Below are 72089 nucleotides of genomic sequence, written 5' to 3'. Positions count from 1 at the left end.
TTGGGTGCCTATAATAGGTGGTCAGTTATGATAAGGGCTAGCCAGTTTCCAGCCCCTTATCCTCAGCTGATCTGTATTTAATAATCCTTCAAACAGGGTTTCCCCTTAACCTTGACCAGACTCCCAATAATGACAGCCTATGAAATTTCCTTTTTGCCCTTTCGGCTCAATTTGGGTGATTTCTTCTTCTTTTTCTCCGTGCGACTCCAAAGTACCTAATAACTCAAAAACATGTGTAAAATACATAATTTACAAGAAAAATAGCAGAGAAGGCATAAACAATAGATAATAAATAGGATGTATTCTACACCCTATCAGGCATCCATAGCCACGATTTCTCGTATACGTCCTCGCGAGACACTGCTGGTCGTGATGCCGTGATTCCTAGCGTACATCCTCGACGAGATACTGCTGGTCATGTAGGTTCTGTAGAGCGTAAAAACGTCCCCTAGAGACTTATGAACCAGAACTGCCACAATTCCAGCATGTTTTCGCAAAACGTAGCGGATTGTGATGCCATGATTCCTAGTATACATTCCCGCGAGATACTGCTGATCATGTAGGCTCTATAGATGCGTAAAAACGTCCCCGACGGACTTATCCAAAATTCAGTTTTGTACTGATTCCTAGTACATCATCGCGAGATATACTGGTCATGTCTATTTTATGCTCTGAATCAACTTACTGAGGTTTCCGAATAATTCGTAGGACATCCCTGCGAAATACGCTGGTTATTCTCCCTCTGGACCCTTTCGACAGATTCCTAAAACATCCTTTCGAGATACATTGGTCATGTCGGCCCTATAATAACGGATACAATTGATTCCTAGCACATCTATGCAAGATACACTGGTCAAAGACAAGTGAGCCGAAGTTTCGCATATATTATTAGGCGTGCAAGCCTTCTTTTCTCTCCCAAACATGTCCCAACTGACTTCGGAGAGATTCCATCATGTTGGCCAAATCTTGAACATACTCCATCTTGTTGGCCAAACATCATACGGTCTCACACCCATCCGCTAAATATCAGACGGTCTCAAACCCGTCAGCCAAATATCAAACAGCTCCATACGCGTTAGCCAAATCTCAGAAGCTCCAGACGCGTCAGCCAAATCGCAGACATCCTCAGTTGCGTCGGCTAAATCTCAGGTGGCCACATCGGAGCTGAGCCATCTCGTCTAAAAAGTCTTATGCAAGTACAAGACTTAGGCACAAACCTCATCTAGGAATCGGGCCTCTTTCTCAACGTCTCAAACACACTCACGACTAGTAAATTGGGCCTCAACTGTACACGATTATCCAAAAACGTGGATAACTTCTCTTGAGCTCCACATGCTCAACAAAGGGACCCATAAGCAATGATACGGTCGCCACATGACATATATGACCGGTCATGGAGAGAGGAAGCTCCACGTCAGCTCCTCTGACACTCTACACATGATTTCTGAGGCATTTCATGCCTTTTCACGCGACTCATCCTATTCATTCTCACAAATCAGAGAATATCTCCCTATCTTTGTCAACTCGACTAAAAGAGAATATTTCTTTCTCTCAACACATCACCACAAAGACTGGCTCAGGTTCACACAAATAGGGGGATATCATTTAGGGTTTTGGTTTGGCGCTCTACTGCACGTGTGAGAAACACACGACCTATTTATCACCGCAGAAGAGAGTAAAGGCGGTGGAATAATGAGATAAACTCAACCTAGTTTATCCCTATTTATTCCCGAAGAGACGGGAAAATTGTTGCGTACGACATGACAAGCAATCCTTATCTTCACCGACCTGAGATTAGAGAATTCAACTATAAATAGGTCCTTTATTTCTCCAAGATAACACACAACTTTCTCATCAAACCCTATAATTCTCTGATCTCTCTCTTCATCTGCTTCCCTTCCTAAGACCAGCCTTAACTTCTCATGTGACTGAAGCATCCTTTGAACGACCATTGTGCGTGGTTTAGGCGAAGACTGTTCGTACTCAACCTCCTGTTACTCACTTTCAGAAACCCTAGAATCTTACTTTAGCCTCTCACTGATTTTAAGTAACTACAGAACTAAAAACGGAAACTTAGCTAAGAGGAAAAAATCTAACCCACTCTCAAGCGAAGCGAAATCACCACATTAAAGTCAAACACATCCCGTAGTAGTTGAACTTCGCCATACTTAAGCTATAGTCAATCGAAAGATGCTACCATAATGATAGGCCTAAACCAGTACGTATCTTAGGAGAGTGTTTTGATATAAGAAGTTGAAGTCTTTCGGCTATTCCCGAAGGAGAAATTAGCCTCTGAAGACAAAAATTAAAAAATTGCATCACAAAAGGTTTTTTTTTTCTTTTATGACAAAGGTTAACTTTCTTTTATTTCTAGGAGTTAAAATAATACTTAACTGGTATAAAATCACCCTTATGAAATTCTAGTTAGGTCATCCAAAATCGGCATAATAAGTACCTAATTTTCCCTACAGTGTAAGAGTTATATTTACCCAAAATATGTCCATAACTCGAAATCTACTTTTATAAATCTTGATTTGTGGTTGGAGGCCCTGCATCAGTTGAAATCCTGTATGAAGTTCAGCATGGCATTAGTAGACTGCTTTGTTGATGGCTGATCGATAGACTATTTTTCGAATTTTTATTTATAAAAAGAGATGTTGTCACGTTTTAAAATGACAAAAAAAATAAAAAAAAATTTATCTTTGAAGGTATGATTTATAATACTCTTTCCATCCAAAAGTTAGATACTATCACTTTTTTCTAATTCAAAATTTCACTATATTTCTGATCTGGAACAGGACCTATCACAGATTATGGAGTAACATTCTGGACGAGCTAATTCTGTATTTATATTTATATTTAAGTGGATAGTTAAGGAGTAACATTTGCTGTTAGATCAACAAGTCATGTTGGCCGAGTGGTCTAAGTCTCGATACTCAAGTTCTGGTCCCTCGAGAGAGGGAGTGGGTTCAAATTCAATAAGTCTAGATTCACCACCTTCTTTCTCTTTTGATACTTCGTCACACTTGATATCTAGCATTTTTGCTGCTAACAATAAGTCTAGATTCACCGTGATTTTTTCACGGTGATGTCCCCGCAAGACACACAAAATTGTGGGATCCACTGAAAAACAAAAACCCACCCCTTTTTCTCCTGGTGGGGTCCCGGGGTTGTGAGTGTCGGTGAATTCTAGCATCAGTGTTTTGCTAATTGTTGCGCTTGACAATCAGAAATATTAAGCCGGGGATTTTCAGCAGTGAATGTTACTGTATTTTCATTTTCAGCAGCAAGTGCTTGCCAACTTAGACCATGCTTGCAGAATTTTGCGCACTGCAATTCGGATAGACCATGCTAGCAGAATACAAAAAACCACGGTACTCTGTTTTGTCTGCAACACTGCACTTTATGAGTGCTAGCAAAAAAAACTTGCGCACGACAATTTGGATAGACCATGCTTGCAGAATACATAAATTCATATAAACGATCCAACCTGAATTTCCTAGAATCAGCGGTTGCAGCACAAACAATATAACTAGAAAATCCTGCAAACTAAGCTTTCCAAACAAACATAGCAACAATCGAAAACATATACAAGCCTGGAATGAGAAAAATGGAAAAGCTGATGCTACATAACCGCTGAACAGTGTGAAATTTTTGTTTTCTAATATATCTATTGATCTGATCAAAGTATCCTACAATATAATGTTCAAAAGACAAAAGGGACATCCGTTATGTGAACTACAAAAAGGAAGACGAGGAATGACGAACGAATTTTCATCAAAGTACACACAGTAATGATCCCTCAAAAGACAAAAGTAGGCCAGCCCTAATGACATCCTAAATCAAACAACAGCATTTCTATGAAGAACTAACTATGAGAAACATCACGTTTCTGCATCTTCATCTCCATTCCTATTCCCGTTTCTTTTCTTTTCTTTTTTCCTTTTCTTTTTGTTCAGTCTATACCTTTCACAAAAGGGTTACAGGCCAAGAAAGGCTGTATGTTACATTGGTAGTGTGTATATTACCTTTGAAGTTGCGGAGAAGAAGGTTGATCAGGAGAAGAATGTGCCTTTGAACCTCCTCGAAACCTCTGCTGCTCAATCAAACCTCTCGTGGAACCTACTCCTTCACCACGCTGTGAATCTTCATTGATCACAGAAAAATGTTCTTGCCTAAGGGAGCCAAATTCAAGCTGTTCAGCAGGGGAACCATAATCAACGTTATGGCCACCGTACGGATACACCATGACAACAGAGCCTGTTGGTGAGCCGCCATTCGAGTTAACTGCCGGAAGTGGATACATGCCATACGTTACACTATTAGAGCCATTGTTTAATGAAGGAGAACCAAATGCAACAGCCTGGGACTGGTACGATGTGAAGGACCCATTCATGTACGAATCCCATGGCCTGTTCGATCTGCTGTCACTCGCTCCCAGCCGGTCCGATCTTGAATTTGGTTTCCCAGCTTGGTTTCGTCCGTGACTGCGCCCAGCAGCTCGTGGTCTTGAGTTGATATTCCAGCTACCTTCTCTGTCACCATGGTATTCATTTCGGTCGTAACTGTGATTCACCCTCTGGTTCTTGGGACTTGTATTTTGTTGGTCCCGGAATGATATTTTCTGATACATAAAATCAGTATGAGTTTTCCGTATGTATAACTTTTAACATTTCAAAGATACATCTGAGGAACAACCGAGCAACTCTGGTCAATGCTTGTGAACAAAATAAACCCGACAAAAAAGCTTTTATTGAAAATTCTCTATATGGCAAAGTCCGCTAATCCAGTAAGCATAAACGAGTTGGAATTTGTTTGCACAACTATTGATACACACCAAATAACATGCTCATCTTGGCTCACAAAGAAATTTACTGGAAAGTACGTCCAAATTTTTGGCATCCTAGAGCATAGTATCAGCTAACCTATTTGAAAAACCAAATACATGCGCGAAGTCAAGGGAAGCAGATAACCAGAAGGATGCTCAAAGCACCATGTTTGTATTATCTTACCGGATTCGGGAGATAAGTCCCCGTTCCACCACGATATCTAGGAGCTTCATCACCAAACCGCTGGTAAACACCAGTTGGCCTACTAGAACTAGGCTGTAATGGTGCAACAGGAACCAGTCGAGGGCCATAGCCCGGTAGTTGTGTGACAAGGTTCACATTTCCTGAAACAGGTCTTCCTGGACCATCCCAAGGGAAATTTCCTTGTAAATACACGGGTGGTACTGCAACAGGTGAGGGGTATATCAAGGGCCCACCTTGAGAACGTGGGTATTGACAGAGCCTCCCAAATTGCAGATTTTGCCAATGGCTGGCGAAGTCACTGTGAAGGATGTCAGCAGCCTTGTTCTCCTCTAAAGACTCCAAGGAAGCAGCACCCTTGATTGAATTAGAATTGCTGAAGTTATCAGATTGATCATTGATGTCAGCTGAATCAAAATTTTGATCAGATTGATTTGTATGTTCACTATCCTGACCCTCCAGCCTATCAAAATGGCTTGAGGATCCTTCAGAATTTCCAGCCTCATTTGGGAAGTTGTAAACCGGAAGCATTGTTAAGAAAGGAACTGGAGGACCCGTGGGATAAAAAGCAAAGGGTAATGCACCACCATTATTCATTGCCCTATGATGTGAACCAGGACCCAAGAACATAGGGCCGACAGGTATCATTGAATCTGAACCACTGATTGATAGTTTATGAGATGTGGGCTCCATATTGCTTCTTTCTACCAATTCACTGCCTGCAGTTGATAGTTGAATCCAGTCTCTGCTGTCATCATCCGCCAGTGAAGAACCTTGAGATGCAGATGAACCCTCGTATTGCCTCCCAGGCCTACCCTTACCATAAACAGTAGAAGGAACTACTGAGGGAGATACTTTTCTTCCTCTTTTATCTCTGGTGGACTTATAGCCCGTCATAGATGATTCATCCCATGTACTTTCTACAAAATCTGTGCTTCTCGAAGAACTTGCATGTGAACTTCTCAAATTCTCATTTCTTTCAAAGTAAACCTCATCATGTTCATGAGGAACCATACCCGGAAAATTTCTCTGCGCGTAACCCATTGAAGCTAGGATAGATGGTGACACTGGAAAAGGTAAGTGAGGTGACCCCAGATGCATTGGCATCTGAATTTGTCCAGGAAAACCATGTAGCGCAGAAGAAGCCATCATGTTGACGAGGTCTTGTTCCTCCTGGTGCTTATCTATGGAGTCATCAGCGGAACTAAGCTCTGGACTATAAGAACTTAATCCTACTCCTTCATATAAACTATTTGTAGCAGTATTTGAATCAGCAGAATCGTCGAGGCTATGATGAGATGAGCTGTCCCTTAAAGATGATGGATCTTCAGTAGAAGATCTAATAATATGTCCAACTGAAACATCAGAACCCAAGTTCTTTCTCCGGTAGCTATTTGAATCTGCTTTTGTAGTGACAATCTTACTGTTTCCCGTTTCTGGGGCATCATAACGGCTTCCTCGAGATGAAACCACCCTGGATGTATCTGAAAGCTCGGGGCTTGAACGTGTTCTAGCAAAACGAAACTTTTCTTGCAGTTCACTGGTGATAAAAGGTCTCGGCCTCTGAACCTTCTCGGTACGTATACTCTCTCTGCCACCACTAGATGCATCAGGGCGACGACCGCTGCCATGTCTGTCCCATGTGTTCAGAAAAAACAAATTGACTTCACCAATAAGATCCTCACTTGGACAGTCAAGCAACCTTGCTAGACGTTTAGCCCCAAATGCAAAGGCACTACGTATCCTAAAGAAATTACCTGCAAATATGAAATGATCTATATTAATTAATAAGCTAAAAAAGTCATCTGATTTACACAAGACTTGACAACTATTTAATATCACTTTTAAGAGCTTCAAACAAAAGACTCTAATACTAATCACAACTTCTCAAGTTAATTGCTAGTTGAAAAATATTACTCTGGCGGATTATTTTATTCACCTAACGCTGATATATTCAATAGTTTGTGAAGTAAAAGTCACGAAGACCAAGTGATAAATACATATAGAAAGGACTGGCATCAGAAGAACAAAATAAAGAAGGAAAATACTCGAAGGTGTGCGGAAATATGAAATGAGTTTAGAATGTTGACCTTTACTAACACTGCGTCCAAGGTTGTTGTTGGTACGTAATGGATCAACAACGTTAAAATGCTTGGAAACAAAAGGTTGGCCCAGATTTTCTTGGCCATTTTGAACAACGGCATATACTGAAGTACAAACATTGAGGAATTGTTTCTTGAGTAATAACTCTCCAGCATCCTTTCGAGGAGATTCCGCTGTAAATTATCAAACATAAACAGTTAGGAATGAAAACCCAAGAATGTCTAATCGGTAGAATGGAGCTATTTTCAGTAAATGACGACTCAATAAGGTTTTGATTATACGTCCAGAAGTACCTGTCATATCTGGGAGCGCTGTAATGGGGATAGGACCCCAGAGGCTTAAGCAAAAGTTCTCCCAATCAAAATTACTGAAAAATTCCAGGAAACGATAAAGAACCTGCAAATATACAGTCAAACACCTTTGGAGTATAAAAGTTCAATAAATTTGAAGTCATAAAGAGCACAAAGGAACGAGATCCGGATTTCTAATCACCTCAAGAGGCCCAGCAAAATCATTGTTGAAGACATGAAATATGTATAGCACCAACGTCTCAAGAGCATAGGTTGAAATCAGACCATGATGAGCACCCAAAATACGACTCTCATAATAACACCAAGCTTTAATTAGTATAACGCTGCGCTTGAAAAGATGGTTTTGGTTGATCAAATGGTCAACCTACAGACATACGGATTTGTGTTAGCCAACACGCACAACTCAAAATGGATTTCTTCTTCAAAACAGAGGTTACACATAAAGCCTAAATTGAATGTTTACCTCTTCGAGGAAACAAAGGGTGCACAGCCCACCTAGCTGGTTAAAGGATATATCTACCACTATGTTCTCCACGAGACACTTTATAATCTTCACCTGTAAAAGCCTAAAGGATGAATACAACGATAAACCTAAAGCTTGCAGCAAAAATAACTAATAACTAATGCCCTTCACAAAATCAGCGAAAATCGGTTAATAAATTTAAAGACATACCTCTGCCTGAATGTACTGAACTTCTTTTACACGGAATTCAGCAGTATCACTCTTCTCTTCATTCTCCAACATAATACGAACTTCATTAGCCCATGTATCTTTCGCGTTCGGATTATCACTAAATGCGGTCAAGTCAATGTCACCATCTGGTAAGTAGGTTTTCAGTGGTACCGACCCAAACGTAAACACCTGCAACAACCTAATTTGTTAAACAAATTCACCGCAAGGAAATAAAGGGTTGCTCTGACTATCACATATACACTATACTAACGCATTGAGTTCGGTCGTAATTTGTTAAACGAATTCTATCTACTAAAACATGGGCACTGGGCAATCTTTAAATTACAATATCTTCCACAACTCTACATTTCTATCAACTAAAACATGAATAAAACTAGAAGATGTACCTGACAAGTGAAGCATCTCATAATGAGGCGCTGAACATAATCAGCAACAGCATTTCTAAGCTCTTCGGAAGGTTGATTAGGCTGAATGCAAGCAATTAACTCAGCAGTTCTCTCTTCAGCTTTCATCCATCTTTCGTGTTCTAAAGGACGAGTAACGAATGCCGCTTCATTGGGCAGTAAACCATTTGGCTGTGCCCAGCTCTCATAATCCCCCCCCATAAAAAGACCAAATCCCTAATCTTCTTCTTCTTCTTCAATTACCTCCTCCCCTCTCCTGAGAGAAAGAGAGAATACACACAATACTACCAATCTTCTTCTTCAATCTCTATAAAGGTAAGACCTTTATGAATCAAAAAAAAAACCCAAATCTTCTTCTCATAACAATCTAAAACAAACCCATACAACATTTCCCATTTAGATCACCAACAATTTGATCAAACAACAAATGAAATCATAATCATCAACAATACCCATCCGGGGGATACCCTAAAAAAAAAATCCCAAAAATCTATGTTGCTTCCAATTCTAAAATGATAATAATAACAAAACTTACAGGGATCGAAAGAAAAACAACAGTTTGATTATCAAAAAAGTAAACAATTTTTTTTTTACAGAATCGATGGGGGGAAGACGTGGAAGGAGTCAGGAGATGAAGAAAGATAGAAAATTTATGATGAAAGGATCGATTTTGAGTAATTAGGGTTTCAAATTGAAGAAAGGGGATATTTTTTTTCTTCTTTCTCAGAGATGGGAAATTGTGTTAAAAAAAAAAGAAAAAAAATATGGAAATTCTGTTCGGGTTATTAATGGTTCTCTCTGCTCTCTCTTTTGGTCTTATCATGGTCCGTAATCTGATCTTTTTTTGGTTTTTTTTTTGGTGGTGCGTGGACCCACGTACGGGACCCATAGGGACCCACATCAGAAGAGTAATTAAAAAGATTTTGGAAAGGTAGGGAGATTTTTCGAAAGATAATGTACCGGCAGAGCGGAGTTTCGAGTCTCGGACTTTAAACATGATAGCCTAGCAAAGTATCGAACTCCGGGGTTTTAACATTGTAGCCTACTGGCAGAGCGAAATATGAACCTTCAATTGGAAACATGACAACCAACAAGTATAGTGAAGGTTTGAACTTCGGATCTAAAATGTGAAAATCCAATTTCTTTTGCCTTACGGTGGTGCATAGACCTGTATCACATAAGCTTCAAATACACGGATGAGACCCTCAAAGATTCTGAAAGGTTAATGAAATTTTGGAGAGATGGCACTGAACTTCTGACTTTAAAGATAGTAACATGCTCTGGTAGAGGAAATATTCGAACTTCTGACTTTAGATATGATTTGAATCTCTCGGTTGCATATAAGATTTGAAATACTGAATTTAGATATGATTTTAAATCTCAAACAAAAATATGAAATTGAGATTTCTTTTGGTTTATGGTGGTGCATAGACCTACATCACGAAAGCTTTTCGAAAAGATAATTTATCGATGGAGCGAAGATTCGAGTTTCAGACTTTAAACATAATAACTCGCCGATATATGAGAGATTTTGATTTTGATTTTAAAATTATTCGAACACAAAATTAATTGTTTGTGTGGGAAGTCCATTGGAGTATTCGTGTAACACTCGTTCGACAGAAGAGTATCCTAACTATGTAAAATCTCTTATTTGCCCTTCGTTTAAATATTTATATGGGATCAAATAGCAGTAGTATCATTAGTGGGAAACTAATAATTGTATTGTAGTTTTAGTTCTCGATTAGATTTGATTGACTAACGGTAAAGTTAAACCTTGATAGATCTAGTTTGTTTATTTCGTAATCCCTCTCTTTTGATATAATCAAGGTGACTCAAACTAGTTAAGGGATCAACGGTTTCATATCTTCTTTATTGCATCTATATCTGAAGATAGGACTTTTGAGCATCCATTGTTAACAGACTCCGTCTGTGTGCGAACAATCATTAGTGGAATTGAGTTGTTTGTGAAGGTACTTTGGGGACTGAATATTGGGGACCAGAAGATTTCTTTTCTGTATTCTGATTTTTATGATAACTTCGTGCACACTTGATTGACTGGGATCAGACAAGATATTTACATAAAATACTTTAAAGCTTGTTATGTAGATGGGAAATCTATGTTTGCGTTTCTCTTTCTCTACTTTTATAGTTTGTAAACTAAAATTAGTTATCCGGTAATCGTATATCGATCTTGGTTGATATGACCGAACAAATGAGTTTAAATTGATTATATAGAAGAACCTTTGTACTCAAGTATATCTTTGATTAACTTATTGATCTAGGAGATTGTTAAAGAGCTTACTGAAACAGATTAGCCTTTTACTGTTTCGGATTATGATCCAAAGGAGTTGAGTTGTTGAAGACTTCACAACAGGTAAAGCGACTTGAGATAGTGGACTGTATCTTAGGATTCACGTGCCTAGACCAGATTGGTTGTAGGCGCGGGATATTGAGGGAACTGAGTAACTTGGATTTATTTTACTTGGTATCAACTATACGAAGTTGTAATAATGTTTGTATAACATCTTAATTCTGAGAGTATTTAAAACTGGACTAAGTCCTGGATTTTTCCGTTTTGCAGTTTTCCTCGTTAAAAAAATCTTGTTGTCCTTTACTTTATTTTTCGCGCTATAATTATTGTCATAGTTATACTTAAAGTAATAACATTGTACGCTAATCAACAATTGCTTTGATCCCATAGATTGGTTCTGATTCGAACTTAAGCAATATACCAAGTTTATTTCTTGTTTAAGTAATCTCCTTGACAGTTCATGTATATATTATATTACAAAAGGTGTGTCTTGCATAGGTTGATATAGAAAATATTATGGTGTACTTGGTACCCTCGTTATTTCACTTTCTTCGTGTTTCTATTTGATATTTACTTTGATAGTTTGTGAACTTAGTTTGATTATTTTGGTACTTGTATCTTGGTTGATCTAACCGAAAAAAAGAGTTTGACTAAATGGAAGAACCTTCGTACTCAACTATATATCTGATTAAGTTGTTGATCTAGGATATTTATAGAGAGGTTACCGAAACATGTTAGTCTTTTACAGTTTCGGATTACGATTCAAAGAAGTTGAGTTGTTGAAGTCTTCACAGCAGGTGAAGCGACTTGAGATAGTGGGACCTATCTTAGGATTCACGTGCATAGACCAAATTGATTGCAGGCGCATGGATACTGAAGGAACTTAGTAACTTGGAGTAAGTTTACTTGGTCTCAAATACACGAAGTTTTAATAGTCTTCGTATGACGGCTTAATTATGAGAGTATTCAAAACTGGACTACGTCCTGGGGTTTTCTGCTTTGCATTTTTCCTTGTTAACAAAATCTTGTTGTGAGCCTTTAATTTATTTTCCACATCGTAATTATTGTTATAGTTATAAGTAAAATAATAGCATTGTATGCTAATTAATACTTTATTTGATCCCATAGATTGGTTCGGATTCGAACTTATGTTATATACCAAGTTTACAAGGTGTGTTTTTCATAGGTTGATATCGAAAATATTGTGGTGTACTTGGTACCATCGTTATTTCATAAAATATCCCGATCGGTGTAATACTTCGTTACGCCTCCTAAAGTCAATATGTACTGCAATCGCTAATACATTCCACCATGTAACCTGGTGCTAATTGCTAATAGATTTAAATTGAGTAAAGTATTAAGGTATGTGAGACGAGTTAATCATAGGCAGTACAGACACAGTCATGTCATATTCAACTTAGGCCAAGTTATACTTGTGATGTCCTTCATAATCCACACCGCTAGTAGTCACAAATTACTACTTGTTACTAGGGTTCTTATATCTAAGATTCCTAATTAGCTACAAACAATTTATTAATATGTTTAATCGCGACTTAAATATACGAAACAACTAATCATATTATTCGAACACAATCAAATAAATATTATGTACAGTAAAACTTCAACGATAAACAAAAGAGTGAATAACAATATTAATAGAATAACATGTTCATGACTTTAGTTTATCGTCTACTTATGATAAACTACATTTTCAATTGTTTAAGGATTTCTTGAAACTCATGTAAAAATAATAAGTAGAAAATCCTAGGTTATATAAGAAAAAACTTCAAACTCCATAGCTCATAGTCTTTTCTTCTTCGTCGTAAAAATATGATTCAATCCCCTTTTATAAAAGTTTTGGAAATCCTTTTATATATACCCCACAAAATGTAAACTTGGAATCCTTTTTGGACCGGGTAAAACTCATATTTAGAAGTCCAATTATATAAAATATACCTTATATAAGGCTAGGAATACTTCCACTACTCAAATGTATGTCTAACAATCAACTTGTGTGGAGAAATTTCCAGAAATATGGCTAAGAAAGACCCACTCATATCTAGATATAATTAGGAAAATGAAAGTTTTCGATGATTTTCCAGTGTCACTTACGGCTGGGACGAACATGTAATTTCCTAGCTGTAAGTTTCCTTAGATTTTGATTTTTTCTTCTTCGTCATTTTGGTCGCAACTCCCTCGTAAGATGTCTGATTGACTTCATTCTTTTTGCGCTACCATCGTATCTTCGTACTCTAGAAAATGATGTTGTAAAATTCTTCATATCTCTTCATCTATTTTTTAGGCTAGGTTAGGAGTGAAACTTAGCCTAAAGTTACTCTGGTTTTGGATGTTGAGTCTACAACTTGTCTACGACCAGGTTCTTCAGACATCGCAGCCGTAAGTGACTTTGAACTTTGCCTATAATTTTTTTTTCAATTCTTACTTCTCCTTCTCATGCCGAAATGAACTTTTTTCTTCTTCTTTAGTTGAGACAAGCTCAAAATTCCTATAAAACTCATAAGCAAACGAAATCAAAGCATAATAATGTGAAAACTAGCAAAAAAACAAATCATTTGAGTATCAAACTAGTGCAAATAATGCAAGTATCATTACGGTTATCCACACACTAGTTATTGATATGGAAAAATTGTTTACTAAGACTAGGGTACCACTGATCTAAATTTTTGGACTTCCTTTTGATACATTAATATTTAAGCAGTTGGATTTTTGTTTTGGTGATTTGACCTATTCCAAATGATAATCAACCCAATCGACCAATAAATGGAAATATCACTTTATTTTCGTGTTTCTTGGATTCTAAGCCAATGCTGAATCACCTATCTATTTGTGACTCACTGCTCCTTAGCTTTCTCCTTGCCAAAGATATCATTTGACAATAAAAACTAGCTGTAAGGATATATTAGATGCAATGTTTATTTTTTGGTAAAGCCAAGGCTTATTATTGCGAAAAATAAATAATCAATGTTCATTGTTCATTATTAGGTTTTTAGTTGGTGTACGACAGTTAATGTCATTGAGAAAGATATAACAATGCTGAGAACATGTCATTTGTTAATGTTGAAGATGTACTGCAGTAATTGTACCTATGCTTGTTAATGGAAGCTTTTCCAGGCATACATTTTTTTTTAATATTTTAATTTGGATGCAATATCAAATCTCTTTAAACGATATATCTCGAATAAAAAAAATTCAAGTTAATTAAAGTAAGCATACATGTGTTCCTAGTAATTTATACCATTATTTACTAAAGCAATACACCCATTACATAAGTGATACCACATTATCATAAAACACAATTATATATATGCACATTATACATTTTAACAAATGAACACTATAACAACCGGTAATTTAATGAAAATATCTTTCATGATCATAGTATTACCAGGTATTTAAGAAAGAACTTCGTGTTCTAAGTAATATATGCACATGAATCCTCTCTGAGCCATATAATTCATCTTCCTAGCCTGCTTGAATTTCTATGCGAGAAGTTAAGTAAAGCCAACTGAATCCAACTATACATACAGATTGGAAAAGAAAAATATTATGAAGATTGATAGGAGAAATTACTATCGTCCTTATACACATCATACAACCTCCATACTCTATTTATGCCAAGCCAGTTCTGTAAGAGATCCAATATAAGACCTTGCAAAATTCAACTCGGGCTTGCAAAATTCAACTCCTAGGTCCTCAAACCTCAAAAAGGATCGTTGATCTCCTTGTTTAATGATTAAAATGGCAAATCAGGTCACAACTAGGCATTAAAAGCTATCACCATCAATTGAAGAATTTAAGATAATATCCATTATGAACCGAGACATTAACAATCATTTAGGTATAAATAATCAAACAAATACCTCAGATACAAAATTAGTAGCATGCTTAGAGAATAACCATAAAAGAAGTCCTATAAAAAGTGTAAAAGGCTACTTCAAATAGTTAAGATGAGGTGTGCCAATAGGCACGTAACAGTGTCACCTATGCTATCTTACCTAGTAGCTAACAAGTGTCACAGAACTTCGGAAAGTAATCCGGGAAACATTACAAAAATTGATCATTTATTTATGTTACAAACTATCATAATACTACATAAACAGTGATAACTAGCCTTCCATATAAATATTAATATTAACTAACTCTATTTATTCTTACTATATATATCTACCCTAGTTAATTACAGAAACATAATATTATGAGATTTCGTTCTTACTTTGAAGCTAAATTTGAAAACTAAGGTTAAATTTTAATACCGCTAAGATCTTAATTTGTGTTAATCAGATGAAGGATCTAATACCTTATAGTTATTAGGCGCGAATAACTATCTTACAAAATGGATTCCAAATTTTTTGAATTATGAAACATAGATTAATAAAGGTTCCCACAAAACATACGTGCAATTATCGTTTTAATATCAATGACCGTTAAAATAAAAATATCATTGATTGATAATTTTTGTTTATGATGTCAATTAATTTCAAAATCAGGAAGTGCATACACTTAATTATGATGAATTAAGACGAATCAAAACTTAGTCATCTTACAATTTCGTTATTAGATAATTAGTTTTTGGATCGGTTTTATATGTACAATTGAAATATAAATTTCGTTCGTATTTTGGTGTTCACCAACAGGTAAAACAAAGACTTCTTCCATGGAGAGAGAAAAAAGATTGAGAAAGAAAATTATGTTTTCGTATTTAACTGGGGTGAAATGTAAGAGGCATATAATGAGTTAGTTAGTGTTAATTTGGAAAGACACATATCGCCATTTTATTTGCAGGCACAGAGGGCACACGACTGTTTTGGCACAATGGATATTCTAAGTAATATATGGTATCGCATTAATGAATGAATATAAATATAGTTATGGTAGAGCTAGAAATTAAGTGCTAGCATCCTTTCCTCGGAAAACTAATTTTAAATGTATCGCAAACTTTGAATACGAAATCACTACAAATAAATATGATAAGTGTGATAAATATGGTAATGGCTTATATAATATGGGTTTACTGATCTAAAAGATATTATAAATTATTATGCATACTTTTTTGGTGTTACAAAATTAACTTAATATTTTTTTTTAACTCCTTTTCAAATGCTTATACTAACAATAAAATAATATCGAAAAACGTTAGTTGTTAAATAGTCCCAATCATTTAAGGTATGGTGATGTAATGTATACAATGACAAACAAAATCTTACTTAGGCGTATATTTAAGCAATAATATTATTGTGCAAGATCAAACTAATCATATCTTATTTTTGTAACGTAATTAATACAATATTGATGCACATAGTTAAAAAATCAAAATATGTTCAACAAATTGCATTCATTTTAAAAAAAAATGATAAGTGAGTTTGGGCTTCAGTGTTTTGTATTTTGGGTATTTTGTTATCCTTGCTTGAAGAAGGGTGGATGTTGGGATTTTAGCAAGTTTAATAGTCTTCATAATTATAGTTACCTTTTGTTTTTGATTTTTTTTAAGGAATTAGGACTATATATGGTGTCTTATATAAACCTTCATGTTCATGTATTTAAGGTATTCATTTTTTTGCAATCAATACAATTAAGCTTGCTTATTTTATTTTGAAGTATCCATTAAGACTAGGGATGGCCATTTTCCCCACCCAAACCCATCCCCGTGGGTACCCGCCCCTATTGGGTAGGTTTTACCCGTACAAACGGGGTTGGGATTGGGTATGGATAATACCCGAAATTAGTGAAGCGGGGATGAGATTCTAGGTCCCGCCCCATACCCGCCCCGTACGTTCCCATTTTAGGATTTTACATTTTTATTAATTATTTATATTATATTTAAACTAAGATATTATATTATATTATATTATAAAAAAAAGGTAAAAGTATAAGATATCATTAATTATTTATATTATATTTTAAACTAAGAAATTATATTATATTATAAAAGAAAAGATAAAAGTATAAGATATCATTAATTATTTATATTATATTTAAACTAAGAAGTTATATTATCTTATAAGAAAGATACTTGATAAGAAATAATTAAGAACTAAAATGAGTGATGCTCGTTCATAGACCAATTTGTTTTTCTTTGCTTGTTTTACGATGAATTTATGAGTTTGAAATTTTAAATTATTATTATTATTATTGGTTGAATTTAGGTATTGATTATTAAATTAACTCATCATATTTGAGCTTAATGTTATGGGTAACCCGTAAAAAACCCGTCCCGTACGGGTATTTTTTATACCCGTCCCGTCCCAAATCAAGCGGGTAATGGAGAGGGTGTGGATTTTCTTTTGAACAGGGAAGTGACTGGGATACAAGATCCCCGCCCCACACCCGCCCCATGACCATCCCTAATTAAGACTTCATTCGGATATTTTAGCTTTGAGGTGTTTGTGTTTGGTAACTTTGGTTTTATGAGTGGTGGTTTCTTATTACCTCCTTTTTCCCATATTCCAGAAGAAATTGTCTTCTATATCATTAATGTTACACTTGATTCCTTTCCATATTCAACTATCAATTCTTTGAGGTGTAGAATCCAAGTGCATAACATCCTTTTTGGGGTGGTAAAAATGGTGCTTTTTTCTTATTTTCTGTTACATTATTTTGGTCATTTTGAACTTTATTTATAACGGGGCTTAGTTAACTCTTTAGTGAGCTTTAGTGGTAAATCCGGAGTTAATATGGAGTACTGATAAATTGTAGTGAGCTTTTACTCGGCTATTTATTCTATGAATAAAATGTTTGAAAGACTCTGTGATATTTTGTTTATCTATTTCTTTGTGTATGATTGTATCTTTCATAATCTGAAATTAGTAGACGAATAATATCTAGCTAATTCGGAACACTAATCCATTTTATCTATTTTCAGGTCTCAGGTAGTCACAAACTTGAGGTTTTGGTGGTTGCGGCCTACAACCTCATCCCAGATCAGCCTTCCTTTGTGGAAATTCAGTTTGAAGGGCAGATATTCAGGACGTAAGAAGAATTAGAGAGTAATTCTATGTGGGGAAAACGATTTTCCTTCAATATCAGCTACTATTACAATCTTCCAGAGATCGAGTTGCATACTGCAGTGTACAACGGTGATTCACTGCAAGGGGAGGTCACCCTCGACTGGCTAATTTTCACCAACTCTGACATGATCACTCAACCATTGAAGATGAATGGTTCCTGTATCAATGACAAAGATCTTGTATTACAGTTGCTTGCGGTTGATAACTTAGAATCAAGTGTTCCAAATTTTGATGAACTATACCAAATGTTATCAATTTTCATGTATCTATTTATTTGTATGACTCGTTAAATTTTGATTTGTTATTATCTAGCAACCCTAGTAATAACATATATATACAACCATTAGCAACCCTAGTAATAACATATATATACAACCATTTATAGTTTTCCAAAATGCATATACAACCCTAAACAATGTTAATTGTATAAATCCCTCCAAATCTAAACAACAGGTCCCTCGTTGTAATCCAAAGAAAGAAAAAAAAAAAATTCTTGACGTAAGATTACTGAACATTCATACTTCGTGACAAATCGTATCAAAGTCTTAATTATCCCAAATGATCCAAAGATAAAGAATCTTGTCCCTACATTGATATTAGTTTGACAACAAAAATCTAATCATAAAAAATTTCAAAGAATTTTGATTGATTTAATCCCACACATAAAAAGCCGACGAAAGTTATGAGAAAACGAAAATTTTTAATCTTTGAATTAATTAGATCGATCTAGCTTGAGCGTACATAACCGAAAATGGTCTCCCCGAAAGGACCAACATGTTCTTCGCTAATATTTACATCATTTAAATTTTATGACTAACAAAAAAAAAACTGATAGCGAAATTTGTTCGACTATGCTCTAAATGTCTTATAAGACATATTTTCATAATTTAGAAAATCCATTAATTGGGTGACCTAAAATTCCTTAGTTAAATTTACTTTGGAATTAAATTAAATTCTTTCTCACCGAGAGTCACCATCGAATCTTTTAAAATTAATAAAATAATATCAAATTTATAGAAGAAATCATGATCACTCTTAAGAAATCAAAGAGTATGATTTTATATTAGGATTTATTATCTCAAGAAAGATTATCAAGAACTAGCTAACTAATTACAAAACAATACGGTTGTACTTTCATTTGACTTTTTTGGATTTTATTTAGTCACTTTTAAAACTTAAAAATAAAATTATGAGAAGTGGATATAGGTTGTATCTAACCAAAACAAGGAATGTATTTGGCCATTACATAATTTAAATAGCTTAGCTCTTTTTTGCTTAAGATATATATCGTTTAAAGAGATTTGAGCGTCGATCCAAAATACACTGTGGCGGAGTCAGAATCTAGTTTTTTCAAGAAACACTTACAAAAATTGACAATTCCTTACTTTTAACATTAAATTTTTGAAATTTCTAGGTACTTATTGCGGTCATTGCATAATTTAATTAGCTTCACTCTTTTTTATTTAAGATATATATCGTGTAAAGAGATTTTAGCAATGATCCAAAATAGACAGTGGCGGAGCCATAATCCAAGAAGCACTTACAAAAATTGATTTTTTTTTACTTTTGACATTAAAATTTTGAAATGTCTAGGTACTTATTGTGGTTATTGAATAATTTAATTAGCTTCACTCTTTTTTTTATTTAAGATACATATCGTTTAAAGATATTTGAGCGTTGATCCAAACTACACAGTGACATAGCCAGAATCTAGTTTTTTGAAAAAGCACTTACAAAAATTGACACTTGTTTACTTTTGATATTAAATTTTTGAAATTTCTAGGTACTTAACTTGATGTGGTTATATTTAGTACTACCAAAAAACTAACCGCATATTAGCTTTGTTTTATATACTCGTATTACAATTAATATATACATAATTAGAAATAACCCGAGTCGTAACGACACGGCATGAGACGGAATAATTTTTGGTTACAATAATTTTAATGATTACTACACATTATGATAAGACTTAATTCGACCCATGAGGATTTGTAGCCATGAAAATCTTAGATATTCGTCATCCAAATAATTATATATTCGGTTACGCTTGCAATTGATTAAAATAATAGTTTTTGATAAAAATTCCTTATTGATCTTTTTATTTTGACCTTAAATCATTCAATCCTCCAAGTTTGGTAGTCGGGTCTACCAAATGTTTTTAAAAAAAGGAAAAGAACAAACTACTAATGTGTTATTCAAATTCCATAATGCATTTCTAAATGAGTAACTGCGTATCAATAATCTGTTTCAGAAACCTCATGGACATCATCACCAGAGTATGTAGTACACTTTCACTTGGATTTCTGCTCATCACCAGAATTTGTTCTCTTGGATGGCTGGCATCACCAGAGTCTGGTTCAATCTTGATAGTGGAAGCAAGTGTCTGGCCATGAATTGGAATCCTGGTCACAGCAGGAGTGTTGAGCTTTCTCATGTTGAATTTTTTTTTCAAGGTGATGTGGAATTCCATTGACTTGCCAATAATTTTCTCAAAGACGGTGACAACTACGAGGATTTTCCTCCAACGTTTGTGGGTGTCAGTCTTTTATTTGTTTACTTTATTTCGAAGCATCCAATTTAGCCAAAACATCTAAACCGCATATAACAGAAAAGTGGGAAACATATCACCTCTCCCAGTGGGTACAGATCAGAGCCAGTTACTTGGAGAAAGTTTTGGACTTTGCTATCCAATGCCACAAACATGGACGATCCGGCCAGGTCTTCAACCTCAAATTTTTAAGACATAAAACCTGTATGTTGGATGGATTCAGGTGGTTAGTGTTATTTGTAACAAAAAACTTATGTTAGTGTTCTTACAACACATGTAGGTAAATGACTCATTTGTAAAGAAATATGACACCTTGGTACTGCATATTCAATATGAAAATGCGGAGGGTCTAACAACCACACCCAACAATTCGTTTGGCAATCTGAGAGGACTTACTCCAATATACAATCTAGAGAATAGTATATCAAAGAGTTTAATATCTCTAACTCTTAATTCAATCCGCAATTAGAAAATAGAAATCTGTGAGCCTATTGAATATAAGAGGAGTAACTTGAACGGTACCAAAGACCAATGTTCAAGTGTAAATCAATTTAAATCAACAACCCAAGGTCGGATATTCTAATTGATTTAACTTAACGCACAACCTGTGATATTTCAATTATATAACAAAATATAACGCAAAAAAGAAATAACACAAACACCATAATTTTGTTAACGAGGAACCCGCAAATGCAGAAAAATCCCGGGACCTAGTCTATATTGAACACCACACTGTATTAAGCCGCTACAGACTCTAGCCTACTACCAATTAACTTCGGACTGGACTGTAGTTGAACCCTAATCAATCTCACACTGGTTCAAGGTACAGTTGTGTTCCTTACGTCTCTGATCCCATCAGGATACTATGCACTTGATTCCCTTAGTTGATCTCACCCAACCAACCAAGAGTTTCTACGACCCAAAGTCGAAAACTTGATAAACAAATCTGTTACACACAAAAAAGTCTATACATTGAATAAATCTACCTCTCACAGAAATACCCGAGAGTTTTTGTTCCCTCTTTTGATAAATCAGTGTGAACAGGAACCAATTGATAAACCGGTCTTATATTTCCGAAGAATAGCCTAGTGTTATCAATCACCCACAGTAATCTTAATCGACTAGCGAAACAAGTGATTAATGATTTTTTCGTGGTTGTAGTAATGAGGTTCAAACTCTCGGACTTGTGAAGATTAAATTTAAAGGTTTAATAAAATTATATACAAAATTATTAACAATGGGTGCGAGAGGTAACCAAGACACTAGATTCCACTATTATGCAAAATTGAATGATAAATATTTCAAAACTCTATTCAATTCTTAAGTCCTCTTTTATTTTTAATTCACTATCAATCATATAGATTCTCAAACATTATTTGTAAACCTTAAGCATAGATTATCAAGAGATTAAACCAAGCATAACCTATCAAACTGAATAACAAATAATTAAGACAACCATTCAAATAATTTAAAACTCTGCAAAAGCAGCGATTAGGTGAATTATATAATTAAATGAAATAGTTACCCATTTATGTTGCGTGAATAGCTTCCTCCATTGCATTGGTTACGAGGGAATTAGCTCATCATAGTAAAAATGCTCTCAAAATAATTTATTATGGCTTAAAAATGGTTTACAAATGATGAGAAGAAGAGAAAATGGTGTAAACAGCTAATGTGCTACCCACAGGAAGCGTCACATAAGAACGATACATATGAATTGCTGTAATAAATTACGACCCACACTCCGCTGTTGCTGTCACTGTTGAAGAACGACTGCTCTGGAAGGTCCGTTCTTCGTGTTCTTCATCATCATCAGCAGCAGCAGCAGCAGAGTTTTGTTAAACTCTGATTTCGTCTTCTCTATCTCTCCCTAGCTCCCAAAACTCTCAACACCCTTTTCCAAACTGTTTTGCCTTGTATTTATAGTGAATTGGAGCCAAAAATCCGACCATTGATTGCATATATTCTCCATTTAATCCAAATATTCTCGGCTACCAATAATAACGAAAATTTCCAAAATTAACTCTATCACACGTTAGAATTGGTTCTGCACACTCCAATTCAGCCCTCCCACGCCTAGTAAGTCGTCAAACGTCCCTTAATCACTTCCATGCATAGCCAAAACACACACAACAGCGTGTACAGGGTGTGTTCAGTCCGTGTAGCTCTGTTTTGAGCTCGAGAATCAAATCGATATTTCCAGCCAATTCCGATCAAATTCGACACCCAAACTATCTTCCTTAGGATAAATCATAACTTCCTACCAAGTTTGAGCGATTGAATCGCACTTTAACCCATTCATTTTGACGATCACAATTCTGCCAGTTGAAAACTTCATTTCCCGCCAAAACACAAATTCAAATTGTTGAAGAAGGTGCCCCTTATCCAGAGTGCTGGGGTGAGAATAGTAATTGGGGTGGAAATAATAATTTTTCTGGGTTCCTCCGGGACATTTCTGGGACGCTTACGGTGCATTTCTGGGGTGCCTACGGTACATTTCTTTGGGGTGTAAAACACTGCTTTTTGAGCCCATTTCGCCGCAAGGGATTATTTCTCTAAAATTTCCTACAAGAACACAAAATAACACAATAAGTACTTAATCGAGTCTAACAATACAGAAAATTGAGAAAAAAATAGACACATAAATGCGTCTATCAACAAGATATTGTGGAATCACAAACGATGAGACGAAGATGTTTGTGATTACTTTTATCCTGCCTATCGAAGAAATTAATCTCGAGTCAATTATTTCAATTGAACTCAATACGATAGAATCAGGCAAGATCAGAACACGCAACTACAAAGAAAATAGTTGGGTCTGGCTTCACAATCCCAATGAAGTCTTTGAAGTCGTTAACCTACAGGGTCCCGATAGAAACCTAAGGTTAAAGGAGAATCGACTCTAGTTATGCAACTAGTAACACACAGGAGGTGTAGGGATCAGTTTTCTCAGTTCCTAGAGTTCTCCTTTATATAGTTTACAAATCAGGGTTTGCAATCCAAGTTATCTTGGTAACAAAGAATTCAATATTCACCGTTAGATGAAAAACATGATTCAACTAGCTAATATCTTTCAACCGTTAGATCGAACTTAGCTTGTTACACACAAATGAAATGTATCCTCATTTAGGTTTATGTAACTGTACCCAAGCGTGTACACCATGTTGGTCCATAAATAGTTAACCGAGGTTAGCCATATGATTACTCTCCATAACTAGTTCAAATGAAACTAGTTAAAGAGTTGATCAATTGCTATATTCTCATAGAATTATACAAGAACAGAATTGAAGAAAAATCGGTTTGATTCACTCGAATCAATCATGAACATTATAGCCACGGTTTGCAAAAATGCATTCCTTATTATATAAATGTTTATGTTCATGTTCATAACCGATTTTAGAACTTTAACCTTCAAGTATGCAAATGGGTACGCATACATGAATACCCGGACTAAGATTGGGTTTCGCTAGTACGCAAACGGGTACGCGAAATTTCAATCCCAGCAGAAATTCTCGAACATGAACCTGTACACCAGTACGCAAACGAGTACACATACTTAGGTTCCAGGATTTCTCAAACTAACAGGTACGCGTATGGGTACGCATACTATAGTTCCCGGTCATTGATTACATATGTGCAAGAGTACACAACATGTCATATCCAATAATGGTTAAATGTTCTAAACTCTTATTTCAATCACTGAAACTTTCTTAGAGGATGACAATAGCCGTTTTCACACACTATTAACATCAAAGCAATTTTCAAGTTATTAAAATAATCATAATGAAACATTCCAAGACAATACCAAATGATTGTATCACACAAACCATGTTAGATGTTACTCGGGAATTTTCACATGATATAAGATGAACTTGGTCGAAGCGAAAGCTTTCCAACACATATTTCGAGAAATATATAAGCGAGATAAACTTAGCTCGAAATCTCAAATGTGTATATAGAAAACTATATCGTAATACGACTTATGTCTCAATATAGGAGATAGAGTAGAAATAGACTTTCCAAGTGATAGATGAATTTAAGTCTCCACATACCTTTTGTCGATGAAGTTCCACAATCTCCCCTTAGTAGTTCTTCTTCTTCAAATGATGAATGTCGTGAAGTCTAAGCTCAACTACACAATATATGTCCTAGTCTGAGACATCTATAAATAGGCTAGAAATCAAGACTTATAGTTTTGATCACTAACATTGACAAACATGCTTGAGATAGAAACGCATGCGAGTTCGACCGAGCAGTGCTCTAATACAATCTTCTTTTCACAATGGATGCACCACAGATCGTTGGGTTCACCGACACTTTTCGGCTGCAATCGACGCATGACATGTAGTTCCATCCCTTATCATCTACTATTTTAGTAGACGTGACTCTGCATATAATTGAATTTTTAACCTTCACAGTATGATATTAGCTAGCTTAGAATAAGTTTGTTAAACAATCAAAACAAACTGTAAATTTTAAAAGGTAGTTGAATTTTATTGGGTTTATAGGATCCCATTTTGCACCCAGGAGCTGATAGATTATGAGTCGATTATGTGTACCTAACAGTAAGGCTAGTGATTTCATGCGACTGGCAACCAGAGAAACTTTTTTTGGTGGGTTCAGAACGTTGGTTCTAATTAATATTGTAAATGGGTTATTCAATATTAGTGAGTTCAGCACTTAAATGCATAATGAAATAATTGTGGCTAAGTTGTATTACCCATTCTTAATCTCCACGACCTCTGGGATGTCGACATTGAAGTCCATGCTCCATTTGATTGGTAATTTCACCCCACATCGTTACCTTCAGCTTCATGTTACTGGTGGAAAAAAAAAGGAAAATGGATGAATAAGGAGTGGATACATGGAGAAATAACTGTATCGTACTAATTTTTTCAATAGGGATTGGTGTGTCACCTCACCTTAGGTTTTGGAAAGTCAGTTCACGCATGCGGGATTCTAGACCACTTGGTTTCTTCAAAGTCTGAATGCTAGTCACGCTTGTTAGGAATCCAACGACATCTACGAAAAATAATTAATCAAAATTAGACTATGTTTTGATAAACTACAGAAAGAACAAATACAACAAACCACAATAAGTTTGGTAAGAGTATGGTCGAAAGGATAAAACAGTAAGTACCCGTGAGGTAGATGTTGTTTATTCTAGGCTCCAAGTCATCAAATTCAACAAAGTAAAAGCCGTGCATGGGGATGCCTCTAGTATCCCACAACAAACAGTTTCCATTTGAAGAATAACCGACGATCATTCTTTGAAGGACGGAATCTAGATTTCTCCGTTGTGGTGTTGAACTTAGAGAGTAAATAGAGCCCTTCCTGATGGAGCAATGACCCGAATTTCCGTATCAAATTCTTAGTGGCGATGTCGTGAATGGTATCTCCATGTGTAGGATGTCAAGATTGATTTGAATGCAGTACTAACATTTGTACTCAAGTTTCGTCCCCTATTGAAAACTTAAATTTTTTAGGTTATCACACTGATTATTAATTTATATATTAGTCGGCCCCTATTGGAAACTTAAAATTTTTATTATCTTATATATTTGGCGTGGTTATTAATTTAGCACACTGGACCACGTCGGGACTGACAAAAAATATTATCTTAGCGAAGTTATTAATTTATCGCGAACGAATTTACCGAAGTTCTTATAATTAGTGACCCTTTTAATTTTCTAATCTTTTTTTTTTTTTTTTTTTGGGGGGGGGGGGGGGGATTGGCTATTGTGTGTTAATCATAAAGCGGGCGTTCCTTTTGCATGGATAATTTTTTTGGTAAGTTTCTTCTTCATATTATAGAAGTTTTTTTCTTATGTATGCGTAAGTATTTCTTATATATGTGGGAGGATAATTTGGGGAGTAATTAGAGGAGGAAAATCAAGGGAAGAAAATTAGAGTTAGCCCTAATTTCGGTCTCTAAATAGAAGAGAATATTTTTTTTTGATTTAATTAAAAGAGGAAAAATATGAGTTGTATACCTTATTCACGCAATGCATGTAACGTTTCCTGGTGTAGAAATACACCATTAGAGAACACAAAATCTAAACCAACAGTGAACTTGGTGATCTTGTTAATTGTACCTTAACAGAAAGATACCCGATCAAGATTTTTTATTTTTCGTGCTTACAATCCAGAACGTTACTTTTGGTGCATACATTTCTAAGGATAGACCGCTGATGCAGACATTCATTCACATCTCAGCTTTCAAGGCAAACAGTCTCATTTTACAGAGAAAATAGATTTTGAGTAAACTATTCATGAAATTGATGATGTCACCGTAAAAATTGGTACACATCTCAGTTAAGAAGATTTTGATGTCACCGTAAAATTCAAGCCACCACAATCAGATGAAAACAGGGTTCAAGAATGTTTTCATGGATGATGAAAAGATAGTCATGATCTTGTTCAAGAATGCTCAAATGTTCCCAAGAATGTTAAATCTTTTTTTTGGATGAAAACATGGTTCATTTTTCGATTGGTTAAATGTCCGAATCGAAAATAATTTTTTTTATGGATGCTAGAAAATTATTCTAATGTTCTCTGTTCTTTGGGTTTTACACATTATAACCTCAAATGCTCTTGTTAGCACACTGCTCGGTCGAACTCGCAAGCGTCGCTATCTCAAGCTTGTTTGTCAAGTTTAGTTGTCAAAATTATAAGTCTTGATTTCTAGTCTACTTATAGATATATCTCGGATTAGGATAAAATGTGTAGTTGAGCTTTAGACTTCACGGCGTTCATCGATTAAAGTCGAAAAACTACTAAGGGGAGCCTGTGGAACTTCATCAACAAAAGGTATGTGGAGACTTGAACTCATGTATCACTCAGAAGTCTATTCTATTTTATCTCCTATTGAGACAAAAGTCGTATAGCTGTATAGACTTTACATTATACACATTTGATATTTCGAGATGAGTTTAACTCGCTTATATCTTTCTCGAAATATGTGTTGGAAAGCTTTTTGCTTTAACTACGTTCATCATTATTCTTGACGAAAGTCAAAAGATGATCATGTGAAAATGACCTGGCGACATCTTAAATGATTTGTGTGAGACAATCATTTGATGTAGACTCGGAATGTTTCATATTGATCATTCGATCACTTGAAAATTTCTTATAAGCTAATAGTTTGTGTGAGACAGCTATTGTCGTCTTTTAAGAATGTTTCAATGATTGAAATGGAAGTTAAGAGCTAAACCCATGTATGGATACATTACGGTTTGTGTACTTAGTGTGCGAACTGTTTTATTCGAATTCAGGACTGGAAGTTAAATTTGCATACCCGTTCGCTAACCTATTCAACTGTTAAAGTCAGGGTACTTAAGTTTGCATACCCGTTCGTAAACTAATTTAATTGTTGAAGTCCGGGAACCAAGTTTAAGTACCCGTTCGCAAACGGTATCAACTGAGTTCGGTCCGGAGCTAACGTTTGCGTACCCGTCTGCAAACTGCCGGCTTGTGACCAATGTCCGGAACTTAAGTTTGCGTACCCCTTTGCAAACTTAAGTGGTTCAAGTTCTAAATCGGTTAAGTATGATTTCATACTCATGAAAAAATATATTTATATATTAAGGAATGCAATCTTTGCAAACCGTGGATAAAATGTTCATGAGTTGATTCTTTTGAATAAATCCGATTTTACTTCAATTGTGTTTTGTATACTTCTATGAGAATATAAACAATTGAACAACTCAATGAGTAACACAATTAGATTCATTTGATTATCATTTGATCTATAAGTGTTAAGATGAACATGGTTAATACAAAAGTGTTCATATGGCTAACTTCGGTTAAATGTTAGCAAAAGAACTAAGGTGCTTAGTCAATTTATGATTTGCTAAACTATTAGGGAAAATTGCTTCGGGAAATTGTTTCCGTGGTAACATATCAAAATAAAATTACTTTGTAGTATCGGTTTTGATATTGGTTATCGAAAATGGTGTGTGTGGAACCCTTGTGCTTAACGCTTATAGGTTTTGCAAGTCTTTTAAGATTTGTAAGATACTTTTGGTTTGTCTTTTATTTGCTCGTAGCTTTGTCATTTTGTGACAAAAAAGGGGAGAAATATAAGGAGTAAACAAGTGATTTGGTATCACTAAGGAAAGGACAATGGTGCTTAAACGTTATATCTAACGAAAGAGTAAAGCATAGATTAAGGGGGAGTAGCATATCATATTGATACTTGTGGTTATCTTAACTACAAAGGGAATAACAAAGACATGCGGATTGAAAATCTACTTATCTTACCTTTAGGAGGAGTATTAGCTTTGTTATTATAATGTCAACATCGGCATTTATGGATTGAATGTATACAGGTTATTGTGCTGTTGAAACTTGGAATCAAGCGTATGTGTAATGAATTCTTGTAATTTGTTTATCCATATGATGTAAGAGTTTTGTTACTAAAATTGACAAAGAGGGAGATTGTTAGAGCATAGCTCGGTTGAACCCACCAAGCATTGGTATGTCAAGTTTGGTTGTCATATTTTAGTGAACCAAAAATCATTTAAAGAGTCGCTTGATTATATACTAGAGTCAACTTCGTATAGGTTAGCTAGAAAGTTACTAGGATATGAGACTTACAAGTATTACGTGAAGACTTGAAGAATGTGAAGAAGTAAAGAGCTACAATGACGACATCATCCTTCCAATTGAGGTTATTAACATTTGACTTGAACTGTTTCATTCCTAACGTATCTTTCAAGTCGTGTATATTGAAAACATAACTGCGAAGCTGTGAATGATTATACTCTATTTAGACATAGTATTAAGAAATTACAAGACGAAGTATAACGTCTGTCTTTTGAACTTCGTATATAAGACATCGACATAATCATATGAATGCTATTGTGATTATGTATCGGTATGGGTGAAGATTTCGTCCTAAGAAACAATGTTTTACATTCGTTTAAAGGAAGTACAATTCATAAACTTGTTTTGTGAATCAAAAGGGAAATCACTAGGCTTATTGGTGTTTTGATTCATTGCAAATCTTTGGATTACCAATATGTGTGTTTAGTATAATCGTTCATAACTTTTTTATGTATTTTGGTAAAACTATTCACAATGCCTGACTTTTGTATTTGTATGACTTTTATTAGTGAAACTGATCTTAAGTAATCATCTGAGATGGTAAGATCGATATGATATAATTGGCATGGCCAACTCTAGACATTGGGGAACCGATCCTAGTAAGAGGTGCAACCTATCACAAGCATTCAGAATCGATCCTTGTAAGAGGTACAACAAGTCTTAGTAATTGGTAGCCGATCCTATGACTTGTGCAACTGAATACAAGTTAAATACCATAAATAGGTGGTAACCGATCCTAGAACCTAGTCAACCAACTTTTGGTAACTAGTGTGACTGATCCTAGTACCCACATGGAGGTAGAACCGAAACTTGTTTTAGTAGAACCGTGAAACCCATTAATGGTGATTTGATAGGATAATCAATCACATAGTTCTTGGAAGTCAGATGAACCAATTCTAAACTTGTTTGGAAGTGTGGAAAATCGGTTCCAATATTGTAAATATGAAAAAGGATATACAAAGTAAAGATGTCGATATACTTTGAACATGTGTAGTAACTCTTATCTTTTGTTGTTCAAAGATATTCCTTAATAGATAAAGGAGAATCCCGAATTGAAATAAATTGCGAATCTTTTAATTAAGGTTTTTAGTTTTTATATGTTTTTAATTTTCAACAATTAAATGCATATCTTTAGAAAATAAAAATTAGTAATGTGCATTTACTAATTTGAGATTTTCTACTGAGATTTCGGTCAATGTTTGGACAGTACATTTCCAGGAATTATGAAAACCGTTTTTGCCTTTATTGCATATCTTTGAGAATATTTGGTTTTGGAAATTCCTTGGTGTCCAAATTTCCTTGGTCTATAAATATTGAAGTTTGCATTTCAAGCAAACTAATCCTCAGAGCCAGCAAAACTACCTAGTTGTGTTGTTACTGGTGGAGTCGTGTATTCAGAGAGGAAAGTACCCTATTAGGCGAAATCTCTTACGACCGCTCGTTTTAAAGACTTCTTTGGGATTGAGAATATCTACGAGTACCATTGGTGGGAAACTAGATAATTGCAGTTTATTATTAGTTTTCGATTGATTTGATTGACTAACGGTTGTTGAAATTTGATTGCACCTAGTTTGTTTATGCTTGAGAATCTTCTCTCTTGATATAAGATTCACTCAAACTAGATCGAAGTATCGGCGGAGATCTTTAAAATTGTTTGTAGATCTAAAGACGTCTTGTGATAATCCATTGTTAACAGACTCCGTTATGTGTATGATTGATCACAAGAGATTCAAGTTGTTTGTGTGCAAGTGTTTATTGAAAATCTAAGAATATTTGAAAACAAATAAGATCTCTTATTTGAGTTCATAATATTTGGTGTGCACAAAGTTTGATCGGCTGGGGATCCAACTATAATCGGTTTATCTTTGTGATAACCTTGATTGATTGGTTGAGTAGATCAGCATCGATACAATTCTTTGTGATTAAGAGTACTGATTACATAGTCTAGACAATTACTTTGGTAATTATTAAGAGATTGATCTAAGAACCTGATGAAGGAGTTTATTGGGATAAACGGAAGAGCCTTTTGTCAAACTCATATCACTTGTTTGAAAAGAGTTGTTACCGAAAAGATTTGTTGTTCCTTTACTGTTTGGAATACGAACCAAAAGAATTGTTCCAAGTGCGTGACTTATTACAAGTTGGAGGCGCAGGGATACTGAGGGAACAAGGTGAACTATAGGTTTAGTTGCTTGGTCTCAACTATATGAAGTTGGTTTAGATTTTGTATAACGGCTTAATTCTGAGAGTATTCAATTCTAGACTAGGTCCCGGGGTTTTTCTGCATTTGCGTTTTCCTCGTTAACAAAATCTTGTTGTGTCTTTTACTTTTCTATTTCCGCAATTATAATTGTTTTATTATAATTAGAAGTAAAATACACAAACGTTAATTCGTAATTACTTGATAGCAATCCTATTGTGTTTGGTTAAGTCCGAACCTATTATCAAGTAATCATACTTCGTTGTTGTATTGTCTCGATCTTGTATCCATAGTCGATCACACAAATTATCTTGTTGTCGTATTGTCTCAATCTCGTATCCATAGACGATCACACGAAGTGTGAACCGATTAGTTGTATTGTCTCGACTCAGTCCATAGACAACCACTTTCGGAGAAAGAACTTATAGGTGGAAAAGTTTTAGATTGAGGTATATTTGGGTATCCTCGTCTTTTCAATTTATTTGGTTGTTCGTGTTATAGAAATGTTGTTTCGTTCAACATAATGTGGTCTAGTCAATTTTCGCATGTCTAATTTACTGTGGTGGAAATGTATATTTTGTATCAATTTAAATAAAGGTTATCAGTTTGTGTTTTTATACCACTGGTAATATTTGAGTGTTTATGAGTTTAATTTGAATTGTATATTCTTTCAAACATGCCAAATTTTATGGTCAGGGTAATGCTGCACCTTTAGACTGAAATTTAGGTACTGGGTGTTCTTTTGATCTTGGCATGAGAGTGTAGATACTTATATGTTTTTTTTTCCTTATGTTTTTTTTTTGCATACTGTACTTGTTTGTTCTTTTTAAGCAGGAAAAGAAATGTTGGTAACATGTGTTTTTACAGGGTTTTCACCAGGGTTCTAGTTTTTACAATAGCCATTTCCCCGGAGCTTTGGATGATTTGACGGAGCAAGGCTTGTTGAGGGACGTCGAGGATGCTGGCCGAGTAATGAAAATAGACATTTGCATCTGGTGGAAAAGGATGGCAGTTTCACACACACGCAACTCAATTAGCGGCTCTTCGGTTAGTATTTTTCTAATGAGATGTTTCATGTGTCATCCTTTTAGATTTTGTCTGTATGGACATGTTGGGGTTAATGTTTAGTTTTACAGGCAACGTCTGATCGATTAGCATACTGGATGGGTGATTTATGTCGGTAATGCTAAACATAAAGAACTTTACGAGACACATTTCGATGTGAGTTTATGTTTCACGTCAGTTACTTTGGTATGTGCTTGTCTTGTGTAGCATACACACACACATATATATATATATATGTATATTATATTGATTATGCTTTCCTGTATTTTATTATGTACAGGTTGCAAAACTAGCAAAGTGGCTCGTGGTGATAATGGGAACCCAACCCCGAAAGTTAGTTTTTTGGGTTTAGTTATTGAACCACCAGTCAACAGTAACGTGTTCAGTTTATGCGTTGATGTCAAAAAGAAGTTTATGTAAGTACTTCTTAGAAGAGGTAATGCAAAAGAGGTTGACAAAATGGCTGAAGAGCTGTCATTAAGAGGAGTTAAGTATGTTATTAATCAGAACGTTGGGGTGGACAACAACAACAACTGTGAAATTGGCAATGTTGGGATTCGCTCCTCTGAGGTTCAGATATTTTTCACACAAATTATTTTGGCTTTTCTTTCTTCTAGGTTGGTTATTAATGATAATGTCTGCAATTTCCTTGTTTACTAACAGGGGCATACTGCATTCTGCCTGTAGCTTGTCTACTCCGCTGTTTGTCGATTCATCCGAAGTGCTCACAGCGATATCAAGAGCATTAACAGAGTAAGTGTTATCCTAACTTACCTCCAAACCTTTTACCTAAGTGATGTACTAAGGTTGTTATGTCGCTTTAGACAGAGTAATGTGGTTCACCTGTACCAGCAAGAAGCAACTGAACTAGCGGTGCATGTGCAAAGCTTTCCGGCGGCTGTCAAGCAAGCTTGTTTAGCGCTTTCACCTGCTATGCTCTGCAACTTCCCTCTCGAGGTTGCCATCCGCTATGACAAATTTATCCATGTGCCACGTGTAAGTTCGAATATATACTTCAGTTAACCAAGAGTCACCACTGAATATTTTAAAATTAATAAAATAGTATCAAATTCATATAAGAATTCATGATCACTTTTAATAAATTAAAGAGTATGATTTTAGATTAAGATTTATTATCTCAAGGAAGATAATCAAGAACTAACTAACTAATGACAAACCAATACAATTGTACTTTTATTTGACTTTCTTGGATTGTACTTAGTCACTTTTAAAAGTTAAAAATAAAATCGTGAGTAGTGGATACAAGTTGTATTTAATCAAAACAAGATGTATTTAGCCATTGCATAATTTAATTAGATTCGCTCTTTTTTATTTAAGATATATATCGTTTAAAGAGATTTGAGTGTTGATCCAAAATACGTAATAGCGGAGCCAGAATCTAGCTAGTCTTCTCAAAAAGCACTTACAAAAATTGACAATCTTTTGCTTTTGACATTAAATTTTTGAAACTTCTAGGTACTTATTATGGTCATTGCATAATTTAATTAGCTTCGCTATTTTTTATTTAAGACTAGTGAAAACACATGTGCGATGCACATGCTTGAATTTGATTCTTTTAACAACACCAAATTTAATAGCAATGATATTTTTTTCATAAAATAAAATTTAATATTCTTATTTGTACTCATTACGTAGGTAATTCAAATAAGAGCTTTCCAAATATGTTAATTTTACGAAAATTCGGTGTGGATTTTGAAAGATATCAAGTTTTTAAGAATTTTGATATATTTTTAAAACAATGACATTTCTGTGAATATGTAAATATGTAAGGTTGAATGCATAAATACTAATTTAATATAAATTTTTAACCTTATATACATGTGAAGTGGTAGTTGAAACTTGATATTGAAGGTCATATTAATAATATCAGGGTTACACCAAGTTGTTTTGTCTTTTGGTAACCAACCAAAATACCTCTTTTCTTTATATTAGTGTTAGTAAGATACATATCATTTAAAGAGATTTGAGCGTTGATTCAAAATACACAGTGGCGAAGCGAGATTTTAAAAAGCACTTACAAAAGTTGACAATTTTTTACATTTGACATTAAACTTTTGAAATTTCTAGGTACTTATTGTGGTCAATACATAATTTAATTAGATTCACTCTTTTTTATTTAAGATATATATCATTTAAAGAGATTTGAGCGTTGATCCAAAATATACAGTGATGGAGCCAGAATCTAGTTTTTTTTCAAAAAGCACTTACAAAAATTGACAACGTTTTACTTTTGACATTAAATTTTTGAAATTTCTAGGTACCTATTAGGGATATTTTGACTTTGGGTCACATAAAAGTGACCAGAGTTGCGTTTGGGTCACCCAAAAATTTTAATTAGAGTTTGGGTCACAAGACCATCGTTGACCGTCTTGACCGTTATTAGAATAATATTCTTTTAATTAAATTTGTATCTAGTAACAGTGTTAGTGACCGTCTGAATATGAGTCATGACTCACACGTGTAACAAAATCATTTAACCCTGAAATCTATATCGAGTCATTTCTTCCCCCACTGTTACAGGGTGTTAGTCCTCAAGGGAGTTGGGGGAGTTGGGTGTAGTTGTGTTTTTTCCCGTTAGTCGTGAGGGAGTTCGAGGGAGTCTCTTAAAATCCCCGTTAGTCGTGGGAGAGTTTAGAAGAGTCTCCCCAACTCCCTAGAAAACCTCGTTAGTCGTGGGGGAGTTTGAAAGAAACTCTTAAACTCCCTGTTAGTGGTAAAAATTAGAATGATAGGGAGTTTGTTTTTTTTTTGGGAGTTCTGGGGAGTTTTAGGGAGTTTATAGTGTATTTTTGCCTCACTCCAAATCTCTCAAAAAAGTAGAGATTTTGGGAGAGTCTCTCAAACTCCCTACACTCAACACACCAAACTCTCTCAAACTCCCAATACTCTCTTACACTCCCTCAAAATTCCCAAGATTCAAAATACATTAAACTCTGTCCAACTCACTCGTGGACTAACCCCCTGTTAGTCCTCTGCTCCTGTAACTCAGAATTTCAACTTTAGGTAACCTTGTAAGCTTGTATTACTTTTGATGTCAAACTTGTGAAAAATCTTTGAATGAGAGATACTTTTACAAGGGATTGGTTTTGTTAAATCGGAAGAGAGGACTTCTTCCACTTCTTTATTTTTTCTCTCTCCCCTGTTCACATGAGTTGCCGCTTTATCCAAAGATGAATAAAGATTGAAGAAGAGATTGTTGGTTGAATTAATACGGGTTCACTAGAAATAGTTGACACGAGGGTTTGTTGTGAACTAAGAGAGGAGGTTGATGATTAATTTGAGAGAAATCTTGAATTTCAGAAGCTAGGGTTTGTGAAGAAAATTGGGGATTTTCCTCGATACAGTGGTTTTTACTGTTGATAATTCAGAAATCAGGGAAAGAACTAAAGTTTTGTCTGTTGATGAAGAAGATGGATTTGATTTGATTTTTTTTTTTTTTCAGTTTGATTAATTTGGCGGATAATCATCTGATGATTGAACTTATGGTTCAGTTTAATCCATTGGAGGTTGAATTGACGGTGATGAATAGAGGGGAACAATTGGTTCAGATTTATGGTTTTTTGATTGATCCGAGAAACAGGATAATGAACGGTGAATGGAGGATTTGGACAAGGTGTTAGTTGAGAAGCTCTGTTGCTGTGAAGAAATGGAAATTTGAAGATATAAAATCGATTGTAAATATGTGGTGTTTTTCACTTGGTGATGATTTCAGATGGGTTTCGATTGGATTTTTTTTCAATAACTTCGTTCTTCAATAATTATTCGATTTGTAACTCCGGTTTCATCCTCTTTATCTTTGTACATTGAAGATGAAGATCTGTTTGGTCTAGTTAGTAAAAGTAGGAAAATGTTAAGGCCATTTTAGTCATTTTAAGATATAACTGAATTATCAACAGTCAAGACGGTCAACGATGGTCTTGTGACCCAAAATCTAATTAAATTTTGGGGGTGACCCAGACGCAACTCTGGTCACTTTTATGTGACCCAAAGTCAAAATATCCCTACTTATTATGATTATTTATAAGTAATACAAAAATACTAACTAACCACATATTAGCTTTGTGTTTATAGACTTGTATCACAACATATACATAAAGTTTTTTTCTTTTGATAATCAAACCATAAGTATTTCTTTCCATATAAGAAACATATACATGATGGTTTTCAAGAAAAACAAGTAGATCAAAAACATGAAACAAATGTAGGAAAGATGTGACACGTAAATAAATCGCAAAAAGAAAGAGCGATCTACAACGACATCACCCAATTATTGTACATAGAGATTGGAAAAGCAATGGTACCCGAAATTGTAGTTCGACAATTTTGATTTGTTTTCTTCTTTAAAAAGAGGTGCTCATATGAGAGAGGAGTAATTTGCCGAAAATTTCTTCATGTGTAGCTAGTAACCGGAAATCCTAAATCTATATTTTTGACGAAGAATTTGATCTTGACCGCGTTGAATCGCCGATGTACGTGTATCCAAGATAACGATTCACGAACAAATCTAAAGAAAGAAACACTATGAAAGTGAAGATAGAATCGGCCTAATAGCGAAAATAAAATCTCTCTAATACCGAATAAATTTATTATAATCAATGAAATAACTTCTAGATGACGATTAAATATATAAAACTAATCAAAAGCAAGTAATCTTTGCTCAATTTCGGTCCCTAAAGTACCAGATCTGAGCAAAGAAGGAAGGAGATAAAATGTTTTTTTCAAAGGTTTTGAGAGAAAGAAGAGAGAAGAGAAGACAGAATTCTGATTCTAATGTCCCGAATTCCATAATAAGTTGCAAATGTGAAATAAATATTTATTCTTGCTGTACTAAACTCTAAATATAGGATCTGCTGAATACAAATTATAACATAACATCAAAAAACTTACTAAATATTCATGAAAACTTAGGAGGGCTAGGTCCTGGGTTAGTGAACCCTTGACTCCGTCCATGAAAATACATCAAAAATGGAAGCGTCCACTAGTCAAAAACTTCCCTCGTAGTCTGTTAACAATCTTGTCTGTATAAAATTGTTGAACACAGAAAATGAACATTTCATGCATTTAGCTTTATATTTGATGTTTTGTGAGTATTTCTCCATACGGTGGTTTCATTTTGGCTAGCTTTTGCTCAGGCATCCGTGCACTTAATTTGCCTCTTTTTCTGTACTTTTTTGTTTTTCCTATTAATAAAATTTTAATATTTCTCCTTCACAAAGAAATGCACGACACTCACTGATGAGTGCTAAAAAGTGCATATTTCTATATATTTTTCTTGGCATTTAACTCATCTTTTGTGCATTAATTCTCCATTTTATCCCATATTCTGTATTTTCATTGTTTTCAAGAATAAATACTTTTCTTAATTAATTTTGCATTTTTAGGTACTAAATAAAGCCTGGTTAACTCACGAAGTGAAAAGCGCAAAGAAACGACAAAGACTCCCGCAGAAAGGCAGCGAAGAATGATGTTTGCAAGAGCCGGATCAACTAGAAGTGGGCTTGGAAGGAAGAATTTGTTCTTAAAGAAGAAGTGGGCTCAGAATTGTCTAAGCCCAAACTCTAACCTAAGTCCAAGACCAAGACCAAAGCCTGCCTAAGCTCGTAGCCGTCAGATTGGATCCACAGATGCATCCTACGGTCGCTTCATCGTCGTGCATCGAAGGCTGAAGCTCCTGTCAAACACTACAGCACCTAACTCCATCTTGAGCCGTCAGTTTCGTTGTACTTCCGCATCCAACGGTCGCTCCTCGCTTCCTTCTGTCTCGCCGTTAGATCGATCCATCATCTTCGCATCCAACGTCTCATCCTCGCTGTTCATCAACAATTGCTAAACCCGTTCAACACCCGAGTACCAAATACCCTATACCCAAAACAAACTCACCCCAATCCATTTTCCATCGACTTCTTCTCTTTCTCCCTCACCCTCTGCAACACCACCATACCCTGCCGCACCACCATCATCATCACCACCTTCCTCAACTGCCACAACCACCACCAAAAGCCATCATGGCTATTACCTAACGAAACCCCATCTATTTCCCCTTCTTTCTAGCCAGCTATCATACCAATTTCTCTCCTAGGGTTTCAGAGACAGGAAAGAAGAGAAATTGATAAAATATCTCGAGCTAGAGGAGCAGTTGGAACAGAAGATGGAGAAGGAAGAGCAGAGGAAGGATGGGTCGAAGACATGGGAACGAATCATCCCATCAAATTAGGTAAATCAGTAACCCTAATTTCTGCTGTTTTTGGGGATTTGGGGAAAACTTGTGTAGAACCCTAATTGAAGCTTGTAACTATAAATATGATGTGTGGGTGTGTGTTAGAAGACATGCCTGGACTAGCCAGTGCTTCACCCAAGAGGACTGGAATAGCCAGTTCCTCAAGGGTTAGTTTTTATTTTAAATGATGTTGTAAACTTCAATTGTTTTTATCCTATCCATGCTTTGATCTTGTTGTGCTTGAATTGTCTAGGATTGAACATCCTTTTAGGTTGTTAAAACACTAAGAAAGCTTCTCTGCGAGTAGTTGCAGTGTGAGAGCCCCAATTACTACAAGTTTTAGAATTATCTTAGTGCCTTTAGCCTCCTTTCTAGACCAACCCTTAGATGAACAGCCGGCTTTGAACCGCAACTGTCATCTAGTTATTCAAAAAGCCTAGAAGCTGACTGATAACTAACAAGGGACAAGAACATAGCTGGAGGACCTGCCTTTGTAATCTTTGCTCATTGCCCTTGGCTCACTGCCTTGGTTTGTTTGTCATTGTTTCACTGTTTCTTTGTTTCTTTATCACTGCCTGTGTTACTGCCTCTTTTTGTTGTTGTTGCTCTTACTTTTACAGTCTTGCATTTTACTTCACCACTTGTTTACTGCCTTGCCTTTGGCTACTGCCTTTGTTCTCTGTTAAGCTTAGAAAACAGTTTAGGAAACTTCAACTTACACACCCTAGTCTCTGTGGATTCGACCCGTATTTGCATTGTTCTACACCTCGACACCGTGCACTTGCGGTATTAGTTTGTGACTCTTTTAGAGAGCCACCAAGTTTTTGGCGCCGCTGCCGGGGAATTGGCTGCTGTTTTGTTGAAGTTTTTCTTGTATCTTAGTTTGCTGTTCTTGCATAACTTGCTGTGCATCTTACTGTTTTGCATTGCAGGTTAACTGCATCTTAGTGTAACTTGCATTAGCATCTTGCATATTGCATCTTAGTTTAAGCATTTTTTTCATTTCTTGCATCATCCTGCATTCTTTGCTTTCTTCCCTGTTCACTGCCTCTGCTGAGCTGCTGTGCTTGTGCTGCTGTGGTGCTCCTGCTTGTGCCAGGCCAAGACTGCTGTTGAGCTGCTGTTGCAGCCTGTTGCTGCTGAACTACCCCTGTTGCTGCCTGTTGCTGTTGTTGAACTGTACTGCTGCTGCTGCTAAGCCCCTGCTGCTGGTGCAAAGCCCTGAACTGGTGAAGCTGCTGAGCCTTGATTGCTGGTGAAGCTGCTACATGCTGTTGCAAAGCCCTTGCTTGCTTGCTTTGTCATATTTGGGCTTCACCATTTTGAACCTGAACTGGTGCTCCTGCTGCTACTGAAGCTGCAGAAGGAGAGGAAATTGAACCAAGCCCAACTGGGCCTTGAGTGTTGAAGCCAAAGCTTAGGATGATCCAAAGCCCAACTGGGCTTTTGCAACCAAACTGAACAGCTGGGCTGTGCTTCACAGGTAAGCCTAAACCCATTAAGAGAACCCAAACTGTGGGCTTCCATTTTTCTTGTGGGCTTGTAATATTAAACCCAACATTTGGGCTTATATTTTCTGTTGGGTTTGTAATTAATTTCTTGTGGGCTTGTTTGTTTAATTTCTTGTGGGCTTGTGGTTTTAGATTGATTTGGGCCTGTTGTTTTAATTAAAGAAAACTGAACTTTTGAAAGCCTAGTTGGGCCTCATATTTTAGTTAGTAGCTAGCCAAAGCCCAACAAAATTTCTGGGACTGTGGGCTTAACATCCATTTGAAAACTAAACATTTACACTGTGGGTTTGACCCAAAAACAGAAAACGTTTTCAAAGCCCAGTTGGGCCTCGACCTTTGGCTATTTAAGAGCCCAAATTTCAAATTGTTACCTGGGCTTGTTTCTGAACTGTGGGCCTGAACCAAACTTCGAGTGGGCCAAAATTCCAAAAACCAACAGTGAGCTTTACTCACCCGCAGTGGGCCTGTTTTTTTTTTTCAAAAACGTAGCTGGGCTTCGCAAAACCCAACAGTGGGCTTGGTCTCCTTATCCCATTAAAAACCAAATGTCTCCCGACAAAACCAATTTTTTCCCAAAAAGTCCAATCCCATTAAAAACCAAATGTTTTTCTCCCATAAAAACCAAAGCTTTCCAAATGTTTCCCTAAAAACCAAAAATTTTCTTTTTTCCATCAAAACCAAATGTCTCCCGAAAAAACCAAAATTTTCCCAAAAAGTCAAATCCCATTAAAAACCAAATTTTCTTGTATAAAATCTAGTAGATAGTTTCTTAGTTAAATCTTTTGTTTCTTTTGTATATATAGTGCTAATCCAATATGATCTCGGCTAAAAAAATGTTGGATTTTTACCTTGAATAATGGAGTTCTAATCTTGCTTTCGCCGAAATCAGGTATTCTCTTTCCCTTTTCTCTACTCAGCATAATCCTCTCCATATGTTGTATTATAATTCTTTACATCTTTTGAAACATTGAAGACAATGTTTAGTTTAGGTTTGGGTGTATAGAGTAGATACCACGATAACATGTTATAATTGAAAACAGAACTCCCTCTTTTTGAAAAAATTTATAAATTCCAAAAAAATTAAAAAAATGAAAAATCATAAAAAATCGAGCTCATTTACCTTGAATTTCGATAAGGGCCACCTCTTGCTAAGAGTCATGTAATTATGTTTTTCTTTTTGTTCATGTATCAAAAGTGTCACTATGTTGTAAAGATCAAAGTTATTATTTTAAAAAAAAAAAAATCAAAAAAAAATAAAATAAAAAAATATCAAGCATTTATTCCATGTTTTGTCATGTTAAAGACAATAGTTCTCTCTTGTTCCAAAAATAAAAGAGAGTAATCAATGTAAATAAGAGTCATGTAAAGAGTCATCTTTTTGTTGTAAATAGTCTTGTAATAAGCAAGGAGGGTGCATCCATCGATGTATAACGCGAGTAAACTGAAATATCACCAACTCATTGGGTGAACATTCACAATTCTCGTAAAGCCGGACAGCTAGCTTGGCTTAGAATTCGGTTCTTAGCCTAAAAACTATCTCTTGGTGATTAGTAGTCATGACTTCAGGTCATTCTAGAAACATGTGTAGATACACTTTACACTCTTATCACGTGTCTTTAGTTGTCATCAATGCTAGGATTGTGCCTTTGATAGCTAGATTGACATCTCCATTTTGTTGTGAGCTTCTACTGTCTTGCACATATCAAATTTCATGGAATATGAGCTTATATTTTGTCCTAAAACTTTGTAGGTACGTTCTAAGCAAACCTTCACGAGACTTCACTCGTCCACTAGGGACACTTAGTGGTTTAAAAGGCTTAGTGCATACGCTAAATGCATTCGAGAAACCAGCGACAGTGGTATAGGTAGGATTTCCTTAGTTTTGTTTTACTTGAGGAAAAGTAAAATTCAGGTTTGGGGGTATTTGATGAGTGCTAAAAAGTGCATATTTCTATATATTTTTCTTGGCATTTAACTCATCTTTTGTGCATTAATTCTCCATTTTATCCCATATTCTGTATTTTCATTGTTTTCAAGAATAAATACTTTTCTTAATTAATTTTGCATTTTTAGGTACTAAATAAAGCCTGGTTAACTCACGAAGTGAAAAGAGCAAAGAAACGGCAAAGACTCCCGCAGAAAGGCAGCGAAGAATGATGTTTGCAAGAGCCGGATCAACTAGAAGTGGGCTTGGAAGGAAGAATTTGTTCTTAAAGAAGAAGTGGGCTCAGAATTGTCTAAGCCCAAACTCTAACCTAAGTCCAAGACCAATCCCAAAGCCTGCCTAAGCTCGTAGCCGTCAGATTGGATCCACAGATGCATCCTACGGTCGCTTCATCGTCGTGCATCGAAGTCTGAAGCTCCTGTCAAACACTACAGCACCTAACTCCATCTTGAGCCGTCAGTTTCGTTGTACTTCCGCATCCAACGGTCGCTCCTCGCTTCCTTATGTATCGCCGTTAGATCGATCCATCATCTTCGCATCCAACGTCTCATCCTCGCTGTTCATCAACAATTGCTAAACCCGCTCAACACCCGAGTACCAAATACCCTATACCCAAAACAAACGCACCCCAATCCATTTTCCATCGACTTCTTCTCTTTCTCCCTCACCCTCTGCAACACCACCATACCCTGCCGCACCACCATCATCACCACCACCTTCCTCAACTGCCACAACCACCACCAAAAGCCATCATGGCTATTACCTAACGAAACCCCATCTATTTCCCCTTCTTTCTAGCCAGCTATCATACCAATTTCTCTCATAGGGTTTCAGAGACAGGAAAGAAGAGAAATTGATAAAATAGCTCGAGCTAGAGGAGCAGTTGGAACAGGAGATGGAGAAGGAAGAGCAGAGGAAGGATGGGTCGAAGACATGGGAACGAATCATCCCATCAAATTAGGTAAATCAGTAACCCTAATTTCTGCTGTTTTTGGGGATTTGGGGAAAACTTGTGTAGAACCCTAATTGAAGCTTGTAACTATAAATATGATGTGTGGGTGTGTGTTAGAAGACATGCCTGGACTAGCCAGTGCTTCACCCAAGAGGACTGGAATAGCCAGTTCCTCAAGGGTTAGTTTTTATTTTAAATGATGTTGTAAACTTCAATTGTTTTTATCATATCCATGCTTTGATCTTGTTGTGCTTGAATTGTCTAGGATTGAACATCCTTTTAGGTTGTTAAAACACTAAGCAAGCTTCTCTGCGAGTAGTTGCAGTGTGAGAGCCCCAATTACTACAAGTTTTAGAATTATCTTAGTGCCTTTAGCCTCCTTTCTAGACCAACCCTTAGATGAACAGCCGGCTTTGAACCGCAACTGTCATCTAGTTATTCAGAAAGCCTAGAAGCTGACTGATAACTAACAAGGGACAAGAACATAGCTGGAGGACCTGCCTTTGTAATCTTTGCTCATTGCCCTTGGCTCACTGCCTTGGTTTGTTTGTCATTGTTTCACTGTTTCTTTATCACTGCCTTTGTTTCTTTATCACTGCCTGTGTTACTGCCTCTTTTTGTTGTTGTTGCTCTTACTTTTACAGTCTTGCATTTTACTTCACCACTTGTTTACTGCCTTGCCTTTGGCTACTGCCTTTGTTCTCTGTTAAGCTTAGAAAACAGTTTAGGAAACTTCAACTTACACACCCTAGTCTCTGTGGATTCGACCCGTTTTTGCATTGTTCTACACCTCGACACCGTGCACTTGCGGTATTAGTTTGTGACTCTTTTAGAGAGCCACCACTCACAAATGCCAATATTTAAAATGAAGAAAAATAAAATGTCTATATAAAGAAAGAAAATTAAGTCTCTGCTTGAAAGATAAAGATTTCTAAGACTACCACCCAAAAAATAAAAAATGTGAAATCTAATGATGCAACCAAACTTAGTTTCGGCATGCCAAGCATTAGCTATCTGCACCACCAGGTAGCTAAAGCTTGTCTATCTATTACTCTTTCTGTTTTAGAAAAATAATACTTCCACTTTTCCAACACTTGGAGTATTTTAAGGCAAAAATTAAAAAAATAAAAATATCACTTTTCCTGAAACAAAAAGGGGATTTGACTTTTGAGAGATGAGAGACCATAGTGGGCATAGTTGGTCTTTGCTGGAATGTGGTTAAAGCCCAATTTATAAGAAGCCCCATTTTATATCATTATCTAAAGAAACATACAATATTTCCTCACAAACCCTAGAACTTTTTTTCTTCACAAAACTCTGAATTTCTCTTCAGTAATTTGTCTAATTTCTTCCAAAGTCTGTCGATTTTAGGGGTTTTTGCATCAGAGAAGGAAATTATGTCGGATTCTGAAAAATCCAATGGACCTGCTGTGAAAGAACCATCCAAGGAACCAGGTAAAGGTTATGAATCTTCTTAGTTTTGTTTTTACTGTCGAGATTTTGATTCTTTAGTGTGTAGTTTCTTCTGAAAACCATCATCTAAGAACAAAAATGTAAGAAACCGAATGGTGGTGAAGAGGAGTGGCGGACAATGGAGAAGAAGGTAAAGGTTCCTCAGTGATTCAAAAGCCCAAATTGGCTTCAAAAGCTGATAATAAGCTACATCTTTTCAACTGGGACGTCGACGAAACAAATCAAGTACCTGCTGCTGACTATAATGAGACTAGGTATTGTGGGTTTGGTGATTCTTGTAAGTTTATGATGATGGAGAAAATGGGAGGAAGCTGAGAAGATTCAAAAGAGGAATTTAGCTTTTAAAGCACATGATGATGATGGTGAGGATGAGAAATGTGAGTTATGATGATGAAAATGCATTGCCTTTTGCGTGGACAATCTTTTGTTGATCCCGTCTTACCAAATGCAAGCATTGTTTCTGCGAGCATACTGCTCTTAAGGTAATTTTTTTTTACTTGAAATTCTTGCTTAGTTCAAAGTGTTTGATAATATATGTTTAGTATTGCATTTGCAAGTTTGGTAAAATATGTTATAATCCTCTGAAACAATGACAAACATAACGACATTTAAGTAGAACAACGTAAAATTCATTATAATGCTTTAAAATTAGCTTGGGTGGTGCTAGATTTACTAGTTACAGTACGTTTAATTTCATCAGTCTAAGAGAGGGATTTATTGTCATTTCTCATACTCTTTGGAGAAATTTGGAAAAAAACCTCATAACTAGTAAACACAGAGAATTTGATGTACCAAAGGTCCAAAACTATTGAAAATCCACCGAAAGGCATTGTACCCATTGTCGATATGCTTCTGCCCGTATAACATTATAATGGTTTGTTGTAAACATTTCTTGAGTAGTAACTGTGTTTTGCACCCTTTTCAATTATGAATCTATGATATCGAAAATCTTAGAATAATTGTACAGAACCTCATTAACTTCGTTCAGTGAAAGCCTAATTTTAGTAGGACTACTGGAAAAAAGAAAGAAAAAATATTGCGACACTGAACTTCACAATTTCTTGATTCTTTCTGATTTTGGATTTATAAACCATACCAACTATTTTGTTGTTCTATACTGTCAAATGAATGATTTTGCCCAATTGTATACAAGTGCCGATCTAAATGCTTTTTCAATGGCAAATTGAACTTCTAGTTGAGCGACATTTGATTCATCGCAATAGATACAACCAATAAGTTCATGACCTTCATATAAGTAGATGTTTCTGAAGAACCAGTGATCATCGGACATGATTGCATAATCCAAAGCTGGTAATATTATAACCAATCATGAATTTATGCTCAACCTTGTTAAGGTGTAAGTCGAACACGTCGGGTTTAGAAACGTTAACTACCCTTTTGTCTGCAAGGACCAAGGTATTTGACCATGTCTATTTCAGTGAATTATTTATCTCCTATTTCAGTTATGAAAGATAAGCTGTGATATTTAGGATGAAACATAAATCATGTCTCACTATAGTCAGCTTAGTACAAGGTTTTCCGCTATAACATTTGTAGGTGAAAGGAAAGACATATCCCAAAACCCTCTAGCTCTTGATCTATTGCAGGACCGGGTAAAAAAGAGGATAATAAAGAATAGATTGAGAATGCGATTATGGTAACAATGTATTATATTACTAGTTGTGCATGAGTGAATTTCATATCAAACAAGCATGTATAAATTTTTCCATCAGGTGTATGTTAAAATTAGGGACAGCCAGGGCATCTGCCCCTTGCTCTTTTGTGCGCACACATGAATTTGTTGCATAATGCACATAACAATTTAAATATACTAAAAGTTCAAGGGTTCAGCAGCAGGTTGTGTTCAAGGGCAGGTTAAAAAGGTTGGTGTGCTAATGTAGAAATATATTTGTTTCCTCTGTTTTTGCTCTTGCATGCTGCTATTGATATTCTAAGATCTAGAAGAATAGTTTGCAATACATTTAGTTTTAAATTTTAATATGATCTGAAAAAATCGGTTGAGATTTTCCTTAGACTTAGAGTAAATCAATCCTTGGATCATTTTATGTGGTTCGCAGAGGTTTGTTGTGTTGGAGCTCAAAACCTTGGCTAGTGTGCAATGAATTAAGAAGCCAAGAACTCTTTTTTTTCTTTAAGTAAATGTTCATATTGTTGACACTCTTATGTTGAATCGAGTACTCCCGGCCTATTGTGCTGTATTAGGAGCTGCATATTTCATGTGAAGCTAGTCTCTCGTGTTCTAATTGTATTGTTATCAGCAGGCTTCCAGAGAAGAGCTTGGTAACAAACCAAAAAGGAAGGGAGGTCAAGCTCAAGAAGGGATTGCTAGATGCACATTTGAGGACAGGATTCTTATGAGCGATACTGTTTTCTCGTGTGCGTGGGCCCAAGTAGAGGTTCCTCGTTTTCCACCCATTAGCGATAGCCCTACAACTGCTTGGTCGTATCTGGCAAAGAAACTCAGAGATGCGGCGAGAGCATAATCTCCTATTCCTGTTAACAAGGATTCACTCTACAAGGTTGCCTCCTGAAGCGAACTCAGAGATGGTTTTAGTTCACGGCTTCAATTTTCCATATCTGACTTTTATTTTTTTTTGTTTATAGCCGACTGGACGCAAGCAAAGAAAGTTCAGTCTGATGGTAATCCCAAAAACCCCACAAGCTATACTCCCTTTTGAATCAAAACCCAAGGACCCCCCTCGCCGTAAAAAGAAGCTTGGAAAGCTGCATGCTGTGTTCAGGGAACCCAGGCAGCGCAAAGTTCGTGCTTTTGTCACTCAGCTTCAGGTGTTGAAAAAGGAAAAGGTACGCATGTCCGAGCTGTTCCAGCTAACTCCCATAATATTTGGTCACTGATTGCAGTCCATGTAGAATTCTTATTTGGATTGTTATGCATCTTGAATTATTATATTGGGAGCACTAGTTGGAGAACAAATAGTGTTATTCTGGAGTGCATTTCATTTCTAAAAATATTTTAGTAGTTGGTCTTGTAGTTTTGTGAAAAGAGAGGCAAGTGTTGTTGGGAAAACACTCTATAGAGTTAATGGTCGTTGTGAATGGTCTATAAGTCCTCCAAATTTCTTCAAGAATTCCTAGACTAGGACAATATTCAGGTAACCATTTAATCTTCCTGAAAAGAAAAAAGAAAAAAAGAGATGGAGAAATCTGTGATCTAATGGCCACAACTCAGGCAATAAAGATGGAGAAATCTGCTTGTTTTGCTCAACGTAACCGTAAAGATGTATTCAGTTTTAGGGTTGTTAACTATTGTAAAGTTTTATTGATTTTTACTTATGTATGTAATTGCAGACAGCAAAGATCAACCAAGGGAATATAGCTTTGAAGAGAGTTGTGGACTCCATTGCGAATGGGGACTCTCATGTTCCTTTCAGAGGTAGCAAATTGACCATGCTTCTGCAGGATTCATTTGAGGATGATGGGTTGAAAATCTTGATGAAAATGGTATACCGGAAATAGAAAGCAGCTTTCCAATTAGGCTTATGGAAATTTATGCTGATGGATAACAAAGGATGGAAATTTCAATGGACATTGATATGGGGAACAAGCAATCAACAGTAATTCATGAAGTTAAAGAGGTAGATACATGTCCTCAGCAAACTGAGAGTTTCATGCTTCTGAGCCCTTTAACTTGGATGACTGCAGAATAGGAGGAAGACAGTTGCATACTTTGACAGTTCCCTGAGGAAGTATGTTTGAGTACTTCATTTAAGGAGGAAGGAGAAAATGGAGAGAATACAGAAGAGGAGGAAGTTCAGAAAGTAGTGAGGAGAAGGCGGTGCAATTCAGTAGGAAGATTGAAGATTGACTCCAAAGTTCGATTAAGGTGATCACGGTAATCCTGCATCGGCAAGAAAAACAAGAATTCAGAATATTTTCATGCTTTGCGGAAATCACAGAGAGCTCACACCCCACGTTAAAATACCAACACCTCCTTCAAGAAGAAACCTGAAGCTTATGAAAACAATTCATCTCCTTACTTGCTAAATGAAGAGCATATTTTAGAAAGTCTCATGAAGGAAATCTCAACTCAAACCGTTCTCAAACCAGAGTGTGAACATCGTAAAATCTCATCTGATTTAACACTGGAAAACATCACAAAGAAAGACCTCAAACTGTGGAACCTTGGCAGGGCAAAAAGCACTCAAAAGTCAGCAGAAAGATGACTGTAAAGAGAACGCGAAGCCAGAAATAGGACAGAAACCTGTTCTAATACTCGAGTACGGATATTGAGGATATATTGGGAAAAGGTCGATTGCTTTCTCCTTGGGAACTTACTGTTGAGTCTAATCAGACAATGTACTTGAAGGGAGTGTCTGGAAGTACAGGAGAAATCATGTAGGTAAATAAATGCACCTCTACTCTCTTTTGTCTTAAAGCATATTGTGGATGTTGTCTAGTAACAGTATATGTTGGTTTGGGTCCATAGATGAGCTTGGAGTGTTTGAAATGTCAGTCTAGTCTGCAAGCTGTCTCAAACCATAGTAGATATTCTCAAGTGAGCACTTAGTACTTTTTTCCTGTCAACTTCTCATGCGCTTCTTTGTTGTCAGTTCTTAGTTTACCTAATTCATTGAGTTGCACTTGAGGAAATTGAATAAAACAGAAAACTGAAAACACAATTGAAAACCATGCTTAGTAGGACTATTGGAAGAAAAGAATACAAAATATTGCGACACTGAAACCTTGCCAACAGATATTGAACTTCACCATTTCTTGATTCCCATTTTACTGGGTTTTCATCTCTAACTGTTTATGTTTAATACCTTACAGCGCAATCTCCTCGAAAGGATACTGGAGAGTTATTACTCAAGAAACTTATGCTGCTGTTCAAAATGGCCAAGAAAATCCAGGTCAACCAAGCATTTTAACGTCGTCAATCCACTACGTACCAACAACACCCTTGGACGCAGTGTTAATAAAGGTCAGCATTCTAAACTAACTTCATCTTTTCGTAGACCTTCGAGTATTTTCCTTCGTTATTTCGTTCTCTGGATGCCCTTGTTTCTATATGCATGTGCCACTTATTCGTTTGTAACACTTACCTCGCAAACTATTCAATATATATCAGTGTTCTAAAGTTTTCCGCCGTAGTAATCTTTTTCAGCTAGCAATTAGCTTGAGAAGTTGTGTTTAGAGTCTGTTGTTTGAAGCTCTTAAAATAAGAAGTTATAATTTTTTATTTCAAATAGTAGTCAAGTCTTGTGTTTTTATCGAATGACTTTTTCTTTTTTAACTTGTAAAGTAATATAGCCCATTTCATGTTTGCAGGTAATTTCTTTAGGATACGCCGTGTCTTTGCATTTGAGGCTAAACGGCTAGCAAGGTTGCTTGACTGTCCAAATGAGGATCTTATTGTGTTTTTTCTAAACACATGGGACAGACACGGCAGTGGCCGACGTTCTGATGCACCTAGTAGTGGTAACGGGATTATACGTAACGAGAAGATTCAAAGGTGAGACCTTTTATCGTCAGTGAACATGTTCAAGTTCATAGCTTTTGGATACGTCCAGGGTGGTTTCATATCGAGGAAGCCATTATGAGACCCCGGAAATGGGAAACTCTAAGATTGTCACTGCAAAGGCAGATTCTGATAGCTTCAGGAGAAAGAACTTGGGTCATATTATTAGATCTTTAACTGAAGATCCGTCATCTTGAAGGGACAGCTCATCCCATTAAAGCCTCGACAATTCTGTTGATTCAGATTCTGCTTCAAAGAGTTTATATGAAGGAGTTGGATTCAGCTCCTTTAATCAAGAGCGTACTTCCACGGATGCCTCAATAGATAAGCATCAGGAAGAACAAGGCCTTGTCAACATGATGGCTTCTTCAGGGCTACATGGTTTTCCTTCAGATGCCAATGCATCTGGGGTCACCTCACTTGCCTTTCCAGTGTCACCCTCTATCCTAGGTTCAATTGTTATGAGAAGAAGAAGATTTGGGGTTAGTTCGGAGGATTATCCTTTAGAACAAGATAGATGGACGAAATCTGTAGAGAGAACTGCTTAGTTAATTGCTTGCATTCAGCCTAATCAATCTACATACCAGATGGAGACATTGCCTTGACCGCATTTGGTGATAATCCAAACGTGAAGGATACATGAAGTTCGTATAATGTTGGAGAATGAAGAGAGGAGTGGTACTCCTGAATTCCGTGTAAAAGAGGTTCAGTACATTCATGCAGAGGATGATCTTAAGTTTATTTTCGCTGCGGAGTAAAAAAAAATAAAAAATCGTTCTACAGTATATTTGACGTTGAAGTAATTACCTCTGTTGATTTCATTGATTTAGTTGTTTAACTTGCTTTGACTCTATCCTGCAGTGCTGCCGCTTTAGCTATTAGTGCGACGGCTCATGTGCTCAGCAACACCCCTATTCTCATTTGAAGCGCCTACTCATTCAAGCTGAGACGGCTTATCTGCTTCGACTACTTAGGTTTAGTTAATTTTGTTCGAGGTTTAATTTCTATCGAAAATTAGAGTTTTAGATGGAAATTCAAATTCCATATTCTGGATTCATGTGAGTTACGGTTTATTTTAATACAATTAGGAACGATAATTGAAGATTTTGATGTTATTATGGTTTGTAAGAGTTCAATTACCAACCGTAGATAAGTAAATTTGAGAATTTTACATTTTTTTTTGTAACCGTAACTTCACTTATGGTTGGTGTCAACACCACCATTACGAACCGTAACTCTTCCTGCGTGTCTCCAAAATTTTATACGATTTATAACTTATCAACCGTAATGGAGTTACGGTTTGTATTTGTGTCAACCATTATCAACCGTAAATGATCCTGTGGCTCAACACTTAGTTTCAAATAGATGTTTACAATTCAAATATTTAGTTTATATACCAACTGTAGTTTATTTACGGTTGGCTTGATCCACAACTTACAAACCGTAATTAGTTACGGTTTATTTTGGTGGTCACTTTGCAAACAGTAAATCTTTATGTTCACATTTTTTTGGATTTGTTATTTTCTATTTTGTACGTTCAACCTTTAGGAAATCAATCTGTTGTATTGTTTGTGTAGGAATCCTAATAGGATGAAGAATAAGAGAGGGAATAGAGGTATCCACAAGAATGTTCACTTAACTCCGATTGATCATACGCTCATCCCTCGCGGTGACAAGAATTTATGGGTACATAATGAAGGTATCCATAAGAATAAAAAGAAGATGAATCCATTTGAAATTAGGTTGAGAGAATCATCCGTAGCTGAAGTTGGAGTTGATTTAGAAGGAGTGAAACCTAATGATCAAGAAATTGAAGAGGAAGGAGTTGAAATTAACCATAAAGGAAAAGAAAAAAAAATGGAGAGGAAGAATCTAATGATGAAGAAGAGTAGAAAGAGGAAGAAAATTCCAAACAATCCGATGACGAAGAAGAGGAGGAAGAGGAAGAAAATGATGAAGAGGAGCAAGAGGAAGAAAATGATGAACAGGGAGAAAACAAAGGAAAATAAATTGTTGTAGCTACAACTCCAGTGAAAGAAAAGAAATCGAGAAAGAAGCCCGCACCGAAATCGATGGATATTCCTAAAGAAAAATATTTGTTGTTGCCACCGAAGAAGAATAAAAGACCTTTGGACGAGGCTCCAAATAGATCTTAAATCTAATTTGGTTATACTAGTTCCTGGGCTGCAAAAGCATGTGAGACTAGGATATGGTTTTTCTTAAAACATTGAATTTATAACTTATTTCGATTTATATTGTTTATCCCAGTTTAACAAAATATGTTTGTATTTTGTATATTTTTTTGTAGGATCTTGCAATGGCGAACAAATTGGTCGAGCGTCAAAGGGATAAACATTGACCATTAGGTGAAGAATGTTATTCTGTTCGTAATCTAGTGTTGAGTACAGGATTATGGCATGGAATTCTGAATACTCAAGTGGAGTTTGATAGTGTTGTGGTCTCTGCCTTCAGGGAACGATATTATTGGCTTGAAACCGATACGTTTTATCTACCATTAGGTGAGATGACAATAATACCGGAAGATGTGAAGCATTGACCTATAGAATTTGAAGGAAGATCTGTGACAGAAGGTTTCGACAACAACATGTTTTGGGATAATATTTACAGCCTTGTTCAACAAACACTTGGGTGGGAGAAAGACGAAACCGAGATGGAGTTTCGGTTGGCTACTGGTAATCACCCAAAAGAACCACATATTCAACCTATCATTAAAAACCTATTGTTGCAGAATTTGAAGATGAAGTTTGGAGGAACGCTCGCTAAGGAAAGGGCAGGTGAACTGCTAGGCGTACACCCACAACGTATTTGTTGTATTATCTTGGGACCGTATACTTGGCAATGGACCCAATTATTTTCTTCATGTATTAAGGCTATGAACTGTTTAGGGGATTTTTAATGGCGAAGCCATTGGGCGATCAAAAAGTATTTCGACTACCACTGCGGCAGCAGCCATTTTTCTTTACTCGTATCACGACTTCCTTTAATTATATGCATTCCCATATTTTCCTAAATACAAATATATTTAATTTATGGAAGTGTGAGTATTATTATCAATGGAAATTCATGGAATGTAGTATTTTGATTGATATAAAAGAAATCGCAAATTCAGTTTGTTTACAGAATTGTTACCCTTTATAGAATTGTTACCCAATAAAAAGCGTATTTATTTTTAGAAATTCTTACATTAAGATTATATATAAATACATCCCTTGTTAGCAGAACTTTGTATAATTTCCATCGACTCAAGAAGAGCTCAAGAAGAGAAGAGATACTCAAGAAGAACAGAGATCGATCATGTTTGGGAAAGGTACGTACACCTTTCATTATATTGATATAAGAGCTAATTGTCAAAAAAAAAAAAATCTAATAATTTGTGTGTTTTTGGTTGTTTGCAGGGAAGAAGAAGCTAGATTTCAAGAACTACAAGGGATTAAAGCCCACAAAAATCAACAGCAAGGAAGGAGAAGAAGAGTTTTATGGGTATGGCTATACCGGAAAGTACCTAAATAATGGAGAACCTATTGATTTCAAAAACGGAAAATGGGTCATTTGTCCAAATATTTTTAAATCACGGTTCAAATGGACGAGTAAAAAATAGTTTGGATGAAATGACCAAAAAAAATAGTAATCCTAGCTTAAATTTAAAAAATAGCAAAGATAAAACTGGATACATCCTGTGTAAATTAAAAATAAAAAAAAATATTTGAAAATGGGCACGATAAAACTTGTTACATCCTGCATATTTTTACATTTTTGTCCATTTAAACAGTATCAAAATCTAACTGTCCATTTCACCCAGAAACTATTGATTTTGGTCTTTTTAACCAATTTTGTGTTTCAAAAACAATCACGGTATACTTCCGAATTTCGGAACCCACAAACCTGTTGTGCCACAACCACGTGATCTTGGATATCGACATTACGTTGGTAGCAAGTATCCCCCGATTTTGGACCGGCCGAGTGGGATTATGGTACTAGTGATCCAAATTTTAAGTATATACCGAAAACTGAGGCCGAGTGGGATTATGATACTACTGATCCAAATTTCAGGTATGGAGGACAGGCTATCGACACATTGGTGGCGGGGCGAGCGGATTCTTTCTTTCGTGATCTAAAACCTCCTCCACAAAATGTTCAGCCAAGCCAACCAAGAAGGGGAAAGATCCCTTTTTTTTGGGTTCTGATGAAAATTTACGTTATGAATCTAGATAGCCTTCTTTCCTGTTTAGGTGTTTTATATTTTCACCAGCCAAAAGTGCGAAAGAAATCAACTTTTTTACTATTCATCATAAGCTTATACCAAGTTTATGTTTTCGGTTTACCTCATCATGCAATGTATTACAACTAGTTTATTCGTTATTATAGTATGGCTCACAAAATGAAATCCCAGCCAGTATCTATCTTATTGCAGTACTTCAGGAGTTGATTTACTTTCACAAAATGTGATATTTAGAGTATCGTGCATGACTATATTAATAAAAAGTTGGCCTATGCATACCTTCTCGCTGGCCCTTCTTTCGTTGTATTTAATTGGCCCTTCTGGGTGACGCGACGTAGTCTCATCGATATAAGTATACTGCCGGATTCAAAATAGATCAGTCATTTATAACTTTATAAGAATGACGACGTTTTTTTTCAATGATTTCACTTTTCATTTCTGATGTCATCCTGCAATTCTCGTTTTCACATTTCAAATTTTAGTTTGTAAATGAATAAAATGACACTATGTGGAGATTTATTGTATTTGTTTCGTACACACTCCAAGGTGCATCAAATAGTGACATTATTGGTCATAACCCCATAACCATTTTATTAAGTTAGGACAAATCTAATCGATTCACTTCACTGGCTACCAATTGGGAGTTTTAAAACTTATATCATGCTATCGGTTTTCGAATCAGTGTGCTGGTTTCAATGACTCGTGGACGGTTCATTGATTCTTTCCGAAAGTTCAAAAGTAGGAGTTGCAACGCAAATGAAACTAAAATTTTATTTAAACTGACTTCCACGAAGAGTTCTTATCAAATAGTGTAGTTACATTCAGTATTGTCAGACCTATTCTGATCATTCAACACACTACTTGCATTAGCAGCAGTTGCAGCAACCTATCCATGAAGAAATTTAGCTCTCTAAGCAGACCAAACTTTTTTCTAGGAGGTGCATTACGGAAAACAATGTTTGCATGTTTTTTATGATGGAGGTTACCTCCTGCGCGAGGATGCTCAACTGGAATTATATCAAGGACAACAACTTCTAGATCTTCGCTCTATTTTTCTTTAGCATTCCTGCATTCAACACGGGCTGCTATTAAAGAAGGAAAAATATAACATAAGAATAAAAAGCATTAAGTTAAGACAACATTAATTAATCAGTTTGATATTAATATACTTCTTCAGGATCAAAATATGTTAATCAACTCAAGAATATATAATGTATTTATAGCACATAAAATTCAAATGATTAGTGTGTACAAGATAACTCAATATATAAATTTACCCAATGAAATCAAAATATTACCTTTAAACAGCGTCAGAACTGTTGTTGCTGCCATGTTACTGTTATTTCCGGATGTTTGACGGTAAAAACAGTTTCTGCTGGTTATGGTAATTTCGCGTGTTGTGAGTGAAAAACGAGTCTAAACCCTAAACAATATATTGCAAGGGAGTACTTTAGATTCGAGAGATCAATCTGTACAAGTACGACCTAAACCAATAAATGGTCGTTCCAGACTTGCTTCGGTCACAAAGTGAAGGAGAAGGGTTGGTTTTGGGGAGGGAAGCGAAGAGAGTGTTGAGACCAGAATAGTTGATTCCGGAAGAGTAGTTGTTTTGACTTGTATCAGAAGGTGTAAGCTAACAGATGGGAAAACTTAACAGGTGATTTCTGAGTGTTGTATGCTCCTGACCAAAACTTGTTGTTCGGTGGTAATATGTAAGACCTATTTATACAAGTCCAAGTGAAATGTACTCTGTTCTCGTAAGAAATAGAAACGGATGAGTAAATGAGAGGAGGTGGTAACCGGTAATGCCTGGAATTGATGTTCCATAATGAAGGAAAGCGTTTCACCATTACTCCCTGTATTTACTAACCGCCTCATTCTTATGACACTGTCTTGTAACGGGCGTAGTGTACGCTGCAGGCTGTAAACCGCCAAACCAAAACCCTAATGAGCATCCCGCAGTTTGTGACATGTGTTGATGTCTCGAGTGTTTTCGTGAAAAACATGTATCATGTTGCTGATGTTTGGAAAGTTGATCTTGGGAGACTTGATGGCTCGGTGGTGACTCTCAACGATCGAGATTTGCATCTTACGAGGAAGGGTAGCCGTTGATTATTGCAACCCTTCGTTTGGTAGACAGCGGCATGAAAGCATGGCCGACATGGCTTTCAAATGGTTAGGCGTGGCCAAGCTCGGATTTTGGCATAGTTTAAGCGCGGCCAAGAACTTAGGGTTTCGACATAGTTTGGGCGCGTCCAAAATTAGGGCTTGGCGTTGGGCCAAGGGTTGCCACGCGTTAGCTGGTGACCTTGGATGGCTAAGATCTGCATCTTAGATGGAAGGCTGGCCGTTGATTGTCGCAACCCTTCGTTTTGGCATCCAACGGCGTGGAGGAAAGGCTGGCATGGTTTTTGCACAGTGGTCCGACTGGCATGGTTGGCATGCCTTGGCACGGAGATGTGGCTGGCACGGCATGCCATTGGAACATGTGGAGCGCTGTCATGGTTGGTATGCTTTGGGCGCGGAGATGTGGCGCGGCATGCCATTGGCACATACGGCACGGTTGGCATGCCTTGGCGTGGAAAGGCTGCACGGCATGCCATTGGTACATGTGGCATGGTTGACATGCCTTGGCGTGGAGATGCGGCTGGCACGACATGACATTGGCACATGTGGCGTGGTTGGCATGCCTTGGTGCGGAAATGTTGCACGGCATGCCATTGGCACATGTGGCGTGGCTGACATGGTTGACATGTCTTGGCGCGACGATATTTGACGGTTGAGATCTGCATCTCAGATGGAAGGGTGGCCGTTGATTGTTGAAACCCTTCATTTTGGCAGCCGTGAAGGAAAGACCGGCATGGTTTAGGCGTGGCCAAGCTAGGGTTTTGGCATAGTTTAGGCGCGACCAAAAACTAGGGTTTTGGCGTAGTTTGGGCGCGACCAAAATTAGGGATTGGCGTTGGGCCAAAGGTTACCACGCGTTAGCTGGCGACCTTGGACGGCTAAGATCTGTATCTCAGATGGAACAGTGGCCGTCGATTGTTGCAACCCTTCTTTTTGGCAGCCGTGAAGGGAAGGCCGACATGGCATGGTGTAGGCGTGGCCAAGCTAGGGTATTGACATAGTTTAGGCACGGCCAAAAACTAGGGCATAGTTTGGGCGCGACCAAAATTAGGGCTTGGCGTTGGGCCAAAGGTTACCACGCATTAGCTGGCGACCTTACACGGCTAAGATCTGCATCTCAGATGGAAGGGTGGTCATCGATTATTCCAACCCTTGGTTATGGCAGCCAGCGTCGTGCACGAAAAGTTGGGACGGCTGGCATGGTCGGCATGCCTCGGCGAGGAGATGCGGCTGGCACGGCATGCCATTGGCACATGTGGTGCGGCTGGCATTCCTTGGCGCGGAGATGTGGCTGGCACGTCATGCCATTGACACATGTGGTGCGGCCGGCATGGTTGGCATGCCTTGGCGTGGAGATGTGGCTGGAACGGCATGTCATTGGCACATGTGGTGCGGCTGGCATGGTTGGCATGCCTTGGCGCGGAGATGTGGCTGGCACGGCATGCCATTGGCACATGTGGTGCAGATGGCATGGTTGGCATGCCTTGGCGCGGAGACGTGGTTGGCATGGTTTTCCATTGGAACGGTGGTGCGGATGGCATGGTCGGCATGCCTTGGCGCAGAGATGTGGCTGCCACGGCATGCCATTGGCACATGTGGTGTGGCTGGCATGGTTGGCATGCCTTGGAGCGGAGACGTGGCTGGCACGGCTGGCATGATCGGCATGCGTTGGCGTGGAGATTTGGCTGCCACGACATGCCATTGGAACATGTGGTGCGGCTAGCATGGTTGGCATGCATTGGCGCGGAGATGTGGCTGGCACGATATACCATTGGCACATGTGGTGCGGCTGGCATGGTTGGCATGCCTTGGCGCAGAGACGTGGCTGACATGGTTTTCCATTGGCAAGGTGGTGCGGCTGGCATGGTCGGCATGCCTTGGCACGGAGATGTGGCTGACACGGCATGCCATTGGCACATGTGGTGCGGCTGGCATGGTTGGCATGCCTTGGCGCGGAGATGTGGCTGGCACGTCATGCCATTGGCACATGTGGTGCGTCTGGCATGGTTGGCATGCCATTGTCACATGTGGTGCGGATGGCATGGTTGGCATGCCTTGGCGCAAAGACTTGGCTGACATGGTTTGCCATTGGCACGGTGATGCGGCTGGCATGGTCGTCATGCCTTGGCGTGGAGACGTGGCTAGCATGGTTTGTCGTTGGCACGGTAGTATGAGAATTAGGGTTTGGTATATACGAAGATGATGTCGGTCAATACTAAGGGTTCTGCCGTGGAACATGACACATGTATATAAAAAAATTACCCTGGTAATTCTTGCGTAGGCATGCTGACTGATTCAATAAATGCGCTAGTGGTCGTAGTGACGTCATGTCAGATGTGCACTTTTACGATTTTAACCCTAAGCTAAAAACCACCATCAATATTAAGTCCCCTGCTTAGCTCGGAATAGGAGCATTGTTGCGAGGTAAACATAAGATGGTGACAGGCAAGGACAAAATCGAAATGACAAGTCGTGAAAAGATGGTCAAGAAGACCCGGCTAACCTTTTTCGAGAGGTAAGGAGACATTCACAGACAAAAAAATTGTTTAAGCTGGAAAGGATATCATTCACAGACACTACTCTGATGCAGATGCAGCTGTTGAGTTTGAAGCAAAAATGAAATATGCTAAAAGATTGGAGCTGGAAAAGTCAATAGCTAATATTTCCTATACTTCAAGTAACCATATCACCTTTGTTGCTCAGACAAATCATTCTGAAGCTAAAGAATCTCCTCATCCAGATGTTTTAGCCTGCGAAATTAGAAACAAAAGAATGGACTTAGCAAGGAGGATTACTGGATCTTACAAGAAAAATCTGTCAAAGTGGAAAGCTGCTGCTAGAATAACATCCAACAACAACAATAACACCCCAAGCAAGAAAGATGAGGATACTGATGATGCTGATCTTGCTGTTTCTAAAAAAATCTTCCCAATTTCCAACACTCCAAAGCATTTCCCTTTTAATTCTCTCCCTACTTGGAAGCTGAAGCAAAACATAAAAAGAAAGCTGCTTGGAAGGCTAAGAAAAAGGATCACTCCTTTGAAAATCTTGATGACATCTCTCTCAATGCTTCCTCAAACCAAATTTCTGACATCAAGAGAATGAAGTTTACTCTCAATGAAGATAATGCTACTTCCGACATCATGGACATGGAATGCACCAAGAGATACAAAGACCTGAATGACACCACCCAGGAGCAGATGGACAATCATCATACTTTTATGGCTAATGGCATTTTGTACTGCTCTGCAGCTGGTACTCTGGTGTATTCCCTGAACTTTCCTTATTAGTTTATCCTCAGAATTCAGTACTTGAATTACATTTTGACTACCATGATCTATAAGCATTATGACAATATCACTAGAAGTTTCTTATCTAAGTATCCAGCAGTGTCATACTTTTGGAAATTATTTACTTCTTTAGCATGGAATTGTCAAGGTCTGGGCACTAAAGATGCTAAAACATACCTCAATGATATGCTCAACAAATTTAACCCAGACATTGTTTTCCTCTCTGAAACCAGGCTTAAGAGTGAAAAAATCAAAAAAATCATGCATGGTTTAGGGATCAACAATTTCTGGTATGTTAATCCAGGAGGGGAAGGTGGCACTGCTGGTGGCTTAGCATTAATATGGAAAATCAATGTTTCTCTAGAAATTTTAGATTGCTCTATTAACCATATAGATGCTAAAATCAGATTTGCCAATACCCCCCTTGGTTGTTCACAGGTTACTATGGAAACCCCTATGATACCACTTCAAAACTTCATTCTTGGAAAAACCTTGAAAATACTGCTGAATTTAATAAGTTACATTGGTTGGTTATAGGGGAATTAAATCTAGTTCTTCATGATACTGAAAAATTCAGCACTCATCCAATAGATGCTAATGAAACCTCCATTTTCAATGAAAAGATTCTAAATCTTGATCTCATTGACCTTGGCTTTACTGGGTGTCCTTTCACTTGGTCAAACAAAATAAAGGGATATGCTCTTACTGAACAAAGATTAGACAGGGGTCTAGCTAATGATGTTTGGATGGTCTTATACCCAAACACCACTATCACTAACTTGTTGGCTATAGGATCTGACCACCATCCTATCTTGCTCAATTCTAACCCTCACTGGAAAAACGGTAAAATTCCTTTCAAGTTCTTTGGTCCTTGGTTAGATCATGAAGATTGCAGGAAAATTATTGCTGAATGCTAGAAAAAAATTACTCCTGGGTCAAGTGCTTTTTCTATAGCCAGAAAACTCAAGGACATAAAGTTACAACTCAGAGTTTGGAACAAGGAGGTTTATGGTAATATAAAAACCAACATAGATGAATGCAAGCAACATTTAACTTGGCTTCACACTTATTACTTCAGAGAAGATAGAGGACATGCTCTAGCTGGAGCTAGAGAAGAGCTTAAAAAATGGCAAGACATTGAAGAGAAATTTTGGAAAACCAAATACAGAGATCAACTCATCAAACTGGGAGACCAGAACACAAGTTACTTCCACGAAGCTACTAAGAGCATAACAAGGAGAAACAAAATAGATACAATTCAAGATGAGGAAGGAAACTGCTTTACCGACTACCAAGATATAAAAAACTGCTTTACAAACCACTTTTCCAAAATGGCTACTGCTGAAACCATAAATACCTCCTCAGAAATCATCCATCTCATCCCTCAAACCATATCCCCATATGATAACCTATTGTTAAACAGAAAACCTGAACCTGCTGAAATTAAAGCTATCCTTTTCAATATGGCAAATGACTAAGCACCAGGGCCAGATGTATTTTCTCCAAACTTCTTCAAAATCAACTAGGACATCATTGGAAATGACATTGTCAAAATGGTTCAACACTTCTTCTCCTCTGATCACTTACTGAAAAAAATGGGAATTATAGCTGTAATTCCCAAAATAGATTCCCCAACCTCTCCTAGCCAATTCAGACCAATCAGTTTATGGAATACCACTTATAAAATCATATCCAAACTTCTAGCCCAAAGAATGAAACCTTACCTGAATAAAATCATATCCGCTTATCAGTCTGCTTTCATCCCTGAAAGATAAATATCTGATAACATAGCTATTGCTCATGAAATCATACATACCATGAGATCAAAAAGAGGAAAAAAAGGGAATGCTGGCTTTATGGGCATCAAAATTGATATGTAAAAAGTTTTGATAGAGTTGACTGGACATTTCTGATATCTATTATGAAGAAAATTGGATTTGATGAAAAACGATGCAACAAAATCCTACAGTGTATCTCAACTTCCACCTCTGTTGTTCTCATTAATGGATCTCCTGACAAATTCTTTAAACCCTCCAGATGGCTAAGACAAGGAGACCCCCTTTCTCCATGTTTGTTTCTTTTCTGCATGGAAGCACTCTCAAGAAATCTTCTTCATGCTGAGGATCTAGGCATCATTACTGGTCTCAAAATATGCAAAGCTGCTCCCCTTATCAGCGACCTCCTGTTTGCTGATGACTGCATGATATTCTGCAAAGCCAACCTTACTGAAGCTCAAAACATTATGAAGATCCTACAAATATTTGGTAGCACTTCTGGGCAGTTAATCAATTTCAACAAGTCAAAAGTCTTCTTCAGCAAAAACACCAACCCAGACCTCATCCCCCAAATTAGCAGTTCCATGGGAGTTCAAATCCTTCAACTGGATGAAAAATATCTAGGTTCACCACTCTTCACACATATAAGCAAAATTAGTTCCTTCAATCCTGGGGTGGAAAAGCTGAAGGTGAGACTCACTAGCTGGAAGAACACTCCCCTAAACCCTGCTGGAAGGGAAATTCTCATAAAGTCTGTCACTTCTTCTGCATGCATATATCAGATGAACCGCTTCAAGGTACAAAAGAAAACATGCAAAGATATCAACAACCTTCAAAGAGACTTTTTCTGGGGAAAAAATATAGAAAATCCTACTGGATACTACCCTAAAGCTTGGACTGCAGTGTGCAAACCCAAAGAGCCGGGGGGTCTAGCCTTTATGAATATGGAACTCTTCAACAGTTCAATGATTAAAAAAATTGGGTGGAGACTAGAGAAGGACCAAGATTCCATGTGGTACAAGCTCATGGATGCCAAGTATCTACTAGGAAGGAATGTCCTCAACATGGATACAAAAGCTAAAAATGGAGATTCATGGGTTTGGAAAGGAATCCTAGAAGGCATCAACAATATACAACATCACTGCTTATGGAAAATTGGCAATAGGAAAAAGATAAAGATATGGGAGGACATCTGGATTCCAAACACAACTCAGAAACTGCAAAAACCATAGAACTTCCCTCATAATGTGGAAAGGTTAGAGTCAATTCTTCTTCCAGATGGAAACTGGGATGTAGACCAAATCCTTACTCTTTTTAGCAATGACAAGGCAGCAGTTATTGTCAATTTGCAGACACACCCTAATGAAGAAGATAGAGTAATATGGGACCTAAATGATAAAGATGTTTTCTCTGTCAAAGAGCTTTACAAGGCAAAGATTGAAGACCTCTACAGTAATGACATTCCTACAGGGAACTGGGCATCTATCTGGAATATGAAAGTGGCACCAGTCATTAGAATCTTCCTCTGGAAATGTGGTCAAGGTATTCTTCCTACAAATGCTAAAACAGCTAGCATTCTCCACTACATCAATCCTTCTTGCACTGTCTGCAACAATGGTGAAGCAGAAACCATGTCTCATATGTGGTTAAACTGTCCAGCTGCTATTCTGGTTTGGAAGGAGGTTTTGGGCTCCATTAATTCCCATTTTGACAGTAACACCATCTTTATTGAATGGTTAACTTCATGGTTCCAACCTGGAATTAATGGCACCAATTGCAACATTTATGTCACAACCTGCTGGTATATCTGGAAAGCGAGATGTGATCTCATTTTCAAACAAATCCAGCCAAATGCGGGAATAACTACTCACAGGATTAAACAACATTTGTGCACTCACAATAGAATACATCATATGCAAGGATACATTTTGAAAAATTTTCCTCTCTTGCTAGAGGAAACTGATACAACATCTCAATATAATATTACTTCTTACACTCAGGCTTTCACTGCTGAGTTTGGGAATAACATCAAAATATGCACTCTACAAGACCCTGAAACCTCTCTTTTATACTGCTCTAATAATGACAGATTTTGCAGGAAACATTACAAGAACCAAAGGACATCCAGGATACAATGGAGCAGAGGGAGCAACAGCAGGGGAAGAACTAGCTTTCCAGTGGGCCAAAGAACTGCAGCACACCAATGTCACTATATCAGCTGAGGCAATGGAGACACTAGTTCAGTTCAAACTCCTCCATCACAAAGCAGTCACACGAAGATTTCATCTTAGCTATCATGCAAGAAGAAACTGTCAACAAGAAGAAGTAGAAAGGAGTAGTAATATGGGAAACTATCCCGTATCTTTTGTTTTTCTAAGCCTTAGTATAATTACCAGACAACAAAACATGGATGCTTTCAATTTAGCTTTATTTTGTAAAAACAATGCTGGCAGGATAAGTAGCACTTCTGCTACCAATGTCATCCCTAATGTTGTGTATGCTTCTTAGTACCTTATAGGCCTAAGCTTTTTCTATTGAAAAAAAAAAACTGGTGTAGGAGATAAGAGGAGATTCTGCCAGTTAGGAAATGCTAAGAAAATCAAAACTATATGAATCAACATGCTACTCTAACACGGTAAAAATATATAAAACTTGAAATCCTTCTTTTTGGATTTCCCATCCTTCTCCTGCATCTTTCTCTTCCTCTTCTTCTCATTCTCAACAACCATATCGCTGAAATCCTCATGCTGGCTATGCTGTTTCTCTTCTTCCGTTGCTTCCTCATACTTGGCAGCCAAAATATCAACTCGGTTCTCCAAAGCTTCCAATTCCTCTTATAAAATTTTGACTTCAAATCTATCTTCCTTTTGTCCACGGACCCTTTTGGCAGATGCACCAAACACATACATGTGTATTGTTCCGAACAAGGTTCCAGGAGCAATCTTTTCTTCTTTTTCTTCAAGTACTTGGTACAGTTGTCTCTCGGGTTCTTTTTTCAGTGGCTTTCTTAGTTCAATGACATCTAATATCTCCACACCAGTTGGAGTGCTTGAAAAACTGTCCCCACCACTGTCGTCCTCCAAATCCTCTTCTGGACTATCTTCCTCCTCTTCGTCGCTTTCTACTACCTCATCCCACAAATCTCTCCAATGCTTGCTCCTATCAACAGGCTCTTCCTCACAGTTAAGTTGTTCATGTTGTGGCACTCCACCGACATCTCCATATAGGCCACGAATTTCAAGATGTGGATAAGGCGGAGGAGGGGCATATCTCTGTATATTGTTAGTAAGCCGTGCACACTCCGGCATACCAAGCACATCTTTTAAATCCCGCGACAACATTCCTGGCTACTTCATCTCTCGTAACTTGACCTGCTCAAACTCTTTGCCTTCATGATAGAGCTCACCATGACTAGTAAGCTTAGGTTTGGTCTGATATTTAAAGAAGGCGTCATGGAGAACCTGATAATCGATACCCATGTAACCCATCTTTGATTCCATACGATCACGTTGTTTCTGTTTCAGATTTTTACTAATCGCAACTGCAAGATGAAACTTAGCTTATATAAAGACAACTCTCTTTATTGATATTTAGAAAATCTCTCAAAACTAAACACAAGCTCTAATCTTGCTCATATGATTAACCACAACTTTGGTGATCATATATATATAGAACTATGAATTCCTTTTACTAGTCCTATTACCTTATTACATGTCTTTCCTTTTCTTAGAACTAGATGACTTCTAATTTCCTTAGGATTGAATCAATTTCCTAATCTTGTCCTAACCAGCTTTGTTAGTGACTTCTATGTTGAAGTTTAACCAACATTCTCCCCGTTAAGCTTCAACCTTACCCGTGACATATCTTGTACTCCAATCAGTTGTCTCATTTCTTCAAACTTGATCCGATCTAATGCCTTTGTCAATATATCTGCTTTCTGCTCAGTTCCTGGTATGTGTTAAACGTTGATGATCTCCTTCTCGATACATTCTCGTATGAAATGATACCTTTTGTGAATGTATTTCATTTTCCCATGAAACACTGGATTTTTAGTGAGTGCAATTGCAGACTTATTATCAATCTTGATGAAAACTTTTTCAGGTTCTCTTCCTTTGATTTCACCCAACAGTTCTTGAAGCCATATTGATTGCTTAGCTGCTTCTGTTGCGTCCATAAACTCAGCTTCACAGGATGAGAGGGCTATAATGTCTTGCTTCTGTGAACACCATATAATAGGTGCTTCACCTAGATAAAATATATGACCAGTTGTACCTTTTCCATCATCTTGGTCAATATTATGACTGCTGTCACTATACCCAACAATTCCTTTTGATCCTCCTCGACCATACTTCAATCCACAGCTGATTGTTCCTCTTAGATATCTCAATATCTGCTTTATTACATCACCATGAGACTTGCGTGGACTCTGCATATAACGTCTTCCTACTCCCACAGAGAAAGCCAAATCTGGTCTTGTGTGTAATAAGTATCTAAGGCATCCAACATTTCTTCTATAACTTGTTGGATCAATCTCAGGCTCCTCTTGTGCTTTTGAAATTTTCAGTCCAAATTCCATTGGAATTCTTGTTGGATTACAAGTTTCAAGTCCTGCTTCCTGTAGAATTTTCTTTGCATAGCTTTCTTGTTTGATCTGAATTCCATCTATCCCTTGATGAACTTCTATGCCTAGATAATATATGAATTTCCCAAGATCAGACATCTCAAACTTAGATGACATATCTTTCTTGAACTCACATATCACCTTGAGAGAATTGCCAGTCACAAATAGATCATCTACATAGACTACAATTACTAGTACTGTCCCCTTTTCTTCTTTTCTGTATACAAAAGTTTCTTTAGAACACTTTATGAATCTCATTCCCTTTAAGATTTGATCTAACTTTGTATTCCAGGATCGAGGAGCTTGTCTTAGACCATATAGAGCTTTTGATAACTTATAAACCTTATGCTCTTGTCCTTTTACTTCAAAACCTTCTGGTTGTTCAACATACACATCTTATCGCAATTCACTATGTAAGAATGCTGTCTTAACGTCTAAGTGGTGAATTTCCCATGAGTTTGATGCTGCCTCTGCAATTAATAAGCGTATTGTTTCAATTCTAGCAACTGGTGCAAAAACTTCATCAAAATCTATGCCTGATTCTTGTACATATCCTTTAGCTACAAGCCTTGCTTTGTATTTACTGACAGTACCATCAGCATTCCGTTTTATTTTGAAGATCCACTTAAGACCAATCACTTTTACCTCACCTGGCTTATCAACTAGAAACCAAGTCTTGTTTCTGTTGATTGAAATAATTTCTTCTGTACATGCTTGTGTTCATTTAGTCAAGACCTTTGCTTCCTGAAAATTCCTTGGTTCATCATTAACAGAAAGTAGCATAATCTCACATTCTTCTGCAGCTTGAAGAACATAATCCTCCAGATACTGTGGCTTTTGTATCTGTCTTGTTGATTTTCGCAGTGGAATGGGTTGAGTTATTTCATCGATCTCCTCCTCTTATTCTTCTTCTTCGTTATTCTCAGTGTTTTCATTATTCTCTTCTTTTTCTTGATTAACATCATTGTTTCCATTGGTATTGATGATTATGGGTCCTTTGCCTTCATCAATTACTTGACCCCATCTCATGTGAAACATTCCTGGATCCCTACTTGGTCCATCATTAGTTTCTTCCAGTTCCAGTTTGTTTTTTCATCGAATACCACATCTCGACTCACTATTACTCTTTTCGTTGTTGGATTAAATAATCTGTAAGCTTTGGATCCAGGCTCAATTCCTAGATGCACAAGAGTCTGAGATCGATCATCCAGTTTCTTAAGAGTTGCAGAATCAACTTTTGCGTATGCTTTGCAACCAAACACTCTTAAATGATCTATGTTTGGTTTTCTCTTTCGCAAGCTTTCATATGGAGTCATGTATTTCAGAGCTTTCGTAGGTATCCTGTTAATTAGGTATGTGGAGTGTCGTACAGCTTATCCCCATAGATAATTAGGTACCTGCATAGCCTTTAAAGAACTTCTTGTCATCTCCATTAGAGTCCTGTTTCTCCTCTCCACCACTCCGTTTTGTTGTGGTGTATATGGTGCTGTAAGTTGCCTTTTGATTCCATTTGACTCACAGAACTTGTTGAACTCTAAGGAAGTGAAATCTCCTCCTCTATCAGTTCTAAGCATTTTGACCTCCTCTTTTAACTCCTTTTCTATCAGATTTCTGAAAGCTTTGAATCTGTCAAATGCTTCACTCTTTTCTTTCATAAGAATAGAACACATATATCTTGAGAAGTCATCTATAATAACAAATATGTATTTGTTATTTGCAAGGGTTTGTGTGTAATAGGACCACATAAATCAGCATGAAGAATCTCTAATGGCTTTGAGGATCTGAATGTTGTTGCTTTTGGGAAACCTTAACGAGTTTGTTTCCCAACTAAACATGATTCAAAGATTTTTGCTTCATCATTTATCTGTGGTAGTCCTCGAACCATCTTGTTCTGAGACATTGCCTTTAAGGTTCTGAAACTTATGTGTCCTAACCTTGCGTGCCACTTCCATGTCTGATCTTCCAGTCTCATATTTAGACACAATGGCCTTCTAGTCATGAGTTTATCTTGTAGAGTCTATTCTGTGAGCGTGAGACTCTAACTAAAAGTCTTCCACTTGGGTCATCAACTGTTAGATAATCTTGTCGCATTCTAACATCACATCCAACTTCTGTAGCTTGTCCTAAACTTAGAATGTTGCTTTGTAAGTTTGGGATGAAGTAGATGTTTGTGAAAAGCTTCTGTTTTCCGGTCTTGCTCTGAAATAGAATTGATCATTTCCCTTCAATTTCTACAGAAGATCTATCCCTAAACTTCACTTGTCCTTTGATTTTCTCATTGAGTTCAGAAAAGTAGTGTCTCTTACCAGTCATGTGATTGCTGGCTCCATTATCTAAATACCAGATTCCTTCTTCTCCATCCTTTGATTCGTAGTTCTTTGGTATTAGTTTCCCTTCGTTTAAGAATACAACTTCGTGCATGAAAAGAGCTTTATCTGCTTCCCTTGTTTCATTCTTGTTTGTTCTTCCATCTTTTGTATTCTTTCAGGGCATACAGAGGAGAAGTGTCCTGGTTAATCCCTTAGAATTAATTCAGTTAGGCCTAGTTGACATGAGTTCAACCCAAAACCACTATGGTAAAAGATGGTTTATAACTTCCGTAGATGATTGTACGAGGTATTATCTTGTATACTTGCTTAGGGATAATGATGATGCCTTACAAGCCTTAAGATGTATAAACTTGAAGTTCAAAACCAATTAGAAGCCTTGAACATAATAATTGTATCCTTAAGGAGATAATAATTGCCATGTTGATTAGTTCAGGATTACCTGCGGTCTTGTGGGAGGAGGAAGTCCTCTTAACTAGTATATCCTGAATATAGTACCCTTAAGGATCATATGAAACTCCATATGATTTATGGAAAGGTAGATGACCTTCTTATGAATATGTCAAAGTGTGGGGGTGTTTGACTAAGATTTTCATTCCTCTTCCTAAAAGAACTAGATAGAAACCAAAAATGTTGATTGTGTCTTCATATAAGGTATGCTGAGTATACTTCTACATATAGATTTTTGGTTGTGTGTTCTGATTTTTCATACTTTGGTGTGATTTTTCTGACTTTGTTGTGAATACTATTACATAATCTATGGATGCTGAGTTCTTTGAACATGTTTATTCTTAAACCTGTACCTCATTAAAGATGTATTGTTGATCCCCTAGATTTATTTTCAAATAGTCAGAACTTATCTTAATGGAAGATGAAGTTAAGGTTGAGCCTAAGAGAAGTAAAACAATTAGACTTGAGACTTCTTATGAAGCCGACTTCATAACATTCTTAGCTTAGTCTAATCCCTAGACTTGTAAAGAAGCCTTGATATCTACTGAAACCCCATTCTGGTAAGAAGCTTCATTTAGTGAAATTGACTCAGTCCGTCAGAACCTGACTTGGGAGGTTTATAGTTTACCTCCAGAGAGTAAGACCATGAGATGTAAATGAGTCTTTAAGAGGAAACATTAGGTATATGGAACTGTAGAAAAATATTAGGCTAAGTTGGTAGCTAAAGGCTATAAACTAAAAGAAGGTGTATATTTCCTTGATTCTTATTCACATGTGATGATATTTACTTCCATTGAGATGCTAATTGTTATTGCTGTCATAAAAAAATTAGAGATACATCAGATGGATGTTAAGACAACTTTTCTAAAATCGTGAATTAGATAAAGAAATTTACATAGACCAACCTGAGGACTTTGTAGTGAAAGGTTATGATGACAAAGTTTGTAAGTTGAACAAAATTTGCATGGTTTATAAAATAAGCACGTAAACAGTGACATGGAAAATTTGATCATGTGATAATGTGTAGTGGATTTAAGTTAATGAATCTGACAAGTATATCTACAAGTAACTTGTTAAGGATGCCTGTGTGATTGTATGCTTGTATGTTGATGCTTATACTTGATACAAACATAGATGTGATTAATTCCACTAAAAACATGCGCTGAATGAGAATGTTGACTTGAAATACTTAGGCCATGTTGATGTAATCTTAGGGATGAGGATTAAAAAATAATCTAACATATGTAGTCTTAGTCATTCTCATTATTTTGAATTTGTGCTTAAGAGATACAATCAGTCTGATTGTAAGCCTGCTTGTACTTTGTACTATTATTCTTGTAGACTCAATAAAAAAGGGTAATGGAGTATCTTAACTTGAATACTCAAGAGTTATAGAATGTCTGATGAATTTAATGAACTGTAAGAGTCCAGACATTGCCTATATTGTGAGTAAGTTAAGTAGATATAATTGTAGTCCAGAGCAATAACATTCAGATGCACTGAGTAGAGTATTATGGTACCTAAAATACTATATTACCTTTTATTTGATTTATCAAAGGTATCTTGATGTCCTTGAGGGACTTTGTGATGTAAACTGGATAGTTGACTCAGAGGAGTCTAAGTCTACAAGTGGATATGTTTCACTCTAGCATCAGGGTTTGTTTTTGGAAGATTTACAAACAAACATATATTGCTCAATTCATTATGGAATCTGAGAGTATTGAGTTAGATAAAGCATGAGAGGGGGCCGAGTGCCTAAGATTCTTTTTAGAAGACATTCCTCTCTGGCATAGGCATGTGCCAGCTATATCTATACATTGTGTTAGCCAAGCTATAATAGGTAAAGCTGAAAATAACTAATCTCAATCGGCATTATTTCCATTGATTGGAAAAGTCCAAGGAGAATATCGCGCAATCTTTGACGAAAGGTTTATCCCAAGAGATAGTTAGAAATTCATCGAGGGGGAAGGGGCTTAAGCTCATAAATTAAACTTGCCATGAAGGATACTCAACCTTGCTGACTGGAGATCCCAAGATCAAGGTTTCGTATGAGACAACTAATTTGTGGTGGGTAAAGGTAAACATTATCAGAGAATTTTATTCTCTGTCCATTCCCTATGGTGTAGACGTGATAATGTGACTGCATGTGAAGGATGACTTTTAAGAAGTCTTAATGAGTTATATAGTTTCAATTTAAGATTGAAGTGGGGTGTAGCAGTAACCCTCTTTATGGAAACTCACTTATCTGAATGAGGAAGTGGCCCGCTTCCTATGAGAATATGAGAAATAGGATATGTCCAGAGCCAAATTGGACAAAACGACACGAGCTTGGAAGCAATCTTGGATATCACCCGTGGTTGTTATCGCGAATTACATCAAATGCTAGTAGTTAAAGACATAATTCACTGTCTCTAGAAAGTAATTCCGGTAATATCTCACTAAGCAAAGGTTCAAGACCTCATGGACACCTCTGCCTAAAATGGTATTTCCTGCGCTTTTTATGTGATTTTCGTTTTGATGATTTTGGTATTACTGGAACTTAGGACCTAAAGGTCACTAAGGGTTTACTAGTTCATGCTTTTTCACTTTGGTGAAAGATACCTATAGCCTCACCATGTGAGAACTAAAGATGAAAGCTCTCAATACTATTATGATTTATGCAATCCATAGTATGACCCTGGGGTCAACACACTTTTTTGTGAGGGAGAGGACGTAGAAATGACTAGTATGATTTCAACACTTGCACGATCAGTCTGTTTGGATCGTGAGGTTGGGATGTTGATTTACCAAGATCTATCTGTGTTTTCATGTTTTATTGAGTTTTCATTCATGTGGGGGATTGTTGGAAAACGATTAATAAAAAAAATAATTTTTTAAAGTTTTAATAAAAAATTATAATTTATTGTTTTCTTTTGTGAATGAAACTTTTTAGTCCCACATTGTGGAGTTTCCAATTTTTAGTAGTTTTAAGAAACTATATAAACCTTTTAGTCCCACATCGGGGAGTTTTTCTTCTTAAGTTGTATTTGTCAATTATATAAACAAATTCACTACTTTTGTAAAATCTATGGGAAAGGGGTTGCTCTATATTTAGAGGATCCCCAAGGAAAAAAAATATTTTATATTGTTTTCTCAAGCGTTCGAGATTTTCCTTTATGGTTTTTTCGGAGTTGCCAAACTCAAAGTTGAGCATCTACTACATATGCTAGTAGTAGGTGTATTATGGTGTTTTATCCTGGAGATATCCGTCCTATGAGGGCTATAGCATCACTCTTGAGTGTAGCCGGGCGCTAATGTCTTAAGGGCAACGTGTTGAACGCGTGACTCACTCTATTTTTT

At 36.8% G+C, this 72089-nt stretch overlaps 3 protein-coding genes, 1 long non-coding RNA gene and 1 pseudogene across 5 annotated transcripts; 3 read left to right on the top strand and 2 right to left on the bottom strand.

The window, feature by feature from the left end:
• Positions 1-3643: 3643 nt before the first annotated feature.
• LOC113339722 lies at positions 3644-9317 on the bottom strand. The gene is made up of 8 exons (XM_026584954.1): positions 8525-9317; positions 8118-8306; positions 7908-8000; positions 7626-7808; positions 7427-7529; positions 7121-7306; positions 5013-6787; positions 3644-4624 (listed from the first exon to the last, which is right to left on the bottom strand). The coding sequence occupies exons 1-8, from the start codon at positions 8741-8743 to the stop codon at positions 4025-4027; spliced, it is 3348 nt and encodes a 1115-aa protein (XP_026440739.1). The 5' UTR covers positions 8744-9317; the 3' UTR covers positions 3644-4024.
• Positions 9318-44225: 34908 nt separating this feature from the next.
• On the top strand, positions 44226-51091 carry LOC113339739. Of its 2 annotated transcripts, none has more exons than XR_003355104.1 (6): positions 44226-44902; positions 46703-46960; positions 47046-47246; positions 47751-48797; positions 49233-49383; positions 49731-51091. It is a non-coding gene; the product is annotated as an uncharacterized LOC113339739 (long non-coding RNA). The 2 variants fall into 2 exon arrangements; XR_003355103.1 differs by having other exon boundaries at positions 47751-48801.
• Positions 51092-59388: 8297 nt separating this feature from the next.
• LOC113339504 lies at positions 59389-61055 on the top strand. The gene is made up of 3 exons (XM_026584763.1): positions 59389-59542; positions 60115-60420; positions 60532-61055. Exons 1-3 carry the CDS (start codon positions 59389-59391, stop codon positions 61053-61055), a joined length of 984 nt encoding a protein of 327 aa, XP_026440548.1.
• A 443-nt stretch (positions 61056-61498) lies between these two features.
• Positions 61499-63860, top strand: LOC113339503. Its single transcript, XM_026584762.1, has 3 exons — positions 61499-62449; positions 62585-63153; positions 63353-63860. The coding sequence occupies exons 1-3, from the start codon at positions 61499-61501 to the stop codon at positions 63858-63860; spliced, it is 2028 nt and encodes a 675-aa protein (XP_026440547.1).
• Positions 63861-63979: 119 nt separating this feature from the next.
• Positions 63980-64900, bottom strand: LOC113339502 (annotated as a pseudogene).
• Between the last annotated feature and the right edge of the window lie 7189 nt (positions 64901-72089).

The sequence above is a fragment of the Papaver somniferum genome, unplaced genomic scaffold (genome assembly GCF_003573695.1).
Source record: "Papaver somniferum cultivar HN1 unplaced genomic scaffold, ASM357369v1 unplaced-scaffold_21, whole genome shotgun sequence".
NCBI classification, from domain to species: Eukaryota; Viridiplantae; Streptophyta; class Magnoliopsida; order Ranunculales; family Papaveraceae; genus Papaver; species Papaver somniferum.
This window is presented reverse-complemented; position numbering and strand designations above follow the sequence as displayed.

Bases quoted from the DNA above. Each gene is read 5' to 3' on its own strand.
- LOC113339722 (XM_026584954.1), bottom strand. From the start codon at position 8,743: ATGGGGGGGGATTATGAGAGCTGGGCACAGCCAAATGGTTTACTGCCC. The intron at 7,809-7,907 runs GTAAACATTCAA...GTATGTCTGTAG, and splicing joins CCCTTTGTTTCCTCGAAGAG to GTTGACCATTTGATCAACCA. The intron at 7,307-7,426 runs GTACTTCTGGAC...GATAATTTACAG, and splicing joins AGCGCTCCCAGATATGACAG to CGGAATCTCCTCGAAAGGAT.
- LOC113339503 (XM_026584762.1), top strand. From the start codon at position 61,499: ATGAAGAAAATTGGATTTGATGAAAAACGATGCAACAAAATCCTACAG. The intron at 62,450-62,584 runs GTTTGGAAAGGA...CAAAAACCATAG, and splicing joins CTAAAAATGGAGATTCATGG to AACTTCCCTCATAATGTGGA. The intron at 63,154-63,352 runs GTATATCTGGAA...TCTTACACTCAG, and splicing joins ATTTATGTCACAACCTGCTG to GCTTTCACTGCTGAGTTTGG.
- LOC113339504 (XM_026584763.1), top strand. From the start codon at position 59,389: ATGAAGTTTACTCTCAATGAAGATAATGCTACTTCCGACATCATGGAC. The intron at 59,543-60,114 runs GTACTCTGGTGT...GGTTGGTTATAG, and splicing joins TTTGTACTGCTCTGCAGCTG to GGGAATTAAATCTAGTTCTT. The intron at 60,421-60,531 runs GTAAAATTCCTT...CTTTTTCTATAG, and splicing joins TAACCCTCACTGGAAAAACG to CCAGAAAACTCAAGGACATA.